Raw genomic sequence first — 51,769 nt, 5'->3', positions numbered from 1 at the left:
TTATATCCATGTTGAACAGCGACCTCCCAGGAATGACAAGTGTGTTTATACTTTTCAGGGTTCTTTGGCTTAGCAGGGAAGTCAAAGACTAGAATCTGTTGTCTAACATATGATACCACGATAAATCCCCAAATTCAGTATATGCTTTCCCATGGTGTAGGCTTTAAACTTCCCATTAGATACGAAAAAAACAAGTTTCAATAGAATTATCCATGAATGAGTAGTGAGTTGCTTTAAAAGCATTAACTCATAAATGCACTTTGGCTATTTGAGTGTCAAAAGCCCGATTAGAATATGCATTTAAAGATTAAGCATGAGTGTGTATGAAGACCCCTGCTTTTGCTGCACATAACCTAAGTATGTAGTTTTATGATTCATTCTCTGTACCTAGGAGGCAGATGTTCTGTCTTATTTAGCCCACAGATAAAATATTGTGGAGTAAGTAAGCAGTAATATATTTTAGAATAGGTTAATGAGGATCAAAAGTGTATATTAAAATGAGGAATATGTACCCCCATGTCACAATGTTTATAAACAGAAGGTCAGTTTGTATTTAAGTCCAATAAAATTAAATATACCAGGCTATTTTATTTCATAATTTAAAAAAATTATTTTTAGGAGATCAAGACCATCCTGGCTAACATGGTGAAACCCCGTCTCTACTAAAAAAAAAATACAAAAAAATTAGCTGGGCGTGGTGGCGGGCGCCTGTAGTCCCAGCTACTCGGGAGACTGAGGCAGGAGAATGTCCTGAAGCTGGGAGGCAGAGATCCCACCACTGCACTCCAGCCTGGGAGACAGAGCAAGACTCTGTCGCAAAAGAAAAAAAAAACGTTATTTTTATAGATTTGGGGGTACAAGTGCAGTTTTGTGACATGGATATGCTGTGGAGTGGTGAAGTCTGGTCTTTTGGTGTAACCGTCACCCAAATAGTGTACCTCGTACCCATTAAGTAATTTCTCATCCATCGTCCTGCTCTCACCTTCCCACATTTCTGAGTCTCCAAAGTCTATTATTCCAGTCTCTGGGTCTATGGGTACACATTATTTAGCTCCCACTGATAAGTGAGAACATGCAGTATTTTAACTTTCTGTTTCCGAGTTACTTTACTTAAGATAATGGCCTCGAGTTCCATACATGTTGATGCAAAAGACATTATTTCACTCTTTTTATGGCCAAATAGTATTCCATGGAATTTGTATGTATACACCACATTTTCTTTATCCAATCATCTATTGATGGACATTTAGGTTAATTTCATACCTTTTGTATGGTGAATAGTGCTGCAATAAACATATGAGTGCGGGTATCTCTTTTATATGCTGATTTCTTTTGAGTAGATACCCAGTAGCAGGATTGCTGGAGAAAATGGTAGTTTTATTTTTAGTTCTTTGAGAAATCTCCACACTATTTTCTTTTCCATAGAGGTGGTATTAATCTACCTTCCCACCAACAGTGTATATGTGTTCCCTTTTCCTCCTTGCAGAATACAGGAGCTATGTGGAGAATTGATGGAAGGACATTCCAGACAGAGAGAACAGCAAACACAAAGGCCTCGAAGTGTGAGCCTGCTTGGCATATTTGAGGGAATTTGAGGATGAAATACTTGGGATTTAAATCTCAATCAGCCATAAATATGGTTTTTCATTCTTTTTATTTTTCATAGTTTTTCATTCTTTTAATTTTCTCATTAAGCAGAAAAATGTTTTTGTTTCAATCTATGTTAAAAACCCAAGTTTCCATCCAGGCACAGTGGCTTACATCTGTAATCCCACCACTTTGGGAGGCTGAGGCAGGTGGATTGCTTGAGCTCAGGAGTTCGAGACCAGTCTGGGCAACGTGGTGAAATCCAGTCTCTACAAAAAAATACAAAAATTAGCCGGGCACGGTGAGCATGCCTCTGGTCCCAGCTACCCAGGAGGCTGAGGTGGGAGAATCACTTGAGCCTAGAAGGTCAAGGCTACAGTGAGCCGTGATTGAGCCACTGCACTCCAGCCTGAGTGATAGGGTGAGACCTAGTCTCAAAAAAAAAAAAAAAAAAAAAAAAATCCAAGTTTCCTACTCTCTATAAATACTACATAACCAACTCACTTTAATTTTTCATTCTTTTGTTAGTGCTTCCTCCATGCTAGGCACATGTAGATGCTGTTAGGGGCTAGGCACGTGTGGCGAACATTACAGACAGACACATTCCCACCTCCAAGGAATGTAGAGTGTTGAAGAATTTGCAATACCTCACAATCTTCATTTTCATAATCTAGTGTGGGTAGCTTTAGGAGCCAGGATTGAGAATTCAGTCGGAAAGAGAAATGGGAGAGCACTAGTGGAGAAGCAGGAGGGCCTCATGGGCAGACGGGCTCCAGCCTCAGAGGAGGGAGACAAGGAGGCAGGGGAGCAGACAAGCAGACCAACGGGTTCACAGACCACCAGGTTTGCGCCCTTGCAGGTAGGAATTCAAGCCAAGTACCTCAGGCAGCTGCAAGGGGCCTATGTGAAAGGCAGCAGACAACCATGGCAAGAAAGGAGCTGAAACAGCCTGTGTCTTGGCCACTGCACTCAAGGTTTGGTGTGGAGAGTTTTCAAGCATTATTGTCAGGGCCAAAGGACAACATCTCCATTTTTCTGTTGTGCTCAGGCCACAAGCTGAAAAGGCAAAGGCAGGATTGAACCACATTGCTCACCACAGAATTCGGGTGATGCCTGCTTGTTGAGTTGGATCGCCTGGTTCCTGACTCATTACCTGAATTGGACCCCATCCGCCTTCCAGCACTGTGCCCTCCTCACCTCCCAGGGGTGTCCTGGCACCGTCGTTCTCGTCTGCACTGCCAGTTGCCGCTTTCATCTGCACCCTCTTTCCTCAGCCTTCTGCTGAGTACTGACAAGTACCCTCATTGTAGAAAGTGCCAGAGCACAAAGCAATGACATTTCCAGTAAATCTCTCAGATAAGGTGGACTTCGAATGTGTTTCTTTCTTGCAGGAGAGTGCCTAGAAAAATCCAAAACATTTGGTCTTCATTTCAATTCAAATGTGAATAATCAAAATTTTTCATGATGGTTGTTTGTATTGGAGGATCTTTTTCCTTGAGTAGCTCTTTATCTATTTATGTTTTTAAAAGAGGCACACTTATACTTTCTTCCCCGTACATGGATACATAGGTCATACACCTTTTGTATGAGCAGTGAATCGTGTAACTCCATACATGAACATACCTAGTATACATTCATAACCATCCTTATCTGTGAAAGGACAACAGTATTCAAAATGTAAGCCAAAGTAGAATGTGAATGCTGGGCTCAGGACCTTATATATATTTTATAAAAGGTAAAAGAAACCTGGTAGCTGGGCCAGGCACCGTGGCTCACGTCTGTAATCCCAGCACTTTGGGAGACTGAGGCGGGTGGATTACCTGAGGTCAGGAGTTTGAGACCAGCCTGGCTAACATGGTGAAACCCCATCTCTACTAAAAATACAAGAAATTGGCCGGGCATGGTGGCACATGCCTGTAATCCCAGCTACTTGGGAGGCTGAGGCAGGAGAATCTCTTGAACCTGGGAGGTGGAAGTTGCAGTGAACCGGGATCACACCACTGCACTCCGGTTTGGGCGACAGAGCCAGACCCTAAAAAAAAAAAAAAAAAAAAAAAGGAAAGAAAGAAAGGAAGAAAGAAAGAAGAAAGAAATCTGGTAGCTGGCATTCATATAATTAGTTCCAGTATTTGAAGCCTATTGCTTGTTTCTCAGCTGTCTTGGCAACCTGGTGTACAGATAAACTCTCTCTGAGGAGATGAAACCCTTGGAAAGAAGGCCAGATGCTCACACTGACTTAATAAAACTATACTATTACAAGGAGGATTGCATTCACCTTGTTCTATCCTCCTAACTTTTTTTTTATTTAAGTATATTTTTATTTTGTGGGCTCAGAAAGTTTTTCTTGTTAATAACTTTTTTCAGTAATTATGTGTTTTTAAATAAACACATTATACTCCATGCAGAAAATGTGAGAAACATAGATATTCCCTTTACTTCTGAAAACCTTACCTTCTCAACCACCAGCTGAATGATGACGTGCATGGGATCAACCCTAGTGCAACACAAGCTTCACATAATTTATAGACAGGTTCCTTAACTTAGGGATGTGGCAAAGGATTTCTTGGGAATGACAGCTACATCTAGTTTATTAAACAAGTAACTTGGATGTAAATGTGTAGGTGATTCTGGATATGCTGCTTCTTTCTCATTCAGAAGTTGGTAGCAACACCTGGTCAGCCGTGGTGGCTCATTCCTGTATCCCAGCACTTTGGGAGGCCAAGGCAGGCAGATCATGAGATCAGGAGATCGAGACCATCCTGGCTAACACGGTGAAACCCCGTCTCTACTAAACATACAAAACATTAACCAGGTGTGGTGGTGGGCACCTATAGTCCCAGCTACTTGGGAGGCTGAGGCAGGAGAATGGCGTGAACCCGGGAGGCAGAGCTTGCAGTGAGCCAAGATCACGCCACTGTACTCCAGCCTGGGCGACAGAGCGAGACTCCGTCTCAAAGAAAAAAAAGTCGGTGGCAACACATAGTGTGGTTGTGGGAATTGTATCAGCATTATCCAGCTTAGATTCCCTTCTTCCTGGCTTGGTGTTTTTATCCTTCCTGGCATGGAGTGTTAATTTCTTATTTTGGAGAACTAATATGCTTTGGGTGTTTGTTACCTCCAAATCTCATGTCGAAATACAATCCCCAATGATGGAGGTGGGGCCTGGTGTGAGGTGATTGGATCATGGGGGTGGATTCTTCATGAATGACTTAGTGCCATCCCCATGGTGATGAGTGAGTTCTCACTTGGTTAATTCATTCGAGATCTGGTTGTTTAAAAGAGTCTGGGACCTTCCCCTTCTCTCTCTTATTCCCACTCTGACCACATGATACACCTGATACTGCTTCATCTTCTGCCATTATTGGAAGCTTCCTGAGGTCCCAACCAGAAGCAGATGCTGGCACCATGCTTCGTGCACAGCCTGCAGAACCATGAGACAACTAAAACTCTTTTCTTTATAAATTTCTCAGCCTCAGGTACTTCTTCATAGTGATGCAAAAAATGACTAATACAGGGCCGTTATTACCAATCCCCCAAAATTTTCAGCCCTGACTTTTGACAAGTACAGACCATAAATATGTAATCATTTGCCTCTCTGGATCACTCTATACACCCTATTTTAAGAAAGACCATTGTACTTCCTACGCAAAACATATCTTAGGGAGCAGCACCAGAAGCGGCATTATATTTTATGTCCAATATCTTGTAGGTTCCATTTTATCTGCCCCCGTAGGCCTCCACTGAACATACTGCTGTCTCTACCTCAAACCCAACATCTAAACTTGAACTAAGCAACTGCTTCATAAAACTAGCTCCCCTGTTGATTTCCTACTTCGGTTACACATTTTCCCAGTCATTAGGCTTAAACTTGCAAAACCATCTTCAATGCTCCTTCTTGGTCCTCTGTCAGTCAACACGTCCCAACCACTTTGAATGTCATCACATCCATTGTACTGCTGCTCCATTTTGCTTCTAGAAAAATTATCACAGTTAGTGTCAAAATGTGGATTCAATAATGTGTCATTACGGGGGCTGAGTGCTAAAAGAGGAATAGTTTAGAGTTTCTGGTTTACTCAACTATGCTAAAGATTCTTGTCTGGGAAACATTACACTTATTGTTGAAAAGTTGTTAAAATTTCCGTTGTTTGATTGTAGAAATATTCAGGTTTTTTCCTTCCTTTTTTTCTTTCTCCTTCTTAGTTTGATGGAGAAAAGAAGAGGGAGGGGAATTGCTTTTTTGATGTCCTGGAAGTGACAGAAAGGTTAACATTCTCTCTTTTACCTAGTTGGGCAAACGAAGATGGTGGCTTTAATAATTAGAAGCTGCAGTTTGGTTGATTACTAGGGCCTGGAACAGATGTACTATTAACTGGTCATCATAAGACTCAGGGCTTGTTGCTTACCTGAATTTCAGCAGCTCTCTTCACAGAGATGTTATGTCTTTTACTTTGTTCCAGAGTGTGCTTAGGGGGTTACCAAGTCAAATTGGCCAGCCCACAAACTGTTGAACTTTAGTCCACAAAGTAGTAGCTATAGAAACTGAAAGGGTCATTTAGAAAGGCCATGTTCAATTAAAGACATCTGTGGTTAACACCAAAAAAGAAAGAAGGAAAGCCCGTTGACCCTCAATCCACTCTATGAACAGTTTTACTTCTGTTTCTGAACAGTGAAGTGTAAACCATTTTCAAAGCAAAATGTCTCTGAACAAAAGAAGTTATAATGCAACCACAGCTGCCAAGGTCAGGCTGAGCTCTCCCTTTGGATAGGCAAATGATGTTTGATCCTATATACCTTTGACTAATGTGGCTTAAGTAATCAACACTTTTCTAAAAGTTCTTGTAAAAATATCATTCCCTAAAAGATTTCAGTTCTGACATTTATGAGGAACATCAGTTTCTAAAAGGAAATACAGTCACATTTGCTTTACAACACTTGTCACATGTTTAACCAGGGTAGATTTACAAGCTCAGTGTCTTAGGCACATGCTTTTAAAAGTCAAAGTTCAATCTTAAATCTATCCCAATGTGGATAAGAAAAGTGACCATATTTATAACCAACCACTGAAAAGCCAAGAGCAGACAGGAGACATGGGAAGAAGGAGAAAGCTAGTGAGAGTATGTGAAGTGGGGGGAGGGCACGAAATGAGAGTCAAGTCCTCATTCCTTCCCACAGCTCCCAAGATTCCTTCCATCAAAAACACACAAGCCCAGTGCCAAGCACAAGTGTGGGTGTGGATGTGGGCATGTAGGTTATGGCAGTGTGTCCAGAATATAGGAGGCTTTCCCTTTAGGATCTTGCAGTTTCATGAGGGAGACTGATGTAGATCACTAGTTGTGATGAAAAGCTGGCCTTGACAGATGTGTAAACAGCTTTCTGATACGTAGCAGAAGAGCAGGGGCAGAAAGTTTCCTTTCCCCTGGATGGAGCAGGGATGTTCTCATGGAGATGGTAAGACTTGAGCAGGGTCTCTAGTGATTAGTAGGATCAGGAAAGGTAGGAGATGAAAGAAAAGGAGTCAGCCAGACATGGTGACATAGGCTGTTCCCAGAGAACAGCAAATGAATCGCACTCTTAGGACACAATTTGCATAGGGAGTGTATTAGTCCATTTTCACACTGCTGAAAAAGATACCTGAGACTGGGCAATTTACAAAGGAAAGAGGTTTAATTGGACTTACAGTTCCACATGGCTGGAGAAGCCTCACAATCATGATGGAAAGCAAAGAGGAGCAAGTCACATCTTACGTGGATGGCAGCAGGCAAAGAGAGAATGAGGAAGTTGCAAAAGCAGAAACCCCTGATAAAACCATGAGATCTCGTGAGACTTATTCACTACCATGAGAACAGTATGGGGAAAACCGCCTCCATGATTCAATTATCTCCCACCAGGTCCCTCCCACAACACGTGGGAATTATGGGAGTACAATTCAAGATGAGATTTGGGTGGGGACACAGAGCTAAACCATATCATTCCACCCTGGTTCCTGCCAAATCTCATGTCCTCACATTTCAAAATCAATCATGCCTTCCCAACAGTTCCCCAAAGTCTTAACTCATTTCAGCATTAACTCAAAAGTCCACAGTCCAAAGTCTCATCTGAGAAAGGCAAGTCCCTTCCGCCCATGAGCCTGTAAAATCAAAAGGAAGTTAGTTATTTCCTAGATACAAAGGGGATACAGACATTGGGTAAATAGAGCCATTCCAAATGGGAGAAATTGGCCAAAACAAAAGGGCTACAGGCCCCAGGCAAATCTGAAATCCAAAGAGGCAGTCAAATCTTAGAGCTCCAAAGTTAACTCCTTTGATTCCATGTCACACATCCAGGTCACACTGATGAAAAGGTAGGTTCCCATAGTCTTGGGCAACTCTACCCCTGTGGCTTTGCAGGGTGCAGCCTCCCTCCCAGTCACTCTCATGGACTGGTGTTGAGAGTCTGCAGCTTTTCCAAGTGCATGGTGCAAGCTGCCAGTGGATCTACCATTCACAGTCTGGGGGATGGGGATGCTTTTCTCACAGCTCCACTAGGCAGTGCCCCAGTAGGGACTCTGTGTGGGGGCTCTGACCCCACATTTCCCTTCTGCACTGCCCTAGCAGAGGTTCTCCATGAGAGCCCCACCCCTGCAGCAAACTTCTGCCTGGGTATCCAGGCATTTCCATACATCTTCTGAAATCTAGGTAGAGGTTTCAAAACCTCAATTCTTGACTTCTGTGCACCCACAGGCTCAACACAACATGAAAGCTGCCAAGGCTTGGGGCTTGCACCATCTGAAGCCATGGCCTAAGCTCTATGTTGGCCCCTTTCAGCCATGGTTGGAGCAGCTTGAACGCAGGGCATCAAGTCCCTTGGCTGCACACAGCTCGGGGATGCTGGACCTCGCCCATGAAACCACTTTTTCTTCCTATGCCTCCAGACCTGTGATGGGAGGAGCTGCCGTGAAGACCTCTGACATGCCCTAGAAATATTTTCCCCATTGCCTTAGGGATTAACATTCTGTGCCTCGTTACTTATGTAAATTTCTGCCTCATTGTCAGGCTGCAAATTTTCTAAACTTTTATGCTCTGTTTCCCTTTTAATACTGAATGTTTTTAACAGCACCCAAGTCACATCTTGAATGCTTTGCTATTTAGAAATTTCTTCGGCCAGATATCCTAAATCATCTCTCTCAAGTTCAAAGTTCTACAAGTCTCTAGGGCAGGGGCAAAATGCCACCAGTCTCTTTGCTAAAACATATCAAGAGTCACATTTGCTCTAGTTCCCAGTAAGTTCCTCATCTCCATCTGAGACCAACTCAGCCTGGATTTCATTGTCCATATCATTATCAGCATTTTCGTCAAAGCCATTCAACAAGTCTCTAGGGAGTTCCAAACTTTCCCACATTTTCCTGTCTTCTTCTGAGCCCTCCAAACTGTTCCAACCTCTGCCCCTTACCCAGTTCCAAAATTGCCTCCAGATTTTGGGGTATCTCTTCAGCAACAACCCACTTCACTGGTACAACTTTACTATATTAGTCCATTTTCATGCTGCTGATAAAGACATACCTGAGACTGGGCAATTTACAAAGGAAGGGGTTTAACTGGACTTACAGTTCCACGTGGCTTGGGAAGCCTCACAATCATGGCAGAAGGTAAAGAGGAGCAAGTCACATCTTATGTGGATAACAGCAGGCAAAGAGAGAATGAGGAAGATGCAAAAGCAGAAACCCCTGATAAAACCATCAGATCTCATAAGACTTATTCACTATGACGAGAACAGTATGGGGGAAACCATCGCCATGATTTAATTATCTCCCACCAGGTCCCTCCCACAACATGTGGGAATTACGGGAGTATAATTCAAGATAAGATTTGGGTGGGGACACAGCCAAACCATATCAGAGAGTGTTTGTCTCAGCCTGCGATATAATTTGTATATTTGTCCCCACCCAAATCTCATGTTCAATTGTAAACCCTAATGTTGGAGGTGGGTCCTGGCGGGAAGTGATTGAATCACAGGGGTAGATTTCTCATGAATGGATTAGCACCATCCCCTTGGTGCTATTCTTGTGATAGTGAGTGAGTTGTCATGAGATCTTGTCATTTAGAACTGTGTGGGACCTCCCTGCCAACTCTCTCTCTTGTTCCTGCTTTTACCATGTGAAATGCATGCTCCTACTTTACTTACTGCCATGACTGTAAGCTTCCTAAGGCCTCAGCACAAGGTGAGCAGACATCAGCACCATGCTTCTCATGAGGCCTGTAGAACTGTGAGGCAATTAAATCTCTTTTCTTTATAAATTACCCAGTCTCAGGTATTTCTTTATAGCAATGCAAGAATGGCCTAATATAGTATATTTATGCTGCTATAACAAAATGCCCGAGATGCAGTAATTTATAAAGAACATACATTTATTTTCTCACAATTCTGGAGACTAGGAAGTCCAAAATCAAGGTGCTGCTGGTTCAGTTGTCTGGTGAAGGCTGCTCTCTGCTTCCAAGATGGTGCACTGTGGTTGCATCCCCAGAAGGGAGAAACACTATGTCCTCACATGGCAGAAGGTGGAAGGGCAAGAGAAGCAAACACTGTGTGAAACCTCTTTTTTAAAATTAATTAATTATTATTATTATTATTATTTTTGAGATGGAGTCTCACTCTGTCTCCCAGGCTGGAGTACAGTGGTGCGATCTCAGCTCACTGCAACCTCCACTTCCTGGGTTCAAGTCAGATTCTCTGGCCTTAGCCTCCCGAGTAGCTGGGACAACAGGCATGTGCCACCACACCTGGCTAATGTTTGTATTTTTAGTAGAGACAGAGTTTTGCCATGTTAGCCAGGTGGTCTCAAACTCCTGACCTCAAGTGATCCACCTGCCTCGGCTTCCCAAAGTGCTGGGATTATAGGCGTGAGCCACCATGCCTGGCCTGAAGCCTCTTTCATAAGGGCCTTCATCCCATTCATGAGAGGAAGAGCTCTCATGACCCAATCACCTCTTAAAGGCCCTACCTCTTAACACTATCACATTGTCCTTAAGCTTCAACTCCTGAATTTTGGAAGAGACATATTCAAACCACAGCATTCCACTCTGGCTCCCCTAAATTCATGTCTCTCTCACGTGCAAAATATATTCATTCCATCCCTCAAAGTCTTAACTCATTCCAGCATCAACTCAAAAGTTTAAAGTCTAGAGTCTCATCTAAACCAGATATAGATAATACTCAAGGCACAATTCACCCTGAGACAAAGTTCCTTCCAGCTGTGAGCCTGCAAAACCAAACAGGTTATGTGCTTCCAAAATACAATTTGGACATTTCTATTCCACAAAGGAGAAATTGGGAAGAATAAGGGGCGACAGATTCCAAGTAAGACCAAAACCCAACAAGGCAAACAACATTAAATCTTGAGGCTAGAGAATAATCTTCTTAGACACCATGTTCTGGATTCTGGACACACTGGGACAGGGGTTAAACCTCCAAGTCTCTTGGCAGCCTTGTGTCCATGGTTTTGCTGGACACTACACACACTAAAGTGCTCACAGGTTGGAGTCAGGTGCCTGTGGCTCTCTTAGGCGGGTGTTGCACACTGGTGGCTCCACAGGTCTGGAGTCTTGGGGACAGCCCTGTTCCCATGGCTCCACTGAGCCCTGCCTTAGAGGCAGCTTTCTGCAGTGGCCCTCCCCTCTTAACTCCAATAAGCATCTCTCTAGTGGGGGCTCTCTTTGGCACCCCTGCTCCTGTGACAGTTCTCTGTCTAGGCTCCGCAGGTCTCTAAGGCATCCTTTGAAATCTAACTGGAGGCAGCCATACCTTTACAGCACTTGCATTCTGCTAGCCTGCAGAATTAACACCACATGGATGCCATTAAGGCTTATGACCTGTACCTTACAGAGAGGTATTCCAAGCCACATGTTCCTGGTTAAACCACAACCGGGGCAGGTGAGAAGGACTGCACAAGAATGCTGGGAGCAGACACTTTTAAGATGGCCTAAGTGAACTCCTATATTCCATGGGAATCCTGGGTTCTTTCCTGGAAACCATTCTGCCCTCAAGGCCCTGTCACTCTGGCTTGTTATGGGCTTGGTAGCCTCAAAGATCTCCAGAATGCCTTCAGGGTCATTCTCCCATTCATATTCTTGATGAATAGCACCTGGCTTCCTCCTGTCTCTACTAATCTCCTCATCAAATGGTTGCTTGGCCACACCCTTGATGTTCTCTCCTGAACACACTTATTTTCATTCTTTACATGGCAGGCTGAACATTTTTCAAATCTTTAACTTCTACTTCCCTTTTAATGATAAATTCTGTCTTTAAATCATTTCTCTCTTCTCACATTTTCTCATCTTCTCCCATTTTTATAAGCAGTTAAAAGAAGCCATGCACCGCCCTGAATATTTTGCTGCCTAGAAATTTCTTCTGCCACATATCCTAGTTTATCACTCTTAAATTCTGACTTCCACAAAGTATAGGACTTGGACGTAATTCAGTTCTTGGCCATGTGGTAACAAGGATGGCCATTCCCCCAGTTTCCAATACCTTGTTTTAATTTCTAAGAACTCATCAAAATAGCCTTTTCTGTCCATATTTCCACCAGCATTCTGATCAGAACCACTTAAATAATCACTAACAAGATCAAGGATCTTTTTTCTTCTGAGTGTTCACCAGAATCACCCTTAGTGCTCTGTTCATGGCAATACAGCCTTTTTTTTTTTTCAGTATTTACTTTAAGACTGTTCCAGTCTCTACCCATAACCCAGTTTCAAAGCCACTTCCATATTTCCAGGTATTTATTATAGCACTCACCCCACTTCTCACTACCAATGTCTGCCTCAGTCTGTGCTGTAATAGGCGATAACCTAATATCTAAGACTGGACAATTTATAAACAACAGAAATTTATTTTTCACAGGTCTGGAAGCTGAAGAGGCCAAGATTGGAGCACCAGAAGATTCATGTCTCGTGAGGCCTTGCTCTCAGCTGCAATGTGATGACTTCTTGCTGCACCCTCACATGGTGGTAGGGCAATGGAGCTCCCTTCAACCTCTTATATAAGGTCACTGATTCCATCCATGAGAGCTCTGCCCTCATGACTGAATCACCTCCTAAAGACCCACTACTTAATGCTGTTGCACTGGAGATTAAGTTTCAACATGAATTTTGGAGGAGGCACAAACATTCAAATCATAGCCTTTCACCCCTTGCTCACTAAAATTCAAGTCCTTCTCCCATACGAAATGCATTCATTCCATCCCAATAGCCCCCAAGTCTTAACTTGTTCCAGTATCAACTTAAAAGTCTAAAGAGTCTCCTCTAAATCAGATATGGGTGACACTCGAGGTATGATTCATCCTGAGTCAAATTCCCCCTCCTGCTGTGAGTCTGTGAAGTCAAAAAAATTTGCTTGCAAAACACAATGCTTAGACAGGCATAGAACAGACATTCCCATTCCAAAGGGAGAAATAGAAAACAAGAAAAAGTAACAGATGCCAACCAAACCCAAAATCCATCAGGACAAACATTAAATCTTAAGTGTCCAGAATAATCTTCTTTAACTACACGCCCCACCTGCTGGACACACTGGGGGTACAGTTGGACCCCCAAAGTTCTGGTAAGCCCTGCCCTTATGGCTTTGTTTGGTGCCACCCATGCAGTAGCTCTCACACATTGGAGTCATGTGCCTGTGGCTTTTCCAGGCTGGCCTGCATGATGGTAACACTAGAGTTCTGGGGTCTCAGGGGTGCCCCACTCCTATGACTCCGCTAGAGATTGCCCTGGTGGGAGCTCTCTGCAGTGGCTCCACACTTGCAGCAATTCTCTGCCTAGGCCCCAAGTATCTCCAGGACATCCTTTGAAATCTAGGTGGACATAGCCATGGCCCCAAGCTCTTGCAGTCTTTGTGCCTGTAGGAGTTAGCACCACGTGGATGCTGCCAGGGTTTACCACTTGTGCCCTCCAGAGGTGTGGCCATAGCTGACCACCCTGCACATGGGCCTACTGGAGCCACATGTGGGGCACCAGAGGAGCTCTGCACTGGAACGTGGGTGACAGGAACTTAAGGTGGCCCTAGGCAGGAGTCTCGAGGTCACATGGGCACTTCCATCTGGGCTCTTCCATTGGAACCTATTCTGCCCTCAAGGCTCTGGCACTCTGGGCCTGTGATGGGAGTGGCAGCCCCAAAGATCTCCAAAATGCCTTCAGCGTCATTCTTCCATTGTCTTGATGAATAGCACATGGCTTCCTTCATTCATGCTAATCTCCTCATCAAATGATCTTTTGGCCACACCCTTGGTTTTCTCTGCCAGGCATACTGTCTTATTCTTTACTACCTGGCCAGGATGAGAGTTTTCCAAATCGTTATGTTCTGTCTTCTTTGTGGTTAAAATTCTGTCTTCAATTTGCTTCTCTCTTCTCACATTTTACTATAAGCAGTTAAGAGAAGTCAAGCTGCATCCTCAACACTTTACTTAGAGATTTCATCCACCAAATATCCTAATTCATCACTCTTAAGTTCTGTTTTCCACAAAACACTAGGACACAAATACAATTCAGCCAAGTTGTTTTTCGCTTTATAACAAGGATGGCTTTTACTCCATCTCCAGTATCATGTTTCTCATTTCCATCTAAGACTTCATCAGAATGGCCCTTACTGTTCATATTTCTACCAACATTCTGTTAATTATTTCTTAATCACTAAGAAGATTGAAGAATTCTCTACTGCCCACCTCTTCTTCTGAGCCCTCACCAAAATCACCCTTAATGTCCTGTTCATGACAATATAGTTTTTTTTCTAGTGTTCACTTCCAAACATTTCCAGCCTCTACCTGTTACCCAGTTCCAAAGCTACTTCCACATTTTCAGGTATTTATAGAAACATCCCATTTCTTACTACCAAATTCTGTTTTGGCCCTTTTGGGCTGCTATGACAAAATGCCTAAGACTGGGTAACTTATAAAGAACAGAAATTTATTTTTCACAGTTCTGGTGGCTGGGGAAGCCAAGATCAACGTGCCAGCAGATTCAGTGACTGATAAGGGCTAGTACTCTGCTCCATAGATGGTGCCTTGTTGTTGTGTTCTCACATGGTGGAAGCGGCAGGGAGCTCCCTTTAACCTCTTCTATAAGGTCACTGAATCCATCCATGAGGACTCTGTCCTCATGACTTGATCACCTCCAAAGGGCCACACTATTTAACACTGCTGTATTGGAGATTAGGCTTCAATGTGAATTTTGGAAGGACACAAACCTTCAAACCATAGCAACTTCCAATCAATTTCCTTTTTTATCTAAGTTAGTTTATGATAGGGTTCTGTCACTTGCAATTGGAAGGATCCTGGTTGCCTGTGCTGGTTATCTTCATTTACTTGGCTATTCCCTCCATCTATAGTCCTCATTTTGTCCTGCATCCCCGAAAGCTAACTGCATGGATCACACCCATGGGTTCCCTTGCCCTCCTACTTCTAGTTGGGGTTCACCAGTGAGAGTCTCTAGCAGGAGATGCAGTAAGGGGAGAGTGAGGCTTAGGATTTATTGCCCTGACACTGCTCCATCCAGGCCCTGTGGATTTTGTGCAGGCCTCTCCTGAATGCACAGCTCCTGGCAGCAGCCTTGGAGACAGCAGCTGTCTCCCAGCCTTGGTAACTTCTCCCTTCCTCTGTCCCTTCCCACCAAGATGTGGAAATGGCTCCCTGCTGTGACTAGCCCAAAGTAGGGTACAGTCTTTTGTTGCTCTTTTTAAATCCTGCCAATACATTTGCAAATAGTACTTTTACTAAAATCACCTTAATTACTCAGTTAGAGAGTGTCACCTCCTTTTTCCCAGGATCCTGACTGCTACAAGCCCTCAGCTGACTGGTAGGTTGGGGGTTGTAGGGATGAATCTTTCCTAGACTAGGACTCTTGGGATCTAAATTATAAACAAACTGCTAAACATTCTGGATTATTCTGTTTTGAAACAATACCATCATCAACTGTTAGCCTACAGGTGACATGTTTAGCCCAGGATCTGCAAATCCATAGCTGAGGTACCAGCATTTCCCATTCCCATGTATTTGTATGAATTCATTAATGAAATTACAAGTCTGTCCACTGGGTCTTCAGCAGTCACCATCAGTCCACTGCTTGCCCTTCAAGTATTAACCCCAAAGTCCTGCACTTTTGTCCTGATATCTACTGTGCCCAAGACATGTCCTTGAAATACGGGGATGGCCAAGAATCCCAATGCTCCACTGGAGCCTCACTTCCAGCTGAGAATTTTAGAGCTAAGTCAGGGATCACTTGCCCTGGAAATGCCCAATCCTAACTTTTCTTGGGGCAATCTTTGGAGGCAGACTCCTTGCTCAGGCCCTTCATCACTGCCTGATTGCCTTGGTCACTCTGGCAATTTGTGCCATCTTAAACAGCCTTCCCAAGACTCAGATTACATGGGTAAGGCACTAGGACCCTTAATGAACATTGATGATGAACTTTGCAGACGTCTAGCTAGCCACAAAATTTCATAGTCAGCAACCACAGACTTCTGTACAGCTTTGAAGAAATCGTTATTTATTTATTTTATTTTATTTTTGAGATGGAGTCTAGCTCTGTTGCCAAGGCTGGAGTGCAGTGGTGTGATCTCAGCTCACTGCAACCTCTGCCTCCCAGGTTCAAGTGATTCTCCTGCCTCAGCCTCCCGAGTAGCTGGGATTACAGGCATGTGCCACTGCACCCAGATAATTTTTGTATTTTTTAGTAGAGATGGGGTTTGGCCATGTTGGCCAGGCTGGTCTTGAACTCCTGACCTCAGGTGATCTGCCCAGCTCAGCCTCCCAAAGTGCTGGGATTACAGGCATGAGCCACCGCACCCAGCCATATTCTCTTTAAAACCACACTTACCCAAACACAGTGTACTTCCATAGGTGTATTAGTTTCCTAGGACTGCCATAACCAGGTACCACAGACCGGGTGGCTTAAGAAAATAGAGTTGTATTGTCTCACAGTTCTGCAGGCTACAGGTTGAAATCAAGGCATCAGCAGAGCCATGCTCCCTCTGACACCTCTGAGGAGGATTATTCTTGCCTCTTTTCAGCTTCTGGTGGCCTCAGGCATTTCTTGGCTTGTGACGGTGCAACTCCAACCTCTGCTTCCAGCTTCATATGGCTGTCTTCTTCTGTGCATCTCTGTCTCTTCACATGGCATTCTTTGTTATAATGACAAAAATTATATTGGATTCAGGGCCCACACTACTCCAGCAGGACCTCAGCTTAACTCATCACATCTGCAATTACCCTATTTCCAAATAAGGTCACATTCTGAGGTACCGAGTGTGAGAACGTTGACATATCTTTTTTGAGCTATACGGTTCAACCCACAACGATAGGGGGATGCAAGTTTGGCCACAATTCTGCAAAATATTAACCAAAAGTCCAAAACTTTTTCTCTGATTCAAAAAGGCAACAGTGGCAGGCAAACAAAAGTTATGTTAGTGTAAGGATAATCTTGAATCTGTTCTCATTTATTTCTAAAATATATCCTGGGTTTTACTAACTTGCAACTGACAAACACAATGGTTTGTGATAGAAAAAGGCACTACCCAGAGACTTGTTTTCAAGGCTGACTTTCCCCCTTACCAATAGTTGATATTTGAGGAAGATACTTGGTTCTTCAGTTTCTGTTTTCTCATATTTAAAAAGAAGGATTAGTACCTAGTTCATTTATGTTACAGACCATTTGAGATGATAAATAAGATTAAAAAAATAAAAGCACTAGGTAAGCTGTAGCATAACACAAAGGCAAGTGGTTATCATCATTAACATTAACTGTTTATTGACCATAGTCAATTCATTAAAGATATTACTAAATTAATACACACAAATTCTGATTTATAACTCTGGAAAGTATATGCGACCTAAATGGTATGCTCTAAGTTAGAAAGATAAATAGTATGATACAGATTTTTCTTTTTTATATAAAAAGGCTAGGGTTAATTTATTGTCATCATAGAACAAATGCTTGAATAGTAAAGTAATATATTAAGTTAAAACAATATTAAGTCTTTAACTAACTTTTTTTCTTACCTTTGAGGAATTATTTCTCAGTGTAAACAATAAAGTTAATGAAAGAGACAAAAACCAGTCTCCAGGGGAAAAAAGCAAACAGGATTTTAAAATATATTAATAATCATAAAAATTAAGCAAAGTCAGAATGGGATATTTGTTAATTATGATTTTTATTTTATTTAATTAATTAATTTATTTATTTGATGGAGTCTTGCTGTGTTGCTAGACTGGAGTGCAGTGGCGCAATCTCAGCTCACTGTAGCCTCCGCCTCCCGAGTTCAAGCTATTCCCCTGCCTCAGGCTCCCGAGTAGCTGGGACTATAGGCACGCGCCTTCACACCCAGCTAATTTTTTTGTTTTGTTTTGTATTTTAGTAGAGATGGGGTTTCACCCTGTTGGCTAGGGTGGTCTCAATCTCCTGACCTCGTATTGGCCCACCTCAGCCTCCCCAAGTGCTGGGATTACAGGCGTGAGCCACCACACCTGGGCTGTTAATTTTGATTTTTTAAATACTATCCAATCATGGTATACTTATTTCCATACTTGTATCAAGGCTCTGAATTCAGTAAATACCACTTGAAACATTGGCTTTTTCTTTCAAAATTGATTTATGCTTTAGAAAGAACACACCAAGGGAAAGCTACAAACAGGCCATGCAGCTACTTACAATTTAAGGAACTGGAGATTTGGGTAACTTGCCTAGATATTTAAATTGCTTTTAAATTTTAAAAATACTTTTTATAGGCCAGGCATGGTGGCTCACACCTGTAATCCCAGCACTTTGAAAGGCTGAGGTGGGCGGATCACCTGAGGTCAGGAGTTTGAGACCAGCCTGGCCGACATGGCAAAACCCCATTTCTACTAAAAACACAAAAATTAGCTGGGTGTGGTGGTGATCACCTGTAATCCCAGCTACTCGGGATGCTGAGGCAGGAGAATCGCTTGAACCTGGGAGGCGGAGGTTGCAGTAGCTCAGATCACGCCATTGCACTCCAGTCTTGGCAACAGAGCGAGACTCCATCTGAAAGAAAAAAAAAATTATATATGTGTATATATATATATACACACACACACACACACGTATATATATATACACACACACACATATGTGTATATATACACACACACACACATATTGTATAAGGATTTTTAAAGTAAAGATTAATGTTTCTTTTACATAAAGATATAGATTTAGTAAAGAAAATATAATTAACAATCTTTACTAAACAAAAATTAGTATTGTACTTAAAACACAGCATGAAGGATTTAGATTTTTCAATTACGAATCCAAAGCTTATAAAAAGTATGAGTCGCTTGAATGTATTCTGATGGCCAGTCCTGTGGGTCAATGGGCTGAGCAACTAGTCAGGGCCTGAAAGGGGTCTTGTCCAAAAAGCCTGTACAAAACTACCTAGATTTACTCTTCTTCCGGATTAAGTTACCATGTGTCAGATGGTCCCTGTTAATACACAATAGACACCAGGAGAGTCACACCTTGTCTTTAATTCTGTAAAGTAGTATTCATTCTTGACACTTCTAGCATATCTCCATGTCCTGTGGATTCTAACTTCTAGATAAATTCAGAACATACCAATTTGTTCCCATCTCCACTGTCTCTAACATTGTGGCCTCTCACTGGACCACTGTATTATCCTAGCAGGTCATGTCTCCACTCTTGCCCTAGCCTTGCATTCTGCATCATGAGCCAGAATGTCTAAGGTGTATGTCATTCTCTCTAAGATACATTTTTTCCAGTGAATGTCAAGCTTATAATTCAATCCAAACTCAGAAGCAAGGCCTTTCATAATCTGGTCCTGGCTGCCTCTCCAGCTCTCTCTTGGTATTTGGCCTCCCTCCTCCTCACCTACCTATTACCTTAGCCATACAAGAAATAACAAACCATCACCAATAATAATGGCCTCTAGAGAGGCAGTAAAATCGCTGTCTTGACCATTACTAGCTTGGGATTCTATGCCAGTCTGTCTGACTCTCATCCACTTCTTGACCATGTTACTGTATAGTCTCTCTGCTAGCTTCCATTATTATTCATTGTTATTAATAATAATGTTTATTATTTTTATTTTAAAAATACTCCCTTGTACAGAATTAAACTCATAGGTGATTTATAAAGTCTTTCTCAAGAATTTTGCCCTAAAACTTACATTAAGAGGAAAGAAGTTTTTCACTTACATCTCCAATAAAAAGAATAGGAAAAGCTATTCTATTTTTCTTCCCATAGGACTAGCCTTTTGAGTGCTTCAGTGAGAGATTTTATGCAGAATGGCAGCCAAGACAAAAAGACAATCTGAGAGCAGGCACATACATTTTAGAGGACAAAAGAAGGAAATTTCTTTATTAATCCTATCATTATATTTTTTCATTTTTACTTGATTGTTTTGTTTTGTGGTTTTTTTTTTTTTTTTTTTTTTGAGACAGTGTCTCTCTCTGCCATCCAGGCTAGAGTGTAGTGGCACGATCTCCACTCACTGCAACTTCTGCCTCGTGGGTTCAAGAGATTCTTGTGCCTCAGCCTCTTGAGTAACTGGGGCCACAGGTGCACACCACCATGCCTTGCTAATGTTTATATTTTTTGTAGAGATGGTTTTGTCATGTTGGCCAGGCTGGCCTCGAACTCCTGGCCTCAAGTAATCTGCCCGCCTCAGCCTCCCAAAGTGCTAGGATTACAGGCCCATCATTATTTATTAGGGACTTAAAAAATCATAGGAAATAAAATACTCTGAGGGTTTTAAAAATCTTTTGGAGAAGCAAGAGCTTTAGAAAGACCCATATCTGCTTTATTTTGTGAGTCATTCTTTGAGGCCAAAATCTCACACGTGTCATAAAGAACCATTTTCCCGCTAAGAATGGGTGGCAACCCCATTAGCAGCATGCAGCCTGGCATAAGGCCTGCCTTCCCCTTTATAGGCAGGAAAGTGTGAATTAAATTACACCTGGAAAGTGTGAATTAAATTAGAAGATATTAAGTGTATCGAATAGCTTCCAATTTGGGCCAACCTGACTCTCCCTTCAGTCCTTCCCAATGGATAAATTCTTACCACTGGGCCAGGTGAGGTGGCTCATGCTGGTAATCCTAGCACTTTGGGAGGCTGAGGCAGGCGGATCACATGAGGTCAGGAGTTCGAGACAAGCCTGGCCAAAATGGTGAAACCCCATGTCTACTAAAAATACAAAAATTAGCTGGGTGTGCTTGTGCATACCTATAATCCCAGCTACTCAGGAGCCTGAAGCAGGAGAATCCCTTGAACCCAGGGGGCGGAGATTGCAGTGAACCGAGATCGCGCCACTGCACTCCAGCCTGGGTGACAGAGTGAGACTCCGTCTCAAAAAAAAAAAAAAAAAACAACTTCTTACCAGTGGAACATTGTGCCATTCTGTGCTTTCCTTTGATATGATCTCTAGTGGCCATGGGGGTGATGTTGATGGCTTGTTTGCACTTGCCTTAGGGGCTAGGTGGAGGAAATTGGACACAATAATTAATTCATATTCAATGCCCAAGGGTGCATCAAGAAACCTGAACTTGAATCTCAGGTTGCAAAAATGCAATTCAAAGAGAACATTATATTCCTTCTCCCCTGGCATTTTGCTGATAAAATTATCAAGCTCAATGGAAGATTACCCCCTACTATATTACATTCACTTTAAACATCCTCCGATATAAGGAGCAGCAAAACTACAAGTAAAATGATATTACCAATGTACTTCCTTGATTTAAAATACTACCAGCACAAATGCAACTTGAACATTTAAAATGATATTTGGGGGAAAAAATGGATCCTACGTCTGTTGATGACTCCTATAATGAAAACACTTTCTATGGTGCAACTGTGGGTGTTTTTTTTCTTACGTGAGCAATTTTATAATGGAAAAACACTGTGACCTTAACCTTATGAAAAGTTGAAAAACACAGACACACTTTATGTTGAACATAAACAAAAATATCTAACTACCAGGCTTATTTCCTGGCCAGTAAGCATTTGATGTGTTTATGAAGCCTTGTAAAGTATTGCAGCAGCTGTGACTGCATGGAAAGACTCTTTGGGCAGGTTGGAGCATGACCTCCATCTTAGGCAGTGTTGTCATCAGCTCTCAGAGGGATACTGACTTTTTACAGTGGCCTATAACATCATCCCTCCTCTCTTCTTTCTTTATATATATATATTTAAGTTGTAAAGATAATATATGTTCTCTTTTAATTTGGACAAATAGAAACAATATTTTTTAAATAATTTTTTATTGATTCATTACTTCTCACATCCATTGTTAATATCCTGGTGTATAATCTTACTACTTATTCGTATGCATTGATTAAGGTTGTGTAATCAGACGGGGCATACAATTTTGGCTTCTACTTTTTTTTCGACATAGTATCATCACTTCTGTTTCATTTTATTTTTTATGACATTGTCTCACTCTGTTGCCCAGGCTGGAGTGTAGTGGCCCAATCTCAGCGCAGTGCAGCCTCTGCCTCCAGGGTTCAAGTGATTCTCCTGCCTCAGCTTCCTGAGTAGCTGGGACTACAGGCATGCACCACCATGCCTGGGTAATTTTTTGTATTTTTAGTAGAGACAGGGTTTCACCATGTTGGCCAGGCTGGCCTTGAACTCCTGACTTTAGGTGATCCACCCCTAGTGGCCTCCCAAAATTCTGGGATTACAGGCATGAGCCACTGTACCCGTCCAATTTTTATTTTTTCATTTTTTAATTGAGAGAGGATCTTACTCTGTCACTCAGATTGGAGTCTAGTGGTGCAATCATGATTCACTGCAGCCTCGACCTCCTGGACTCAAGCAATCTTCCCATCTCAGGCCCCCAAGTAACTGGGTCTACAGATGCATGCTACCATGTTCAGCTACTTTTTAAATTTTTTGTAGAGATGAGGTCTCACTGTATTGCCCAGGCTAGTCTCGAACTCCTGGGCTCAAATGATCCTATTGCTCCAGCCTTCCAAAATGTTGGGATTACAGGTGTGTAATCCCTGTAATTGTAAGTGTAAGCCACTGTGCCCAGACACTTCTGTTCATTTTTAAGGCTATTTTAATGACTGCATACCATTACATGAACTGTTGGTAGCATAGCTTGCTTAACTACCAGCTATTTAGTTTCTGCCCCCTCTCTAACACAGACACTTTCTTCTGCCATTGTAAACAATATTGTAAAGATCACTTTTGTGCAAGAATAAGAGCAACTTCCAAAAGTATAACAGGTCAAAATGTGTTAATATTTATGGTCACCATACCAAATTACTTTCCCAAAGGGCTCTGTTATTTTATTTGTACACTAGTTATGTGCAGAGTACCCAGCTAGTTTGCCACACCCTTCATTGCCACTGTATAGTGTGATATTTTTAATGATGTCTTCAATTTAATAGATTGCTATGGTAGCTCAGGGTTATGATTTCTATCTGACTACAAGCAAAGTCATTTTTCCCATAATTTCATATTTCTTCTCTTATAAATGGTCTTGGTGTGCCCTTTCCTACATTGTCTTAATTTTTTTTTAATTGATTTGTGTGACTTTTTTTAAATTTTTTTTGAGACGAAGTCTGGCTCTGTCACCCAAGCTGGAGTACAGTGGCACGATCTTGGCTCACCGCAACCTCACCCTCCTGTGTTCAAGCGATTCTTATGCCTCATCCTCCTGAATAGCTGGGATTACAGGCACACACCACCACACCCAGCTAAAATTTGTATTTTGAGTAGAGATGGGGTTTCACCATGTTGCCCAGGCTGGTCTTGAACTCCTGACCTCAAGTGATCCACCCACCTTGGCCTCCCAAAGTGCTGGGATTATAAGCATAAGTCACTGCGATGGGCTAATTTGTGTGAGTTCTTAATATTTGACGCTTTGGTCTCCTATTTGCTGTAAATGTTTATTTTCCTTTTAAGCTCATACACACAGAATTCTAAAATTTTACTGTAATCAAATCCGTGTGTTTTCTTTTATTGACTTCTGTTGCTTCTATCCTTAAGAAACTCTTCCAATGCATAAAATGAATAAATTCAGTTCCACTTTCTTCTAGATTTTCTGTTTTAAAGTGTTTAACTTTGTAAATTCTCTGAAAATGATTTTCATAATGTTGTGTAGGTCTAAACTGTTTTTCCAATTGCTAGCCAATAATCTCATTCACTTGCCAAATATTTATAGTGTTATATAGTATAGATGTAATTCTTTCATTTGAGGGTAAATCTGTTCTGTTTCATTGAGCTATCTATTTAAGACTTATAGCTGAACTGATTGTGGCTTTTTAATATACAGGCACAGCCCCTATGTCTTTGTAGATAATTTTTTTTTTTTTACTAGAATACTTCTTGGATTATACTTGCCAACTTCATCAAACATACTTATTCTAGCACACTTTTTAAATCACTGCTTATATAGGAAAATTGTATAATTTTCCCTAAAATTCAATACCTTATTTTAAACAAAACTATGGATGAAATAAATCTTAATAAAGAATAATAAGAATAAAGAATAGTCTTGAGTCAAACAAAATTGGTAGAATATCATACTCATATCATGTCATCATGTGTAGACCATTTTGAAAAGCACATCAAGTGACAGCAAGTGGGATTGTGGCTGAGATATTGCACACAAAGCAATAGTTTGTTAATAACCATATTAAGTATTTGGTGATCAGAGAGTGATGTTTTAAATGTTTTACATACTAGCATGATGTTTTGATATATGGGCATTTGACTGTGTTTTGGTTCCAGGTTATAGAAATTGATTAGGTGCTCTAGTTTGATATGCCAAGCATATACTTTCTTTCATTTAAAATAATGGAGGGAAGCTGGGCATGGTGGCTCACGCCTGTAATCTCAGCACTCTGGGAAGCCAAGGCGGGTGGATCACCTGAGGTCAGGAGTTTGAGACCAGCCTGGACAATATGGTGAAATCTCATCTCCACTAAAAATATAAAAATTAGCTGGACCTGGTGGCATGCGCCTGTAATCCTAGCTACTCAGGAGGCTGAGGCAGAAGAATCACTTGAACCTGGGAGGTGGAGGTTGCAGTGAGCCGAGATTGCGCCACTGCACTCCAGCCTGGGAGACAGAGTGAGACTCTGTCTCCAGTAAGTAAGTAAGTAAATAAATAAATAAATAAATAGGGAAAAATAATAAGAAATAGGCTCTCAAGGAGTATTTTTTGGGGGGGCAGTAAGTCTGATGATCAAACACAAATTATTGACTTAAGTGGGAGAAACCTGTTCTTTATTATCTTGTGGGATTAGAACTGCCATAACATTAATATTCTTTTCTATCACTTGAACCCAGGAGATGGAGGTTGCAGTGAGCCTAGAAAGTGCCACTGCCCTCCAGCCTGGGTGACAGACTGAGACTCTGTCTCAAAACAAAACAAAACAATTCTTTTCTATAATATCCTTTTTCTTTTTAAACTTGTAAACTGAACTATTGAGAATAAGTTACTTATATGAAGCTCCAAAACTTCCGAATACTTTCATGTATCATTTCTATAAACAAAGCCATTTCTATATAACCACAATACAACCACCAAAATAGGCAAGTAATGCTAATGCACTCCTCTAAACAAACCATAAATGCCCACATTTTGCCCAGCGTTCTAATAATGCTCTTTCTAGTCGAAGGATCCAGTCAGAATCACATGTTGAATTTTTGTTGTCACATCTCTTTAGTCTCCTTCAAACTGGAAGAATTTCTTAGTGTGTCCTTGTCCTTTGTGACCTTGACACTTTTGAAGAATGTCCCTCGGTTTGGGTTCATCTGATGTTTTCTTATAATTAGGTTCAGGTTTTCGTTTTTGGCAGAAATGTCACAGAAGTGTTGCTGTGTTCCTCATCATATTCCGTTACACAGAAATCCTAAAAGTTAATTGGTTTCATCCTCCAATGTGTAAAGAAATGAAAGTAAACAAATTCCCTAAAACTGGACAGCACAATCAATATTTCTCCACTTTGTTCTTGGTTGGCAGTAAATCAAATAGAAGGCTGTTGTATCACTATTAAAGTTAGCTCTCACTATTTAAGAAACCGCTTTAAAACTTACAGCTTAACAATAACCATTTTTCAGTTCATGGTTCTGTGGGTTGGCAATTTAGGCCGGGTCCAACGGGGCGGGTTCTTCTAGGCTGCTGGGCTCAGCTGACCTCAGCTTGGCTTGCTCATAAATTTGTGGTCAGCCAGGGAGGCAGCTGGGATAACTCATGTCCTCAGCCTCCAAAGCTTCCAAGAGAAAGAGCAGAAGGACATGAGCCTCCTGAGGCCCAGGCTCAAAATGGAGACATCACTTCTGCTGCATTCTATTGGCCAGAAGTCATGAGGTCAGACAAACTCCAATTTTGTATAACCAACAATTTTCGTGACAGGAAGAGCAAGTGCTTTTGATTAAATAGTGAATTCCAAGAAGTTGTTCTGGTCATCTGTGGCTGTATAATCAGCTACCCTAAATGTACTGGCTCAAAACTGCCTGTTTATTTTGCTCAGGGGTTTTATGCATCATGCATTCTGAGTTTCTTGCTAATCCATGAGGCATCAGCTAGGACTGGAGAATCCACTTCCAAGATGACTCTCGCTCATGCATGATACATGGGTTCTCTATGGTTCTCTCTCTGCACGATGCCTCCTCCTCTGTGTGGCCGGGCATCTCATGGTATGGTAGTGTCAGTACAATCATACTTCTCAAGAGGTAGCTGGATCCCAAAACTGAGAGTTCCAAGGAACAGGAAGTGAAAGTTGCCAACTGCCTAAAACCTGGTTCAAGAAACTGGCACGACTTCACTTTGGCCATATTCAATTGATCAAAACAGCCATAGGATCTAACCAGATTTAAGCAGGGGAACACAAGCTTCCCACTTATCAATGGGAGAAATGTCAAAGAATTTGTGGCCATCTTTGATGTGCCACACTCTGCCCTGTGGTCACAAACAATACTCTCCCCACATGAAAATGTGCTAATCATCTTTTGCAGTCCCCAAAAGTCTCATCCCCTTATGTTAATAAGCTTAGGCTCAAGGTTCCAGATCTCAGATCCAGGTACAAATAAATCTTGGGTTTGGTTCCTCAAGTGCATGTCCTCTCAATCTGAAATCCTAGAAATAGAGAAATAAATTATCTTGCCCCAACTCTCTCTCTCTCTCTCTTTCTCTCTCTCTCTCTCTCTCACTCACACACACGCACACACACATAGATACACACACACTCCAACATACCATGATGGGTGGAAATGTGTAAACACGCCCTTTCTAAAAGGAGGAAAGCAAGAGGCTCAGGGCCATTGCTGCTCCAGAACAACACTGACATCCAGACAGTGGATGCTGCCAGCTCCTGGATGCGGCCCCGGTCCTGAACCTTTGGTAGGATTCTCTGCTTCCTTTGGTTCTGACCTTTGGGGTCTTGGTTTGGTCCTATAAGTCAGTCCTCTTTTTCCTTAAGAAATAGCCTTTGTTTTATGTGGAATAAATTTGTCATTCTGAGTCCTGGCTGTACTAGTTTGGTGTGGAGTCCAAGGGCTTTTTTTTTTAATTTGATATTGATTCTGACTTTTTCAAGTCCAATGTGATATAATTTCTTTTAAAACATCATGGGCTTCTTGTGTATCAAATTATAATCTGTTGTGTTATATAAAAGTCATGGCCGCAAATCTTTTTGAGGTAGATTATTCTCTGCCCTGGGCCCTCTGCAAAGCTGCTTAAAAATGGGACAATATCCTTAAGATTATTAGAATCTTAAGGGGTCCCCAACCCCCAGGTCGCAGACCGGTACCAGTCATGGCCTGTTAGGAACCAGGCCACACAGCAGGAGGTGAGCAGCGGGTGAGCACGCATTACCACCTGAGCTTCACCTCCTGTCAGATTAGCGGTGGCGTTAGAATCTCATAGAAACACAAACCCTATTGTGAACTGCGCGTGCAAGGGATCTAGGTTATATGCTCCTTATGAGACTCTAACTAATGCTTGATGATCTGAAGTGAAACAGTTTCATCCAGAAAACATCCCCCAACCTCTAACCCCCTCCCGGCCCCAACCTCCTCCTTGAAAATACTGTCTTCCATGAAACTGATCGCTGGTGCCAAAGAGGCTGGGAACTGCTAGTTTAACAGATAGGCCTGTAAGGCACACTCTTAAAATCCTAGAAAATCTTTTGTCCGGCCAGACGCAGTGGCTCACACCTGTAATTCCAGCACTTTGGGAGGCCGAGGCAGGTGGATCACCTGAGTTTAGGAGTTAGAGACCAGCCTGGCCAATGTGGTGAAATCGTCTCTACTAAAAATGCAAAAATTACCTGGCTGTGGTGGTGGGCACCTGTAATCCCAGCTACTCAGGAGGCTGAGGTAGGAGAATTGCTTGAACTCAGGAGACGGAGGTTGCAGTGAGCCAAGATCGCACCACTGCACTCCAGTCTGGGTGACAAGAGCGAGACTCCATCTCAAAAACACAAAAAGAAAAAGAAAATATTTTGTCTAGCTGAAAGGGCCAACAAAGCATCAACTTAAATTTTTCGGAAGTCTTATCAAAGGGATTTACAGTTGCAGCTTCGATTTAACTTTTACCCTGAGTCTTTGTCTTATTGCCCTGGTTTTGATCTCTGCCTGGAGGCTATTTCTGGCTTTAAAAATGTTTTCTTAGGCTGGGTGCAGTGGCTCACACCTGTAATCCTATGTAATCCTAGCACTTTGGGATGTCAAGCACTGGGATTGGCCAGGAGTTTGATGCTAGCCTCAGCAACACAGCGAGACACCATCAGGAAAACATGAGAAATAGTCCTATTTGAAGCCAACAAGTCCTGGCTGCTATACATTTTCTCTAAATTCTGCCAAAAAATTTGAATAACTATTTCTTATCTTATTTCCCCCATCCTTACTTTATCATGTACAGATCAAAGAACCAGGTGACACTTTTAACATTCTATGTGGAAATCTACTTAGCAAAACCCATCAGTTTATTAGGCCTATATTTTATTTTCTAGAATCTCTCAGATGACAGTTTTGCTAAACCTGCTGCCACTGTACAATAAGTGTCATGTTCCTGCCGACCCACAATAATGACCTTCTGTCCTCCAGGCTTCATTAACACTTTCCTTGAGGCTTTTTCAGTCTCTGCCCACTGTCCATTCCCAAAACCAATACTATATATTGGCCAGGAGGGGTGGCTCATGCCTGTAATCCCAGCACTTTGGGAGGCCGAGGCAGGTGGATCATCTGAGGTCAGGAATTTGAGACAAGCCTGGCCAACATGGTGAAACCCTGTCTCTACAAAAAATATGAAAACTAGCCAGGCATGGTGGTGGGTGCCTGTAATCCCACCTACTTGGGAGGCTGAGGCAGGAGAATTGCTTGAACCCAGGAGATGGAGGTTGCAGTGAGCCGACGTGGTGTCACTGCACTCCAGCCTTAGCAACAGAGTGAGACTCCATCTCAAAAAACAAACAAAAGAACAAAAAAACCATACTATATATTTTAGATTTTTGTGATGGCAGCACCCCTTTTCTAGTTGTCTATCTGTTCCTGTTATCTATTGCTGCCTAACACACTATCCATCATTTAGTGTCCCCAAGCAACTATATTATTTACCTAAAATTTTGGATTGGGAATTCATGATGACTGCAGCTGGGCAACTTGTTTCTGATTCACATGTTGTCAGCCCAAGTCACTGGGGCTGGGTATGGACTTCCCAGAGGGCTCCTATGTCTCACTCCTCTGTCCAGCATCTCGGTCTTCTTCGGTCTCTCTCTTGCTCCACATAATGTCTCATCCTCCATGGACTCTTCACATGGCCTTGGCTTCTCACAACATGGTACTCTCAGGGTAGTCATCCTACTCACATAGAAGCTGCCTTTCAATAGTTAGTGTTCCAGGTGATAGGAAGCAGAAGCTGTCAGTTTCTTAAGGCCAGACACTGCCAGTGTCATTTCCACCAGATTCTATCCATCAGAGCAGTCGCAGAGCCCACCCGAGTTCAAGTGGAAGAGACATAGACTCCATCTCACAATGGGAAAAGTGTCAAAGATTTTGTGACCATCTTTACTCCACCATAGAGGTGAATCTATGATTCTGTTCTCTTTAACAGATCAGGAGGTTTGGAATCAGAGCTCTGTCGATATAATTCGAAGCTCAAATCTAGCCTCTTTCACTGAGGTATTTATTATCTTGGTGCCACTTTCCTTCTCTTATTCTGTGTTTCTGTCTGTAAATATAATGGGTCATATTTCATAATCTAAGATTTGTGGCTACATTTATATTGGAATCATCCTGTAGGTCCATGTCATAAAATAAACCTGTCATTTAGCTAAGGTGTCCATTTAAATTATGTTTATTGTGAGGCTACTGTGCCTAGTCAACTTACCACCATCTATGTACAATTCATTTCTTTTCTTTTTGCAAGTTGGTTGGATTCTTTCTCACAGCACCTGAATTTTTCAAATAAGTCTCCAAAGTCTCACATCTCATAACTTCCAAACTTTCTTTTACCGAGCACAACAATCCTGGATTTTGTTAGTCAATCTTAGGTCAGATGATAATCTTTGTACCAGTGAGGTATGATTTGGAGCTGTCAAGTTTTATGATTGGTCCAAGTGGGTCCCTGTTTCCACTCATAAACCAATCCATTATGGCCAAGGTGTCATGTAAAGGAATAATAGGGCCCCAAAGTAGTCATAAGGAAGAGACAATGCAAGTTTCAAGGGGAGAAGAAGGTATGATATGGTTTCATGGGCAGATAGTTTCCCAAATTCCCAATAACCTTGGCATTTGATAAAAACTTCACAAATGTCTGCTTTTCACATCATGGTCCAAAAATACACTCTAAACATTATAGCTATGTCAACGGCTGTTAAGGCCTTGGCCATGGTTGCCCTGTCATATAAGACATTATTGCAATTACTGCATAACTAACTCCCTTCACCACGAAAACTCTTGTGGCTTCTTACCTCTCTGTCTTCACTCAGGGAATGTCAGCAAGCTATAGTAAAAGATCAGGCATTTGAGATCCTTCTCTGATAAGCTGGCAAGGAAAAGCTGACTAGCTTATACCATCAGAGTTGTGGTGGCCTATCAGGCAAAAAATGAGAGCTTTTAGAAATTATGATCCATTATTGGTACAGAAATACACTCGCCATGCTGGGAAAAACTGTAAATTACAGTCAGATTCTACTATTTCAACAACAAACTTCTCACTTGCCACTTACTCAGGAAACATTTATGAAGCCTCTACTAACCTTACTCTCTAGGAAGTTTCCTCATCCATTCTTACCTGTGATCACTGGCTCTGTCTTCCAGAAACATTTCTCCAAGAAATGTTTATATACAAATGTAAATATATATATATACACACACACACATACAGATGTAAATATATGTACATACACAAATGTAAATAAATATATATATATATATATATATATTTTTTTTTTTTTTTGATACAGGGTCTCTCTCTGTCACCCAAGCTGGAGTGTGGTGGTGCCGTCTTGGCTCACTGCAACCTCCGCCTGCTGAGCTCAAGCGATCCTCCCCACTCGGCCCTCCAAGTAGCTGGGACTACAGGCTCGAGCCACCATCCTCAGCTAACTTTTGTATTTCTTGTAGAGATGGGGTTTCACTATGTTGGCCAGGCTGGTCTCGAACTCCTGAGCTTAAGCGATCCACCTGCCTTGGCCTCCCAAAGTACTAGGATTACAGGCCTAAGCCACCGTGCCTGGCCCGTAAATACATAATTTTAATGCAAAGTGATAACCTTAATGATAGATGTGTGGGTCAAACAAGAACATCTAATAATTCCGACAGCTTGCACAGACTTCTTTGAGATGAGACTTGAATTAAGTTTTTAAACAATTAGTAGGCAAAAAAGAGGAAGAAGGGTATTCCAGGAAAGTTTGACTCAAGAGAAGTATCATGCATTGAGCAAAAAACTTAAAATACTCTGGTGTTCCTGAAGCATAAGACAAAGGACATGAGCAGCAAGAAATGAGGCTGCAGAAGAAAACAGGAGCCACAGCGTGAAGAGCCCTGTCTAGTGGGTTAAAGAGACTTAATTCCTATCATACATAGAATGGGGAGCCCTTGCTGGATTTCAATGGACAGCAGCACAGCCTGATCTACATCTGTGCAGATCAGCCTGGTTGATATACAGAGGAGAGATACGGTAGGTACTAATCATGACCAGTGCCAAGTTTAATGTATTTTACTGTAACTCACATCATGCCGAGGCCCCACTGAGAGCAGTATCCATAAGAAGTTATGGTCTGAGAAAACGCCCAGGGGCCAGTGTAGCTGAACGTAATTCCAACCTTTATTCTTTAAATAGTTTTAAAGGGAATCTAACTGCCTATCATGACTTCTCATTCCCTTTGTTCTCAGTATCTCTCCCATCCCTCAGTTTCCCCAGTGTTTTCTCCTCATGCCACAATATCATCTCCCGACTAAAAATTGGGAAAGCGTGGTAGACACACAGCAGTCATTTACAATTCTAAAATCCCACTGAGCAAATGTCGTAAGGCCTCCTACTTAGGGGTAGACATGTAACTTGATAACCTATTCCATTATCTTCCTTGATCACCTGAAGAGTTGGAGAATATTCCTTGGGGACTAGCTCGTTTCTTGGGAACCAGTCTCCTACTCATCAGAAGTAGGGACCTGTGGTGCTTTTTAAGTATTGAAAGTCATGGATTTTTTTTTTCTTTTTTTTTGGTGGTGGGTAGGGGAACTTAAATAACAGAAATTTATTTTCTTGTAGTTCTGGAGGCTGTACATCTAAGGTCAAGGTATTAGCAGGTCTGGTTTCTCCTAAGACCTCTCTCCTTGACTTGTGCATGGCCACCTTCTTGCTGTGTCCTCATATGATCTTTCTCCTGTGTGCACTTTCATGACGTCTAAACTTCCTCTTCTTATAAGGACACAAGTCAGATTGAACTAGGGTTCACCCATAAGACCTCACTTAATATTAATTACCTTTTACATGTTTCTATCTCGAAATGCAGCCACATACTGAGATACGGCAGGTTAGGGCTTTAACATATGAATTTGGCAGGGCATTCAACCCATGATACTCTGCCCTTGAGCCCCCAAAATTCAAGTCTTCCTCACAAGCAAAATGCATTTACCCCCATCCTAGCAGCTCAAAATTCTTAATCCATGCCAGCATAAACTCTAAGTCTCAAATTTCTTATAATTCAGATATGGGCAAGACTGCAGGTATGATTCATCCTAAGGCAAAACTCCATTCCAGCTGTGAACCTGTGAAACCAGACAAGTTATCTACTTCCAAATTACACTGGTGGGACAGGCAGAGGATAGACAGAGGATAAGGGTAAACTGGAAAGAAGAAAGGGGTCATGGATCCCAAGCAAGTCCAAAACCTAGCAGGAAATCTCATTAAAATTTAAGGCTCAAGAATAATCCTCTTTGGCTGAATGCTCTGTCCTTTGGGCCCACCAGGACACACCCCCATCCTGGCAGCCCTGGGCAATGAGGGCCTGCCCCATGGAAACTGAAGAGGAGATGGTGTCTCCCCTGGATCTATACCCTAGAATCTGGAGTGGGGGTGGCAGTCCTGATGATCTCTGAGTCACCTCAGTGTCATGCTTCCCTTTTCTTTAAGGATAATGGGTAATGCATTTTCCCAGCCAGATAGCTCCATTGTCCAGTCCTGCAGAATCCCAGAAGTACAACAGCCTTCCTTGACTTTGTCCCATTTCTGTCCCATTTAGTCCAAGCTGGCAGTATTTCTGCTGGTGTAACCCCATATCTTTTCCTGGCTTCTGCTAAAATTGCTGATTGGATCCATGAATCATACCCCAAATCTATGGAGCAATTGTCCAGCCACACCGTTAGTGTTCTCTCCAAAATACACTTTTTCAAATCTTCAAGTTCTTCCTTATTACTTAACAACTTTTTCTTCAAATTACTTCTGTCTTCTTGTGTGTTACTGTAAGTTCCAAGGGGAAACAAGACTGCTCTTTCAACATTTTGCTTAGAAATCTTGTCAGCTAAATACTGAAGGTCATCATTTACAATTTCTAGTCTCCACAAAACACTAGAACACAAACCAACATCTTTGCTACTTTATAACAAGGATCACTTTTCCTCCAGTTTCTAATAACATGTCCCTTATTCCCTCTGGTGCCTTATCAGAACCACCTTTAACATCAATATTTGTACCAACAAACTCTTCAAGGCAATCTAGGCTTTTTCTGGCATACACCTCAAAACTCTTCTAGTTTCCGTCCATTATGCAATCCCAAAGCCCCTGCTACACTCTTAGGTATTTGATACAGCAGTACCCAACTTCTCAGTACCAAATCCATATTAGTTTGCTAAGGCTGCCATAATAAAATACTGCAGGCTGGGTGGTTTAAACAGCACAAATTTATTTTCCCATAGTTCTGAAGACTGGAAGTCCAAGATCAACGTGTCAGCAGGTCTGGTTTATTCTGAGGCCTCTCTCCTTGACTTGCAAATGGCTGCCTTCTTGCTGTGTCCTAATGAGACAGAAAGGCTGGGCTCCAGGCCAACCCCCTTAAGCCTGGAACCGCAGCCCTAAGTGAAAACAGCCGACCCCATTTTTCTGCCCAAATGTTGCCTTTTTGGCCTGCCACATCCCTATGCTGTGCCCATAAAAAGACCAGCTGGCAGAACAACACAAGCAGTTGAGCGTTGGGGATACAAGCAGCTGAGTATCAGGGATACAAATGAGTGGCTGAATTTCAGAGACTACAGTTAGATGTGGCTAACTTCCGACAATGTGGTTTCAGAGAAAGAGCACCTTCTTCCCGCACCATCCCCTTTCCAACTCCCCATTCCACTGAGAACCACATCCATCACCCAATACAATCCTCAGCATACACTACTCTTCCATCCATTCATGTGACCTGACTCTTTCTGGACAATGGACAAGAGCCCAGGTGCTGAGAGCGCAGGGGCTTGGACTCTGCTGCGAGGCCCACACAGAGCCTGCTCCTGCCAGAGAGAAGCGACTGGCTGGTTCCAGCGTTCATTCTCTCCAGTTCCCACACTCACTTGCTCACACACTCCTTCTTGTGAGGAGTGGCCAGAGGCAGGCTGAGTGAAACAAGCCACTCCAGTTCCCCTGCACAAAGGGGGTCAAGGTCAAGGGAAAAATCCCTTATTACTCATATGGTCTTTCCTCTGTGCACACACTTCCCTGATATCTTTATGTTGCAAATTTTACTATCCAAAAAATAGTCAAATTTTGGGTAATAAAATTTATGTTCCAAAGTTTTTCTTATAAGGACACTAGTCAGATTATGTTAGGACCCACTGATATGACTTTATTAATCTTAATTACTTCTTTAAAGGCCCTATCTCTGAATACAGTCATATTCTGAGATACTGGGGGTTAGGACATCAACATATGAATTTAGGAAGGATACAATTCAGCCCATAACATCATATAACCTCAGTTTGATAAGAACTGGGAAAAGGCTATAAATGAAGGAGACACTTTAAAAAATGGGATCCATGGGTTGGAGGCCATCTCCTTGTCAAGGAGTGTTTGGGTTCTAGAGGAAGTGTACTATTCCCTGGTGCTCAGAGTTTGAAATACTTGGAAATGAGATTATGGAGTGTTTACAGTTCTTGATAATGACGTAGTCTAAGATATTTCTGGGGAAATGAGACAGAGAGAAAAACCAGAACAGTGGGGAAAAGAGGTCAAAGGGATTGAGTGGCTAGAGTCACTGGAAAGACCACAGAGGTATATTTAAGAAAGAATCATGTAGAATATGGTGTATGAGCAGTAAATAAAATCATTGAGAAATCAGGACTAACATCTTAGGGATATACATGTGAGAGCAACAATGAAATGTATTCAGTGATCTAATTTGATGACATGAGATTCAAAACTGAGAGATTTTAGGGGTAAAGAAGAAAGAATTGTATGAAAGAAGCAATGAGAATTAAGAAAGATACTTGCATACCTACGGACTTGTGGAGGCCTGAGAGTTGTGAGAGAAATACACAGTTACTTCTGCAGAGAAATCAGTCCTCAGGGAAGAATTAGATTCTGTTTAGAACAAGAAGGTGTAGGGAATACTTGGGGAAGTGTAAAATGATGTGCAACTTTAATACGCAGAGTTTAGGAGTTGAGGAGGGGCGAAATGATAAGGCACAGTAGAGTTCTACTTGAAGTGTTTCAGAAACGGAAGAGGAGTTAAAGAGTTTCAGGGGTTGGGGATGGGTGGCTCAATGGGGGTGTAAATGCCATGGACTTCCGTGTGCAAAAGATGAGATTACTTGGTGTCTTAATCCATTCGGGCTGCTATTATAAAATACCATATACTGGGTAGCTTATAAACAACACAAACATATTTTGCACAGTGCTGGATGCTAGGAAGCCCACAATCAAGGTGCCAGCAGATTATGTCTGGTGAGGGCTGCTTCCTCATAGACAGCTGTCTTCTCACTCTAACCTCACAGGAAGAAGAGACAAGGGGTTCTCTCTAGATCTTTTTCAGAAGGGAACTAGTCTCATTCATGAGGGCTCCATTCCTATGATCTAATCACCTCCCAAAGGTCCTACCTCCTAATATCATCATCTTGAGGGTTAGAATTTCAACATATTAATTTCAGGGAAATACGAACAAACCATAGTACTTGAGTTTCTGGACTTTCCTATGATGACCAACACAAGCACATTAAAGGAACCCTTTAAATTAGCCTCAGTAGATTCAAGGCTGATTGTGGTGGCAAGGCTGGTGGTGTTGCAGGTTGAAGGGATGATTTCCATCACCCTTCCTAAACATTTGTTGATAGAGACAGAAATGTCTGGGAGAGGAAAGTCGTAGATTTTTAAAGTCCTGGTTCATGGTTTTTCAGATAGTAAAATTTAAAATTTAGTAGAATGTGTAGGTAAGGATATAATACAAACATAAAATTATGAATTCCTTGGGTCTAAGAACGAGGGTTTTAGTATCTTTTCCTTAAGCTCTTTTATCCAATTTAAAGAGTTATTTAATCCATTCAGAGGTTTCCATGGTCAGGCCTTGATTTCATAATTTGTAGTAAGTAAACACAAATTTGATAATTTGTGTTTGAATCTTCTTTTAACTTTAAGTGAATTTCCTAATTTTATTTTTTGCCATTTGTGGTTAATAATAAGCAATAAGTCTCTGCCACACAAATTGTACAATTTGGGGACGATCTCTATTATTTCCTTTTATTCTTACTTTCAAATCCAACAATTCTCTTTTCAGCTGATTTCTTTTCTTGCAATTCCTCCATAAATGCAGCCAATGGCAACTAACACATGCTACTAAATGTTGTCATCCAACCTCTTTCCCTAAAACTGCAAGTGCATTACATACAACCTTCTAAGTTTTCAAAAGTGATTTACTCAATGTCTTACCACTACTTAAAAGGGAATTGCTATCCTTTTAGTTGATAAGAATTTCCTTGCTACTCATTGCTTGCTCCTGTAGCTAATAGCACCGCATATTTCAGCACATTGTTACATCAGTATCTAATACCCTATATCAGCGTCTCTATTAGTTACCTTATGTTGCAGCAACAGAGAACCCTAAAGTCTGAGTGACTGAAAACAACAGAGTCTTACTTCTCATTCCTGCCTGTGCATCCGCTGAAGATCAGCTGTGCCTATACCACTCTCCTTAGGAAGCCAGGTGAAGAGAAATAAGCTCTATCTGTGCTTCCATGCTGACTGGGGCGTGTGCTGTCCAGCTGTCATTCACTAGGCATCTCTGGCTGTTGGATCCTTGAAAAGTGGCTATTCTGAACTGAGAGGTAATTGTAAAATACACACTAGATTTCAAAGACTTAATATGAATATAAAAGACTGTAAAATGTCTCACAAATAATTTTTAATATCAATTCCCTGTTGAAATGATATTTTGGATATATCGAGTTAAATAAAATATATTAAAATTAATTTTACTTTTTTCTCTTAACCTTTTTAATGAGACTACTAAAACATTTAAGATGACATATTTGCACTGTATTTCTGTCAGAGGATGCCGGCCTTGGCAAAGAAAAGGAAGTATGCCAAAGTCCACAATGGTTCTTAGAGTTTCCATTCCAAGGTAACACATATCACTTCTGCTAAAATTTATTTGTCCCAGACAACTCACACAGCCCTTCCTAACCTCTTCAGAGAGAAGTATAATTGAACCATACGCACTCAGGGGAACCAGAATAATTTCGTTTACAGCACTAGTGACAACCACACGTCCTTTCCTTAAAGAGTTTCACTAATCACACCCATGAAATAGATTTAATATTAAATGTCAGTAAAGACTGGACCACCATCAGTTTATCATTCCCCATCCTTGCCTTATTCTTTGCTGGCTGAACACAGGTCTCCCAAGCAGCTCTGAATGATGAACTAACATGAAGTAGACATTTCTAGGTCAGGAAAAAGAAACACTTTTACTAATCAATAGCAACCATGCGGTTGGGCACGACGGCTCACACCTGTAGTCCCAGCACTTTGGGAGGCCAAGGCGTGAGGATCACCTGAGGTCAGGAGTTCAAGACCAGCTTGGCCAACATGGTGAAACCCTGTCTCCACTAAAAACACAAAAATTAGCTGGGTGTGGTGGCACATGCCTGTAATCCCACCTACTTGGGAGGCTGAGGCAGGAGAATCACTTGAACCCTGGAGGTGGAGATTTCAGTGAGCCAAGATCATGCCATTGCACTCCAGCCTGGGCAACATGACAGTGAAACTCTATCTCAGAAAAAAAAAAAAAAATAGTTAACCCTGCTTAGGAGCAGTGATACACACAAATGCTGACCCCTAGGAAAAAGCTGCAGAAGGCAGACCCTCTCAGTGGGGAGCAGAGATGGAGTAGATTTGGGTGAGTCAAAATGTCATGAAATACATAAATAAGGAGGGGACAGAGACGCAACCACAGGATCACAGGATCCAGGTATTTTAAGCAGTCATGAAGCAAAAAGCAGTTTTTGCATGTGCACACTATGTGTCAGCAGAGGAACTGTGGGGGTGGTGGCTTAGTACAAAGATAGGCCACAAGCTGGAGCTAGGGGAACAAAGCACATGCGGAAGTTATGGGTCTGGGTTGCACAGCAGGTTTGCAAACCTGATGAGGAGCCGGGAGCCCAGATGCATGAACAAATTGAGCTTCAGGGCAAAGTTGTGAATCACACCACTTGTATGAGCAGCACACACAATGATTGGTCAAGGAAAATAGTGGGAAGATGAGAAACATGTGGCCTTAAGAACTGCAGAGAAAGGCCAGAAAAGTGGCCTGATGCTGCACCGGAAGGAAAGGGGCCGGGCAAAATGAACTGAAGCAGAGGTGCAAAACACCAAAAGGAAACCTCAATGCTGTGGGTTATCTACAGCCTTAAAGAGGGCACTTCCTGTTTGCTTCTTTCTGGTACAGGAATTAGCTCCTGACATAGTCTGGGAGCGGTGGGAGGGAGCAGGTAAGAGGGGGAATCTGCCAGGAATGGGGAATATTCATACAGAGATAAGAGTTAACATAAAAGGAGTGGAGAATTACACAATGGGGTCTTTGAAACTCACACACCACACTGAAAAACATGTGGTGTCATTACAGGTGCATATTGGCTTCGGGACTCATTTTCCCTTTGGGATTCATTGTCAGTGGAGCATATGCTCATCAAAGAGTGATGCTGGTAAAATTCTCTTATTCCAGCCTTCCGTGTGATCCAGGCTATACACTGACAAACTAACTGCTAAGTCAAAAGAGAGCAGTCTGGAAACGTGATTCACCCCAAAGGCAAATCGTAGGACAGCAAATTGTCTTCTAAGACTTGACCAGGAGGGTAATCTCTCTGAAAGCTCATGCTGTAGTTTTGCTTGTTGGTTTAGTTGCTTGGCTGGGTGATGATGGCAGTATTGTTTAGGGTTTCTTCCTTCCTTCCTTTTGCAATGAAGATCATTCGGTGATCTTGAGGGTGGGTGGGAGGGGGGGAAGCAATCTTATCTGAAAGGTGTAGAAGATAAAGGCAGGAGGGCTGGGCTTTCTGAGACTGTGACCACAGTTGGCCAACTTGCTGAGGGACCATCAGACTCCAAGTGAGAGGGCAGAGGTGAACTGTATCTTCTGCACATGAAGGCTAAAGAAGGAAGGACTAGGACATATGGTAAGACTTGAGGGGAGGAACTGGGGTGTAGGGCCTTCTGCCCTCCTATTTTTTTTTTTTTTTTTTTTACCACATCCTCCTAGGGACCTTCTCCATGCCTGCAGCTCTAAAGGCCATCTGTATGCTGATGGTTCTCAAATCCCTGCTTCTAGATGAGACCTATCTGCCCAGGTTTAAGGTGCGTATTCCAACTTCCCATTTAGATGGCTCCATTTGGCTGTCTCACAAATATCTAAAACTCAGCTCCAAAATGAAATGGATTCCCACTCACCCCTACAAATATACTCACCTCTCAGATTTTCCCGGATTACTAACTGACGCCACCATGGATCAGTCTCTTAAGCCAGAAACCTAACAGTCATGCTGATTCTTCTTTTTCTTACCCATCTAGTTGAACCCAACAGGAAGTCCTACTGATCACCCTCCAAAAGGATGGAGAAATCCTTCATTCCTCCCCGCAGCCGCCACACCCAGGGGCAGCCTCCTGACTGGCTCCCCTGCTTCCTCTTCTGCCATCTACAACCCATTCTCCATACATTTTGCAGTAAGGGTGACCTTGGAATTTCAATTATTCCACGTTATTCTCTCACCTCAATGCCTTCATTTCTCACATGGATTTATATATGAGCTCCCTAAGGTCCTACATTCTGCTGCTGATCATGCCTCAATTCTTTTTTTTTTTTTTTTAAGATAGGTTTTGTCTTGTTTTGTTTTGTTTTAACTAATCTTTTGTATTTTGGGTAGAGACAGGGTCTCACCATGTTGCCCAGGGTGATCTCAAACTCCTGAGCTCAAGTGATCTGCCTGCCTCAGCTTCTCAAAGTGCTGGGATTACAGGCATGAGCCACCATGCGTAGCCTATACCTCAATTCTTATCTTGTACCATTTCTCCCCCAGGCTCACTATGCTTCAGCTCCACTGATTTTCTTTCCATTCTTGTAAAATACCTACCTCAGGGAGTTTGTACAGACTATTTTTTCTAGCTGTAACACCCTTCCTTCAACTGTTTGCATTTATCTCATTCTTTTTGTTCTACTTTCTCATTTCTTTTGCTCTTACTTTTTGCTGTACCTCATGTCACCTCTTCAGAAAGGCCTTCCCTAAGTAGACACTTTCCCCAATTATTCTGTCTCTGCCTCTTGCTTATTCAAAGTTCAAATATTCAAAGCATATTTCACAATTTATAATAATGTTTTCATTTAATGTTTTCTTGTTTAAACCACTAGCCCCTAGCCAGAGCATTGCGTATGAAAGATGTTTTACAATTATTGTTTGGTCCATGCATGTTACACCTGAATTCCACCATCAATATTGCCTGAAACCCAACTGGTTGTCCAGAGTATGTCTGTTCAGTAGACTGAGGGTATGGCTGCTGTACAGGTCACCAAGCAAACTCCAGAAATTGTGCTGGACTAAAGGGGCTAAAGCGTTAGAGAAAATTGCCACATTGCATGAGTGGGAATATTTTTCAGTCTGTGCTTTAAGACTTCACCATCAGCCACTCACTCCTCTGCAAGCAGGATAGCCCCAAATGTGCTTTAGACTTTGCTCAATACACATCTGATCACTGCATAAGGACACTTCTCTGAAAACACAGCAGGATAGACATAAATTCTAGAGGTCTGCTGGACACCTGGCAAGGTAGAGGATGAGTTTTTAAGTTGTCGTTGGTTCTAGCCTGGGACACATGGGACACCGTGATCTTGAGTCAGAAGAAGCAGTAATTAGACTTTGCCAGTGGCCAGGTCCTATTCATCAGGTTGGCATAGAACTGATAAGACCTGCCTTCCTAAAGGGGCAACTTAAAGGAAGGAGGAGAGTCTGAAGGGTCAAGGATGGGTGAGGAAACATTACCCAAGGCAGTCTGAGAGTGTGGGGAGCCCAGAAACAGATGTAAAACTGCATTATGAGGAGAGTTAGGAAAGACAGGAACATGAGTCAAGTAGAAATGTTAAGCAGAAGCCAACCGTGGAAGGCGTGCGGTGGTCCGACTGGAAAGTCTCTCTGAGAGCTGCCACCACCTCCTACAGCAAAAGACCTGCTCTTGAATCACCCCGTCTGGTAGGGTGCCAGAAATTCCACCTGCTCTGCGCTGCTGAAGAACTGTATGCCTAAATGGCCATAAAATCTCCCTGCAGTATGAAGAATTTGAGAAGTTGCATCAGACTGTTGGCAAGGCACTCAGACAGAAACACATGTCAGGAGGGAAAGGGCAGAGACAAGCCGAGACAGGCCAGGCGGCGTTGTGGAAGGAACAGCCACTTGTGCACCAGGTGGAGTGTGTGCCCTAAGGGCCCGTGTCCCAAGCCTTGACTCTGTGAAATGACTCACCGAAGCCCATCCCACAACCCCGCAGTGGAAAGATACGCAGATCACAAGGTGATAGCGAGCACTTCCACTGTATTACATTAGGTACTCCAGGCTTTTATATTAATGCCCAGGATTTATATATAGAGAGAACCAATTAGTTTGTTCACCTTCTGTTGTAGATACAGAAAGCCAAATTGAGGATAGGAAATTTCAGGCATGAATTAATTCAGTGGCTGAAAGCTCCCCGTCAAAGGCCAATCCCTTGCCCCACATTGGGTCCGACTCTGTTCTCAGGTTCTCTCCATGTCCAGGCTCTCCTCCTTTGTCTTTCTAATAAGAGAAAGAGCTTCTAAACCTCAGTAGTTCTGGCAAAGATCTCAAGACAGGCTCTGTTTGGACTGATTTAGTCATGTCCCTGTCTCCAAACCAATCACTATGACTGGGTCTTGGGAATACACGGATTGTCCAGGACCTGGGTGGTGGGGGAGAAGGCTCAGTCCCACCTGAACCACATGGACCAAGGGGAAGAGAGTAGCAAATTTCCCAAGGAAACAGAAAAATATCATTAGCTGTAAGAAGGAGGAATGGAGGCTGGAAAAGCAAAAGCAAAGGAGACTGGGATAATCAAGGTGGGTGTGAGTATGTGGAATCAACACTGAGACATAATCAGGAAAGTTGTGATACTGAGCCAAGTGGAATTGGAATGTGTGATGAATGAGAGGGGCAAGGAGTGGACCCAGAGTGCAATAAGCAGAAGGGTAACTAGGATTACTAAGGACATGGATCTATGAGCATGGCTTAGCCCGGGTGGCCCAGAAATCAGGGCCTGTGGCAAAACTTTAATTGCCGATGTTTTGTGGGGGAGTTGCAATCCCAGGGCAGCAAAAGTGAGGGGGAAAGGAAGTAAGGTTGGAAGGAACGGAGGCAAACACAAGTTGGGTCACTCCTTCGTAAAGAGACACTTTACAAAGTGTGTAAATAGCCTCATCTATAAAGGAGCCATCTCCAGATGCACTCCCTGAGCACCATACCGCAGAACGGTCCATTGTTGGGAGGGATGGAGAAGAGATTGATGTGCCATCTTCATTCATCAGTTTGTCCCACAGAGTTAACTCCCGCAAACTTCCATGATGTCATCTGGCCCCTTCAGTATGTGAAGACAGATGTGTTTAACCTGTGCCGTGGTGTTTCATCCAAGACTCTGGACATTGGCCTCAGGCTGTACAGTGTGAGACTGGCAGGGAGCAGACTTCAGGGGAGACGCAAGCAGTAAGGGCCCAGGAGGTGGCGAGGCCAAGCGGATCTGAGATGGCACATGGAATGTGTTCAACACAAGGTTCATGTTTTCTATTAGGGCTTTTCAAAAACAAATATTAGGCTGGGCATGGTGGCTCATACCTGTAATCCCAACACTTTGGAAGGTCGAGGCAGATGGATTACTTGAGGTCAGGAGTTTGAGACCAGCCTGGCCAACATGGTGAAACCCCATCTCCACCAAAAATACAAAAATTAGCCAAGCATGGTAGCATGTGCCTATAACCTCAGCTACTTGGAAGGCTGAGGCAGGAGAATCGCTTGAGCCCGGGAGGCAGACGCTGCAGTGAGCCAAGATTGTGACACCACACTCCAGCCTGGGAAACAGAGCAAGACCTTGTCTCAAAAAATAAAAAATTAAAATTAAAACAACTATTAATACTAGCCCAGCACTTGGCACAGTGTAGGCCCTTGATACACATTGGTTTGTGAATAAATGAATATGTGCAAGGCATTGTGCTAGGAACTTTGGATACAATAACAAGGAAAGCATAGATTTCAGACACTTAGTCACTCAAAAGCTCTGGGGTCAGTTAGTTCATTTTGAGGGGAGCTCAGCTATGCTGATGGCAGGCTGGACTTTGGAAACTTGCAATCCTAATTTGGGTTCCATGGTGTAATCACTTAAACATGGCCAGATAGTTGAATTTTGGGGGGTGCCTGAGAAGCAGAAAATTATTTGCAAGGCATTACATAATGAATATATGATATCTATATCTGTGGAGATACATATACGATATTGCAGATGGCATATCATTCACACCTTTTTGAGATTTTATTATTAAAAAGTTAAACCACAACCACTCACTCTTACGACAACTGTAGTTACACAGCACTTATATGTCCCAAGCCTTGTTCTGAGTGTTTTGCCTATGTTAACTCTTCATTTAATTGTCACAACACTTTTGAGATAGTGCATCACCCAACAGGTGGTCTTCTTAGACTCTACCAGATGTTCAGACTTACAAAGTGACCACAGGCCACCAGCCTGGTGAGAAGGATATAAGACAGGAAACATAGCTCACCCCAGGGCAACTCCAGACAGTTCCCTTCAATGGCAGTTTTGAAGTCGTCCAACAGCTCAGGTTCAGCGAAAAAAGATCCACAGGGGGTAAGTGCAGGATTTACTCTGGCCTAGAAGCCTCATTCTCCACCAGACCAGAGCAGTTTCAGGTTTCAGAAAAAGTGAGTGGAAAGTACAGAAATTTCCCATATACCCCCAGCACACAGATTCCCCTGTTTTTATGTTAATGTCTTCCATTAGTGTGATATATTGTTTTACTTGATGAAACAATGTTAATAGATTAGTATTAACTAAAAGTTCATGGTTTACAATAGGGTTCTGCATGTTGTACATTCTACGGATTTTTAACAGATGTAACCAGTATAATAGTATACAGAAGAGTGTCACTGCCCTAAAAATTCCTTGTGCCACACCTATACATCCTTCTGATCCCCCTCCCTCAGCAACCACCTATCTTTTACTGTCTCTACAGTTTTGCATTTTCCAAAGTGTCATCTAGTTAGAATCATACAGCCTTTTCAGAATGGCTTCTCTCACTTAGTGATATGCATTTAATACCACTGCATGTCTTTTCGTGATGTGATAGCTCACTTCTTTTTAGTGCTGAATAATATTTTATTGTCAGGATGTACCATGGTTTATTTATCCACTCACCTATTACAGGACATCTTGGCTGCTGCCAAGTTTTGGCAACTATGAATAAAGCTGCTGTAAACATCTGTGTCCAGGTTTTTGTGTGGAAGTTTTGTGGAGTTTTCAACTCATTTGGGTAAATACAAGGGAGTATGATTGCTCGATTATACGTTAATCTCTCCTATAGAAATTGTTTCCTTTTCCTATTTCTATATTTAAAAAGTTTTAAAAGTATGAAATGAGACATATATATATATATGAAGGACTTGTATAGGTACAGGTACAAGGATCCTGCAAAGCACAGGCCCAGTTACCAGGGTCACCATACTCATGGCAGCCCAAAGCAGGGCATCCCCAGTTCACTTCTAATTCCCCAAGTTCAGATGCAATTTACCAATTAGGACTCATTCTTATAATAAACAGTGATGCTAGTGATATAGTTAACACTTCTACTTTTTCCAGGCTACCAGGACAGAACTGCATAGTCAACCAATGTTCAAGTCTCCCAGAGGAATAACAGGTTTTGTTAAACCCTTTGTTTACAAATAGGTGCTTTCATTATCCCTATTTTTCCAATGAAGAAACTGATGCACAGACTGTCAGGTAACTTACCAAGATCACATAGTTCAAGATCACAGAACTAGACTCAGGCTTTTGGCTCCAGGATCTATGCTCATAAGTGCCACATTGTACTGCCTCAAGCTTTATTTTCTTTTCTTACAACGGAGGTAGTGTTTATATAAATAGGTCCTGGATTAATACCCCTGGAATATTAAATGATAAACCTGTGGCCACTAAATTTGCTATAATGCTGATTTTATCTGAGGTCTTCTCTATTTCTGTGCCCTGGGGGAAATTTTTCAAAGCCCCTAATTTCCATGGGGTGGGGAAGTCCCCAGGATTTCTGGGAACTTATCCCCTCTCACCCAGTCCCCTGCACTAGAACTTACTGTCTCCACTTTCTTACAAAAATTCTGACACAGAATTTGGCTGGTTTTTCATGAGATTTGATTTTCACGAGAAATCCAATCACCTCAAACTTTTTGTCAAATTTTTTGAGTGTTCATGGGGTCATGGAGAGGAGTTACCCTGTGCAGTTTATAATATTCCACTGAACATGGCATTTCTTCATGTCCCTTGTTCTCTCTTTCCTCTCTCTCCCTTCTCCCTCAGCCCCACTCTAGTTGCAAACACATTTCTCCGTGTCTTCCTTCCTTCCTCAGAAGACCTACAGAGATTTATTTTTCTTCATAGGCTTTTCAAGGCTTTACCCACAAGAAAGGTGAGCTCCCCCACCCCCACCCCAAGAAGAATCTACTTACCATTTGCCATATAGCATTTTTCTTTCTCATTATACTGTGATAGAGTTAACTGCTCAATAGTTAGCTCTAATAAGGCTCTTGGGGACTCTATCTGATACCAGCGATGTAATCATCAGAAATGTGTTACTAAATATCTTTGTTTAGTGTCTATTACATTCTTATTTTCTACTTTTAATTTTCCTTTCAGTGTGGCCAACTAAATGGTAGAGAGAGCAGTAGCAATTTTGTAATTGTTATTTAGCTGGTATCACACTTTTCTTGTAAACCTCAAACTCTGCAGCCCAAGAATCATTTTATCCGGTTGCTCTACTCTGTGTCATCGAATGCTCATTAAGTCTGGACATAAAGGAGCTTCATTTACAATACCTGTCTGTGTTAATATTTGGCCAAAGCTGCAGTTGAAACTTTCCTTCTCTCATCCTTTTACTAATATTTTCAAATTTCCCATGTTAGGTACTTTAGGTCAGAACTAAACCTTCCTGTAAGACCTTGTATTCACTAGGTTTTAGTTCAGTTCAACTCTGCAAGCATTCTGAATGCCTGTTCTTTGCAAGGCACCACGCTAGGTAATGAGAGAAGTGCCAAGATGACTGTTGGTTTGTCATTGACCTGAAGAAAGCCTATTAGGACAGGAAACATGAACCCAAATAACTAGATCATAAGGTAGAGTGTAACCACCCTAAGAGAAAGGCGCAGATCTTGTGTTATGGGATTTTAAGAGGAAAGAGTGATCACATCCAGTTGGGAAGATCAGGAGATAGCATTAGGTTTGTCTTTAACTACCAAGTAGAATCTTGGGAGACTGGAGTGATGAGGAGCATATTCAACAAAAGCAAGTGCCTAGAAGTGAGAAAATAAGGGATGCAGTGAGAGATCAGCAGGATGGGCTTGGTGTGATAAGTGGGAAAGATAGGGCATATTTGAAGGATGCTGTCTGTAACCACGTGCAGTGTGGAAAATCTGCCTTAAAATAGTGAAAATAGTTGAGGCTGGAAAACCTTCCAGTCTTAAAGTTACAAGCAGTCTCACCCTCTGGGGTGAAGGCTAGAATTTACCATTGGAGCCAAACTGCTAAGTCAGTTTTTTACAAACATCGTTTCAATGGGCCTTTTAATTATGTAGGTGTAAGGGCAAGTACTCACTATTTTTCTTAAAGAAAGCCGAAATGCAGTGCAGTAACCCAAATGCAAATGCTCCAGACAGTCTATTTGGTAGTGTAAATTAGGAATGTCTTAAGCTCAATTATGTTCCTGCAGAGGTATAAATTTTTTCCCTCAATCTAGATTTAGAATTTATGTCTGAAAAATGCTGGTTGTTCTTGGGAGATGTGTTTATAGGTTCTTGTCCAGCATTTGTTTATAGGACATCAGGAATGAAAACAGGGCTACATTAGGGTTCATGTGAAAGACCATTCTGCGCTTCACCACATGCTGGAGAAAAGGCTGTAAAGGAATTGCATCTGGCTCGGGGCTGTGCTTCCAGGCTGCTTCTGGTTGTCCCACATTGCTGTTACATAAGACCGGACAGTCTAACTTTAGTCAGTGTGGTCTGGGAGGACTGGACTTGCTGAGTCACAGAAGCCTAATTCTTCAGAGGTAGGTTATCAGGTAGAGGGAGAAGAGTCTTTAGAGTTAGTCTTCCCGGGAAGAAAATCCTTCCAAACCAGGAAACTAAGTGGTCACTGGCTGAGGTAGAGAATGATGTTTTCCCCTCTCCAGGGCTGGGGATCTGTTGGATCCGAACCGTCTAGCATGGACATCGCGGGAGCACATGTGCTAGAGTGAGTCCACCCCTCTACATGGAGGCAGGCCAGTGTTAAGGCAGAAACCCCTCTATTTAAAGACTCTCAGATGGTGATTTAGGATGTGGGCTTGAAGAGTAGCAATGTTTAGCAGCAGTTTGACAGTGTTCTTTGTATTACACTTGTGTTAACCTCAAGCCCTGAAGTTTTATGTAAAAGCCACAGCCTGGCCTGAGGTGTGCCGCGGGGAATGAAGAAGCACCCATCTAATGGCCATGGGGCTGCAGTGCACTTTCTCTGAGGCATGAGAGGATTGAGCAGAGATAGCTGGATTTTCTTTTGCAATGGAGGAGCACAGTGGCCACCACGTGGAAAGCAGGGACAGCGCCAGAGAGAAGAACCAGAGAGACCTGCTCCAGATCGCACATGAGGCAGTGTCCAGGAACTCCACGAAAAACTTGGCAAAATACCCAGCCAAACCCAGCTGAAGGACATTCTACAGACATGCTGGTACCCCTCAGGAACATCCATTTCATCAAAGGAACAGAGAGGGTGAGGACTCTTCCAAGGACAAGGACATGAGAGGCATGACAACAAAATTGAAGGGTGTGATCCTGGAATGGTTCTTGGATCAAAAAAAAAATGCCCTAGAGGACATTTAATTATTGGGATAATTGGTGAAATTGTCAAATGAGGTGTATGTTGGGTAATAGAAATGTGTATTGCTGTTAAATTTCCTGAATTTGATTATTGAATTACGGTTATGTAAGAGAAAGTTACTGTCCTTAGGAGGCATTTAGAAGTATGATCAGGTATTTAGGAGTGAAACGTCAGGGTCATATTGTATGAAAGTTATTTTCAAATGGTTTAGCCAGAAAGTTAATAATGGTTGTGTGTGTGTGTGTGTGTGTGCATGTGTGTGTGTGTGCGTGTAGAGAGACAGATAGGCAAATGTGGCACTAAAGAACAATAATTTCATGAGTAATGACTCAATGCATGATAATTTATTATCAAAAGTGTGACTTTGGTATAGAAAGTAGACTTTATTTACATGTATCAAATGGTACATCTTGGTAAGGCCTGCACCATACACATCATGTTTATAATCCTTAACATTCAGAGGCACTTTGATCATCAGGCATAGCATGTAATAATGCATCCCTTTTTCTCCATCTTATAATGGTGATTTAGATGTAGAGCTTTCTAATTGCTTGTTTTTTATGTTATGATGGAAAACGGATGGGTTGTTTGGCATGATTGCTTCACTTGCTACCCTGAAAATAAATTGACTTCAATCATTTTTGGTACCCCTAACACCTAGCCATGTCCTCCCAATGGTGGTTAACAAACAAATATACTGCATGGATTGAATAGCTGTATAAACAGCATGTAAAGGGGGCAATGAAGTACCACCATGTTAAGAGATACATAGCATGGGCATCTCCTGATGAGATCAGTGGACAGATGCCATCTAGAAACATCTTTCCACTTGTGTGCGGTAGTATCCTCTTTAATCTAGATTCACAGCTGACTTTAGACCTGGTTCCTCTATGACTTGGAGACACTCTAGTCTTATTCCTTCCTAGTAAGGGATCTCAGCAAATGACTCTCCTTCTGAGCACTCCTTGTTTTTGGCATTTGCTAAGTCCATTAGTTCAGTTACAACCCTGGAGTAGGTGAAAATTTTGACCTTCACCATCCAGTTTATTCCCTAAATCAGACTATCAAGTTAGAGACCACATTGAGTCATATGTCAAGCCTATTACAAATTATTGACCAAAACACAGAATTCTTGGCTGGAAAGAGAAAACTATCAAACTTTCCTGTTTGGGAATGTATCCAGTGGGAGACACATGTTGTAGGCAGAATAGGCAGAGTAGAATGGGTACATGTTAGCCAAAGCCAAAAAAGAGTATCTGTCCATTTTAGGGACTATAGACATCTTTTTGCTTTTCCTCCTGTTTTTGAGGTTGCCACAAATATGCACATAATTCAAAATTCCTTAAGTATCAGGGAGTATTTGTTAACTTACTCTCCTCCCAGTATTCTTACATTATTAAAATTACATCTTAAATACAATTTAGGGGTTTTTTTTAATTTTTAAATTTTTTTTAATTTTTACAGTCACATAGTAGGTACATTTTTATGGGGTACATGAGATACTTTGATATAGGCATACAATGTGTAATAATCACATCAGAGCAAATGAGGTATCTATCTAAGTATTTATTATTTCTTTGTGTTATAAGCATTCCAGTTACACTCTTTTAGTTATTTTATAATGTACAATAAGTTATTGTTGACTGTAGTTATCTTGTTGAATGAAGATCAAACACTAGATCTTTATTCATCCTATCTAACTATATTTTTTGTACCCATTAATTATTCCCTTTTCCCTCTCCCTCCCAAAATGTGATTTGATTAATGAATAAACAAATGAGACTCTAGACCAAGAAGTGCTCAGTTCTAAGTGTGTTACTCCAATGTATTATTGATTTAAATATGACCGTCCATTTCTATAAAGGAAAAGATTAAGGGCAATAAGGGTAGTAATTCATATTCAGAGATGAATAATATGGCAGGCATAAATTCATATTGGTAAAAAGTTAATGGCTAAAAAGAAAAAACAGTCAGTCATTTTCTGTTTCACCTTGTGTTTTCTCCCTAGGTGGTGATTATCAGATTGTAAAAGCTAAAACAAAGGCTTTTGTTAAGCGTTGGATGAGAGAGAATTTTATGAGAACCCCTGGCTGCCAGAAACACTGACATTATTGAGCCACTATCTGAAATTGTTGTGAACAAGAAGATAAGTGTTGGGTGAGGGTGGGCAAATGGGAGATTGTGAGTAATAGGAAGACATTGTTAATACATTTATTCAACAAAAACTTATTGAGATCTTTCCTATAAAGAGAAATTAGACATGGTTCCCAGAGAAAGGAGACACTCAACAGATAATATAGTAAACATTTGGAAGGTGCAATGATACTGATTTGTATAGGACATTATCAGGCAACCAGAGCTGTTGTTATCAGCATGAGTTTATAAGTCAGACAGGCTAGAGGATGATGCTGACTCTGCCACTTACAAGCTAGTGGAGCTGGAAAAATAATTATACTACTGTGGCCTTCATCCTCCATCTGGGAGTAAAATCAACTCCATAGGCTTGTGGTAGAAATTCAATGAGATAATATAAGTAAAGCACTTAACACAATGCCTAGCATAGAGGACACACTCAATAAAATAATAAATTGGGAGTTATTATTATATCTATATAGTATGTATTGGTGATGTTAATCCTGGACAAAATTCAAAAACTGATTGTCAAATAGTGCTTTTTTCAGCCTCTAAAAAGAAAGCTTGTGACCACTGACAGCTATAATGGGTTCATTAATAAATCAGCTACAATTAACCTCATTTCTTTTTCGACATGGTTATCTCCACACCTACTTATTAGCAAGTCATATAAAAAGTGGTAAGTAAACAAAGTGCTAGTGGGTTTAGTAGGGCACACAGCAAAGTCTCATCAACTACTCCATGAAGTGCTTGGGAAACCCAGGGGCCAGTGATGAACAGCCACATGGATCTGCATGTGGTTGATTGTTCTCACCAAAGGGGGATGTAAACCTGGAGAGCAATGGAAAGGACCACTGTGCTACCCTTCCAGTTCAAAAATTTCATGGACAAATTGGAAAAGAGCACTGATTTTGTTTGGTTCTGTGTCCCCACCCAAATCTCCTGTCA

The 51,769-nt window shown here is 41.9% G+C and overlaps 2 long non-coding RNA genes across 4 annotated transcripts; one reads left to right on the top strand and one right to left on the bottom strand.

Annotated features, from left to right (window-relative positions):
• Positions 1-1,635: 1,635 nt before the first annotated feature.
• LOC144330800 (uncharacterized) lies at positions 1,636-14,599 on the bottom strand. 3 transcript variants are annotated; one of them, XR_013397290.1, is made up of 5 exons: positions 7,265-14,599; positions 5,991-6,126; positions 3,502-5,559; positions 2,785-2,986; positions 1,636-1,856 (listed from the first exon to the last, which is right to left on the bottom strand). It is a non-coding gene; the product is annotated as an uncharacterized LOC144330800 (long non-coding RNA). The 3 variants fall into 3 exon arrangements; XR_013397289.1 differs by having other exon boundaries at positions 5,991-7,714; positions 9,970-14,599; XR_013397291.1 differs by having other exon boundaries at positions 3,502-3,619; positions 5,991-7,714; positions 9,970-14,599.
• A 33,033-nt stretch (positions 14,600-47,632) lies between these two features.
• On the top strand, positions 47,633-51,441 carry LOC144330613 (uncharacterized). The gene is made up of 2 exons (XR_013396908.1): positions 47,633-48,580; positions 50,697-51,441. It is a non-coding gene; the product is annotated as an uncharacterized LOC144330613 (long non-coding RNA).
• The last annotated feature ends 328 nt before the right edge of the window (positions 51,442-51,769 follow it).

Source organism: Macaca mulatta, chromosome 8 (genome assembly GCF_049350105.2).
Source record: "Macaca mulatta isolate MMU2019108-1 chromosome 8, T2T-MMU8v2.0, whole genome shotgun sequence".
Lineage (NCBI taxonomy): Eukaryota > Metazoa > Chordata > Mammalia > Primates > Cercopithecidae > Macaca > Macaca mulatta.
This window is presented reverse-complemented; position numbering and strand designations above follow the sequence as displayed.